General features: G+C 45.7%; 3 protein-coding genes and 1 long non-coding RNA gene across 7 annotated transcripts; 2 read left to right on the top strand and 2 right to left on the bottom strand.

The window, feature by feature from the left end:
• Positions 1–36,877: 36,877 nt before the first annotated feature.
• Positions 36,878–40,836, top strand: LOC123107799 (uncharacterized). The gene is made up of 5 exons (XR_006451757.1): positions 36,878–37,118; positions 38,352–38,495; positions 38,598–38,686; positions 39,598–39,656; positions 40,500–40,836. It is a non-coding gene; the product is annotated as an uncharacterized lncRNA (long non-coding RNA).
• Positions 40,837–41,391: 555 nt separating this feature from the next.
• Positions 41,392–42,270, bottom strand: LOC123107798 (uncharacterized). The gene has a single exon (XM_044529715.1). The coding sequence runs from the start codon at positions 42,133–42,135 to the stop codon at positions 41,566–41,568; it is 570 nt and encodes a 189-aa protein (XP_044385650.1). The 5' UTR covers positions 42,136–42,270; the 3' UTR covers positions 41,392–41,565.
• Positions 42,271–44,005: 1,735 nt separating this feature from the next.
• Positions 44,006–46,029, bottom strand: LOC123107797 (uncharacterized). Of its 4 annotated transcripts, none has more exons than XM_044529711.1 (4): positions 45,782–46,029; positions 45,360–45,697; positions 44,615–44,855; positions 44,006–44,502 (listed from the first exon to the last, which is right to left on the bottom strand). In XM_044529711.1, the coding sequence occupies exons 1-4, from the start codon at positions 46,001–46,003 to the stop codon at positions 44,200–44,202; spliced, it is 1,104 nt and encodes a 367-aa protein (XP_044385646.1). In that variant the 5' UTR covers positions 46,004–46,029; the 3' UTR covers positions 44,006–44,199. The 4 variants fall into 4 exon arrangements, with proteins under 4 accessions (XP_044385646.1, XP_044385645.1, XP_044385649.1 ...); XM_044529710.1 differs by having other exon boundaries at positions 45,360–45,689; positions 45,782–46,023; XM_044529714.1 differs by having other exon boundaries at positions 44,006–44,492; positions 45,360–45,689; positions 45,782–46,023.
• An 8,328-nt stretch (positions 46,030–54,357) lies between these two features.
• Positions 54,358–55,203, top strand: LOC123107796 (uncharacterized). The gene has a single exon (XM_044529709.1). It carries the CDS (start codon positions 54,446–54,448, stop codon positions 54,947–54,949), a length of 504 nt encoding a protein of 167 aa, XP_044385644.1. The 5' UTR covers positions 54,358–54,445; the 3' UTR covers positions 54,950–55,203.
• The last annotated feature ends 16,695 nt before the right edge of the window (positions 55,204–71,898 follow it).

Below are 71,898 nucleotides of genomic sequence, written 5' to 3'. Positions count from 1 at the left end.
TTCATGGTCCAACACCTCATCGGTGAAACATAGGGGGTGTGCGGCACCCCTGTAGCTGGGTGTACCGCGTTGTTCGGATGTTGGTTGTGTTGCATTGTATGCTGGGGCGCGCTTGCGTGGTCCATAGATGGATCTTGTTGCGCCGTCCTTTGGGTGCGAGCCCTCGCGTGGGTCGCATGTTGTATTGTGAGTGGCGTTGTATGCCGCTATGTGTTGGTAGAGGGGTCGTCTATCCGGCCATGTGGCTGCTTTGATGTTTGGTTGTGGAGGGTCTGAGGCCTTCTCATCGAATTCAGGTAGCAGCTTCCGCTTTGGGTAGCTCTTGGAGGGGCGATTGTCGCCGTACCTCACTGCTGTGTTGAGTATTTTACTCCATCTGATTTGGAGTGTGTCTTGTGCAGCCTTGAGCCTTTGTTCTGCTTTTTAAGACTCCTCGTGGTGGCAACAAGCCTTTTACGGGCACTCTGCTGCTCCGGGTGCCTGTCCGACGTTATGTCGTCCGGACTATTATCCTTAATAGGATTTGTTTGCTCGGTTTGATTATCCGGATTGCCGTTGTCCGGCAGCGGTTCGCCCTGTTCCAGCGCTGGGTATGTGTGATCGTTATTTTTGTCGAGGCGGGATTTGGGGCGGCGCTTGAATCGTCGCTTTGACTGCTTCTCGAGGGAACAAGCCTTCGGTGCGTCCTTTTGTTCCTCGTCGTCATCTTTTGGTGTGTCCACCATGTATACGTCATATGACGAGGTGGCTTTCCAGGGCTTAATAGGCGCTGGTTCTTCATCGTCTCCTGCATCGGCGTCCATACCGCCGATGTCTTCGGAGTCGAAGTCGAGCATGTCGGTTAAATCGTCGACAGTGGCTACAAAGTGGGTGGTGGGTGGGCTTTGAATTTCTTCATCGTCCGTATCCCAACCTTGCTAACCGTGGTCCGGCCAGGGTTCTCCTGATAAAGAGAGAGACTTTAGTGTCTTCAGAATATCGCCGAAAGGCGAGTGCTGAAAGATGTTCGCGGCAGTAAACTCCATGATCGGCGCCCAACCGGATTCGATCAGCAGGGGCGCGGAGGGTTCGGAGTCCGGAGAGGTGTCCGGCTCCTTGGAGTCACGAGTCTCGCGGAGTGCGGGGCTGGTGTTCGGCTCGATCGCCGTTGGGATCGCAGCCCCCGAGGCGGTGTCCAACCACCCATCCTCGATCGGCACAGTTGGCTCCGAATTAAGGGTCAAATCTGATGCGGGTGCGGCCTCCAAGGCACTGTTCGGCGGCAGAGCTAAATCATGCTCGTCATGACAGTGCGGCGCGCTCGGCAGTGGCTCGAATCTGTCGAAGATCAAGTCCCCGCGGATGTCAGCCGTGTAGTTCAAACTCCCAAATCTGACCTGACGGCCAGGGGCATAGCTTCCGATCTGCTCCAGATGGCCAAGTGAATTGGCCCGCAGTGCGAAGCCGCCGAAGATGAAGATCTGTCCGGGGAGGAAGGTCTCACCCTGGATTGCATCGCTATTGATGATTGTAGGAGCCATCAAACCTAGCGGTGACGACACAAAGGAACTCTCAATGAAAGCACCAATGTCGGTGTCAAAACCGGCGGATCTCGGGTAGGGGGTCCCGAACTGTGCGTCTAGGTCGGATGGTAACAGGAGGCAAGGGACACGAAGTTTTACCCAGGTTCAGGCCCTCTCAATGGAGGTAAAACCCTACATCCTGCTTGATTAATATTGATGATATGGGTAGTACAAGAGTAGATCTACCACGAGATCGGAGAGGCTAAACCCTAGAAGCTAGCCTATGGTATGATTGTCGTGTATGAATGTGTTGTCCTACGGACTAAAACCCTCCGGTTTATATAGACACCGGATAGGGTTAGGGTTACATAGAGTCGGTTACAATGGTAGGAGATCTACATATCCGTATCGCCAAGCTTGCCTTCCACGCCAAGGAAAGTCCCTTCCGGACACGGGACGAAGTCTTCAATCTTGTATCTTCATAGTCCAGGAGTCCGGCTGAAGGTATAGTCTGGCCATCCGGACACCCCCTAATCCAGGACTCCCTCGGTCTCTCTCAAGCAACCCTGCAACCAAATAACAAAGAGTCTCTTGTGTCCCCAACACACCCAATACAATGGTAAATTGTATAGGTGCACTAGTTTGGCGAAGAGATGGTGAAACAAGTGGTATATTGATAGTAGATATGGGTATTTGTAATCTGAAAATATAAAAACAGCAAGGTAACTAATGATAAAAGTGAGCGTAAACGGTATTGCAATGCTAGGAAACAAGGCCTAGGGTTCATACTTTCACTAGTGCAAGTCCTCTCAACAATAATAACATAATTGGATCATATAACTATCCCTCAACATGCAACAAAGAGTCACTCCAAAGTCACTAATAGCGGAGAACAAACAAAGAGATTATGGTAGGGTACGAAACCACCTCAAAGTTATTCTTTCCAATCAGTCCGCTGGGCTATTCCTATAAGTGTCACAAACATCCCTAGAGTTCGTACTAGAATAACACCTTAAGACACAAATCAACCAAAACCCTAATGTCACCTCAAATATCCGTGGGTATGATTATACGATATGCATCACACAATCTCATATTCATCTATTCAACCAACACATAGAACCTCAAAGAGTGCCCCAAAGTTCCTACTGGAGAATCACGACGAAAACGTGTGCCAACCCCTATGCATAGCTTCATGGGCGGAACCCGCAAGTTGATCACCAAAACATACATCAAGTGAATCACGTGGTATCCCATTGTCACCACAGATACTCATGGAAATACATACATCAAGTGTTCTCAAATCTTTAAAGACTCAATCCGATAAGATAACTTCAAAGGGGAAACTCAATTCATTACAAGAGAGTAGAGGGGGGAAGAAACATCATAGGATCCAAATATAATAGCAAATCTGGCGATACATCAAGATCGTATCACCTCAAGAACACGAGAGAGAGAGATCAAACACATAGCTACTGGTACATACCCTCAGCCCCGAGGGAGAACTACTCCCTCCTCATCATGGAGAGCACCGGGATGATGAAGATGGCCACCGAAGAAGGATTCCCCCTCCGGCAGGGTGCCGGAACGGGTCTAGATTGGTTTTCGGTGGCTACGGAGGCTTCTGGCGGCGGAACTCCCAATCTACTATGCTCTCGGATGTTTTTAGGGTATATGGAGATATATAGGCGGAAGAAGTACGTCAGGGGGGGCAGGAGGGGCCCACAAGGGTGGAGGGCGCGCCCTAGGGGGGTGGGCACGCCCCCCTGCCTTGTGGCCTCCTCGTAGGTCCCCCGACGTGCACTTCAAGTCTTCTGGGCTTCTTTCCTTCCGAAAATGAGTTCCGTGAAGTTTCAGGTCAATTGGACTCCGTTTGATTTTCCTTTTCTTCGAAACACTAAAACAAGGTAAAAACAGAAACTGGCACTGGGCTCTGGGTTAATAGATTAGTCCCAAAAATGATATAAAAGTGTATAATAAAGCCCATAAACATTAAAAACAGTAGATAATATAGCATGGAGCAATCAAAAATTATAGATATGTTGGAGACGTATCAGGCACTCTCATTGTCACAGAAGAGAGGCACATTCTTCATGTTGACGCCGTAGTCCTTGAGAGTTTGCTTCATCCATAGCAATTGAGCACAGCAAGAACCGGCGGCAATATACTCAGCTTCAGCAGTAGATAGTGATACGCAGTTTTGTTTCTTCGAGGACCAACAGACCAAAGATCGTCCGAGGAAATGACATGTACCAGATGTTGACTTGCGGTCCACACGATCACCAGCATAGTCAGAGTCGGAATATCTAATGAGATCAAAAGCCGAGCCCTTGGGGTACCATAATCCAAGTGTTGGTGTGTGAGCTAGATATCGAAGAATATGCTTCACAGCCCTATGGTGTGATTCCTTCGGTGTAGCTTGAAATCGGGCACACATGCAAACACTAAGCATTATATCTGGCCTAGATGCACATAAGTACAATAAAGAACCAATCATGGAGCGGTATACCTTATGATCGAAGTCAATACCATTTTCATCAGTGCATAGATAGCCATTTGTGGGCATAGGAATTTTGACGCCTTTGCAATCTTGCATGCCGAATTTCCTCAGTACATCCTTGAGGTATTTCTTCTGAGATATGAATATGCCATTGCGTTGTTGACGAATTTGAAGACCTAAGAAGAATTTTAATTCTCCCATTATAGACATTTGATATTCTTCACTCATCATGTAGGCAAATTCATCACTATAACATTGGTCAGTACAGCCAAAGATAATATCATCAACATATACTTGGCACACAAACAATTCACCATCATAAGATTTAGTAAAAAGAGTAGGGTCGAGTGAACCGGGTTTGAAGCCTTTCTTCATGAAGAATTCCTTCAATGTATCATACCACGCCCATGGGGCCTGCTTGAGGCCATAGAGGGCCTTGTTGAGTCTGAAGACTTTGTCAGGATTCTTTGGATCTTCAAAACCTGGGGGTTGAGCAACATATACTTCTTCCCTCAAGCTTACCATTGAGGAATGCACTTTTCCAACAGAGCAAAGTTGTACAAAAAGAAGTATGCATATGGTCGGTCCCCTTCGAAAGGCAATGGAAAGCAAGGGTCCCGCTAGCTTCACATCCATTTGATATAAAGTGATATCATGATGGTTAGCATAAGCAAGTAATATTCGAATAGCCTCAAGTCTAGCAACAGGTGCAAAAGTTTCATCGAAATCAATTCCTTCAACCTGTGTGTAGCCTTGAGCTACGAGCCGTGCCTTATTCCTCACCACAAGGCCATTCTCATCTTGCTTGTTGAAGTAGATCCACTTTGTGCCAATGATATTGTGCTTGAGAGGATATGGACGTTTGACCAGTTCCCAGACATTGTTGAGCTCGAACTAATGTAATTCTTCTTGCATGGCCTGAATCCACTCAGGCTCCAAAAATGCTTCATCTACTTTAGTGGGCTCTGTGATAGAGACAAAAGCATAGTGCCCAAAAAAGTTAGATAAATGCGAAGCTTTTGAGCGTGTGAGAGGACCTAGCGCTTTGATGTCATTGATGATCTTTTCAACTTGCACTTCTTTTGCAATGCGAGGATGAGCTAGTTGTCGCTGAGGAATTTGATCAGCATTCTCTTCAGCACCATTTTCTTCAGTATTTTCTTCAGGTGCACTAGCTCGACGTTCTTCATGTTCTGGAATGAATTCTTCAGCAGATTCTTCAGTAGGAATAACATCCTCAGTAGCCTTGAACTTGATAGTTTCCTCAGGTGTTGGTTCATCTATCACAGTAGGTAGGTGCTCTCTTTGCAAGCTATTAGTTTCAACGAACCGCACATCTACAGTTCAACAACCTTGTGAAGAACGTTGTTGAAGACTTTGTAGGTGTGCGAGTCCTTTCCGTAACCAAGCATAAATCCTTCATGTGCTTTCGGTGCAAATTTTGAGTTGTGATGTGGATCTCCTCCCAATCCAACATTTAGCACCGAAGACTTTGAAATAACTTACATTGGATTTCTTATCAGTGAGGAGTTCATAGGCAGTCTTCTTGAAGAATTTGTGAAGATATACTCTGTTGATGATGTGGCACGCAGTATCAATTGCCTCAATCCAGAAACGACGAGGTGTTTTGTATTCATCAAGCATAGTGAGAGCCATCTCAGCAAGAGTCATGTTCTTGCACTCCATGACGCCGTTCTACCGAGGAGTATAAGGAGCAGATAACTCATGAGTAATACCAAGTTCATCAAGATAGTCATCTAGACCAGAATTCTTGAACACGGTTCCATTGTCACTTCTGATGTGCTTGATCTTCACACCAAAGTTGGTTGAAGCCCTCGAGGAAAATTGTTTGAAGACTTCCTGCACTTCATGTTTGTAAGTAACAATGTGTACCCATGTGTATCGAGAGTAATCATCAACAATGACAAAGCCATATAGAGATGCATCATTTGTAACAGCAGAATAATGATTAGGACCAAAGAGATCCATGTGAAGCAATTCAAATGGACGAGTAGTGGTCATGATAGTCTTCGCTGGATGCTTAGCCTTTGTCATCTTCCCAGCTTCACAGGCTCCGCAAAGGTGATCCTTGAGCAATTTGACATTCTCGATGCCAATGACATGCTTCTTCTTCGCAAGCATGTGCAAATTCCTCATGCCTGCATGACCAAGTCGTCGATGCCAGATCCAGCCTTCTGAAGCTTTTGCAAGTAGGCACACGGCTGGTTGTGGTCCTATAGAGAAATCAACAATATACAGGTCTCCTCTCCTAAAGCCTTCGAAGACTTTGGAATTGTCAGCTTCCATAACCACAACACAACGGTACTTGCCAAGGACAACAACCATATCAAGATCGCAAAGCATTGAGACAGACATGAGGTTGTATCCTAAGGACTCGGCAAGCATGACTTTGTCCATGTGTCGATCCTTTGTGATCGCAACCTTACCTAGACTCAATACCTAACTTTTGCCTTTGTCGACAAAGATGATATGCTTCAGATGTGACGGAGATAATGGAGCATCCATCAATAGATTCTTGTCACCAGTCATGTGATTTGTACATCCACTATCGAGGACCCACTTAGTGGCTTTGGGTTGATCATCCTGCAGATGAATTAGTGCAACTTACGAACTCATATACTTCATCAGTGAAGAATATGACATCAATTCATCAGATCAATTTCATCAAGCAAAAGAATAGATAAAGCAGTATGAGGACGTGAAAAATGAAAGTTCATTTCTTCATGATTAGCCTGCGTCCTTTCAGGCATACTCAGGTCTCCAGCAGATTCTTCAGACGATTACGTACGTCTGGAGACCTGGCCCTGCAGAAGAGATTAGTTCTTTTACTTCACCACCCACATCTGAAGGGGTGGCAAAGAGTTCATCACTCTGCGAGCTCCATACGAGAAAGGTGGCATAGAAGCCAGTCCATTTCGTTTCACATAAGAGGAGTTAGGATAAGCATATGAATAAGCAGAGAAATTCTTCGAGGACTTATGAACATGATGATTAGAAGAATAATGCGCATATTCATAGCCCTTAGCTCTTCCCTGCGAAACAGAGTTGTTAGCATGATGATATTCATATGAGGAGTTGGATTCATATGAAGAATTTGGTCCATATGAAGAATTTGCTCTGGGGTTCCTATTCTTCACAGGTGGTGTCCTGAGGACATTCACCTGAAGACTTTCAAGGCACCTTTTGGGAACCCAGATTTTTTTCATAGGGGAACCATTCCTGCAGTTAGTGCCAACATATCTAACAAATACTTCATCATTCTGATTTTTGAACGGTTTATAGTTGGAGTCAAATGACTCATCATCAGAACGAGGAGATTCACATGCAAATCCAGGTAAGTTAGATGGATCAACTGGAGGTCCCATTGCAGCAACCCATGTAGTTTTGGGGTACTGCTCAGGCTTCCAATATGTACCATCAGCATTGAGTTTCCTCTCAAAGGCAATACCCTATTTCCTAGGGTTCCTATTGAGGATTTGCTTTTTAAGCACATCACAAAGAGTCTGATGCCCTTTGAGGCTTTTGTACATGCCTGTCATGTACAATTCCTTCAGCCTTGCATCGTCAGTGATACTAGCAGTGTCCTCTGATGAGGAATTAGTGATAGCAGAGGCATGTGAAGAATTTATAGCATTAGAAGCATTTGAACATTCAGGTGAAGAATTAGCAGATTCACGTTCAATGCATTTCAAACAAGGAGGAACAAATTCTTACTGAGAAGCGCTGATTTGTTGAGCAAGTAATGAATCGCGCTCCTTCTGAAGATCTTCATAACTCACTCTTAGCTTCTCAAGGTCTTGCTTTCTTTGAAGAAATTCATAAGAAAGCTTCTCATGATCAGATAAGATAGTGTTATGATGACCTTGAAGGTTGTCAAACCTAGTATGAAGTCCCTGAAGATTTTCAGTCAAGGCTTTAGTACGATCCATTTCTTCACCCAACATATCATCACTTTTGTCTAGCATGTTTTGAATCTTTTCAAAAACCCTTTGTTGTTTTACAGCAATCTTAGCAAGTTTAGAATAGCTGGGCTTAAGGTTTTCATCAGATTCATTCTCACTTGATTCAGAGGAGGTATATTTGAGTACCTTGGCACCCTTTGCCATGAAGCAATAGGTGGGAGCGTATTCATCATCGCCTTCATCGGCCTTGTTGGTGAGGTCATTTTCTTCAGTGTTGAAGATAGACTTGCTGACGAATGCAGTAGCGAGGGCTAGGCTCGCCACTCCGGATTCATACTCCTCAGATGCCTCCTCTTCCTCATTTTCTTCAGATTCAGCCTCAGAGTCCATTTCCTTGCCAATGAATACCCTAGCCTTCTTGGAGCTACTCTTCTTGTGAGATGAGGATTTTGAGGATTTTGATGATGAAGATTTTGAGGATTTCTTCTTTTTCTTCGCATCATCAGAACTGTAATCCTTGTATTTCTTCTTCTTTGATTCCTTTTCCAACTGAGGACAATCTTGAATTTAATGTCCAGGTTTCTTGCATTTGTGACAGAGCCTCCTCTTGTAGTCACTGGATGAGGAATCATTGCTCCTTAAGGGTCTTCCAAAGAAACCACGTCTTGAGAACTTTTGGAACTTCTTCATGAGCAATGCTAGCTCATGGCTTAGTTCTTCAGGATCACCAAGGCTGCTACCAGAGTCTTCATTTTCGGACTCAGATACTGCATTGGCCTTCAGTGCACGTGATCTGCCATAGCTCGAACCATAGAGATCTCTTTTTTCAGCAAGTTGGAACTCATGAGTATTTAGCCTCTCGAGAATATCAGCGGGATCAAGTGACTTTTAATCAGCATGTTCTTGTATCATCAATGCCAGAGTGTCAAATGAGGAATCAAGCGATCTCAGCAATTTCTTCGCCACCTCATGATCGGTGATGTCAGTGGCACCAAGTGATTGAAGCTCATTTGAGAAGTCAGTGAGGCGATCGAAGGTTTGTTGAACATTTTCAGTGTCGAGTCTTTTGAAGCGGTTGAAGAGATTGCGAAGAACATCAACTCGAGATTCACGCTGTGTTGAGACTCCTTCATTCACTTTGGACAGTCTATCCCAGATAAGCTTAGCAGTTTCCAAAGCACTCACTCTTCCATACTGTCCTTTGCTCAGATGGCCACATATGATATTCTTCGCTTGAGAATCGAGTTGTTTGAATATCTTCACATCAGCAGCATTCAGAGAAGGTGTGACTGAGGGAACACCATTTTCCACAACATACCAGAGATCGTTATCAATTGCCTCAAGATGCTTTCGCATCTTATTCTTCCAGTAGGGGTAGTCCATCCCATCGAAGGTAGGACACCCAGAAGAGATCTTGATCATACCTGCGGTCAACATAACTAAATCTACAGGCGGTTAAACAAAAATCACACAGAACAAGGGAGTACCTTGCTCTAATACCAATTGAAAGTGTGTTATATCGACTAGAGGGGGTGAATAGGCGATTTTTATGAATTCTTCACTGAGGAATTTGCAGGTGAGGAAATTCCTTAGCGAAGAACTACTAGCAGCGGAATAAGTACTCAAAAGTAAACATAACATAACACAAGCATAGTCATCATGATGAAATGAAGACAGGCACAGAGTACAGAAAGCGTAAGCACAGGATAACACAGGATGAAGACAAACAGAGTGAAGAAATTGAACTGAGGAAATTGACAAAATCTTCAGTCGAAGTCTTCAAGCACATATATGAACAAGCACACAACACAGTTATGAGGAAATGAAAGAGTTGAGGAAATAGAACCAGTAAGCTTGGTGAAGACAATGATTTGGTAGACCAGTTCCAACTGCTGTCTCAGTTGTACGTTTGGTTAGGGCGACTAGGTATTTAAACCGGAGGACACACAGTCCCGGACACCCAGTCCTGAACACGCAGCTCAGGACACTCAGTCCTCACCGTATTCCCCTTGAACTAAGGTCACACAGACCTCGCCCAATCACTCGTGGTAAGTCTTCAGGTGACTTCCGAACCATCAGAAACTTGGTCACTCGGTGATCCACAATTCCTCTTGGATGATGTAGACCATGACGCCTAACTGTCTGGAAGAAGCACAGTCTTCAAAGGTAACGAGCGTCGGATCCATGCAGGATCAATCTCTTCAGTGATACTCAATCACTTGGGATTTGTAGGTGTTTGAGTTTGGGTTTTCCTCACTTGATGATTTTCGCTCAAAGTCCTCGGAGGATGGGTTGCTCTCAAATGACAAGTGTCAGTTTCTCTCGGAACAGGCAACCAGCTAGTGGTTGTAGGGGGGCGGCTATTTATAGCCTAGGGAGCAGCCCGACATGATAAGACATAAATGCCCTTCAATGATAGGACCGTTAGGTGGATAGATATTTTAGGACAGCTGGCGCATAGCACAGCAACGGTCGGAATTTTGAGTGGCGAAATCCTCAGGGCTATCATGTTCCTCACTGTGTAGGCAATCCGCACTGGCGAATTCCTAACTCCTCAGTCAGAACAAATTCCTTAGAGACCAGAAGAACTTCATCTCTGTCACTGAAGAATATGACGAACTGTATGAGATTTCCAATGGCTTCACTCGAAGGGATTGGTAGGTGTAGGATTTGAGTTGAGCATCACATGGAATTTTTTTCTTAGTATTTCCTTGACCCCCTTTAACAGTACGGTGTTTCCTATGACTCAAGAAAGAGAAAATGAAACTACAAAAACAAAAGTCTTCGCGCTTCATGTTTCTCGAATGAATACCAAGTCTTCAAGGTCACACCAATTTCTTCACTTTCAAAGTCTTTGGAAATCTAAAGTCTTCAGTCAAAGAACTTCATTTTTAGGGGTCGACTTTCTCTGTAAATATCAAACTCCTCATAGACTTATAGACCTGTGTACACTCACAAACGCATTAGTCCATTAACCTATAAGTCTTCAATACACCAAAATCACTAAGGGGCACTAGATGCACTTACACATTCTTTAGAGAGAACATACTCCCTCACGTTATGACCTTTCTTGGTCATCTTTCAGGTCACAAGTACCCAGCCATTTGCTTTCACGAATGAAAGCATGGAAAAAATTTAGTCTGAGAAAACTTAGCCAATAATCAACAATAATGGGCATAAAAATAACCCTACGTTGGTGTGGTTAAAAGAAATGCACATTAAACTTTTGAAATTTTCTTTTATATTCTAAATCACTGTTGTGGCAGAATTAGAATAAACATCATCCTTATACATTAATTCCGTATCACCGTTAGGCGGAAATGGAAATAATGCATATAACTCATAAACAATGTGATCATAGTATTTCTATTAAACAACTTTGTTAAGAATTAATCATCATCATCAACTTTATTGTGGCGGGAACAAGAAATATACATTTCTTTAATTCAAGAGCATTTCTTGATCTTTATCCATTCTCTGAAAATTGATCACTTTGATACAAAATTTATCAGAGATTTAAACTTTGCAACGTAAGACTCATAGAACTATAGCACTGTTATCATCAACGTTGGTCAGAAAATAATAATGCCATATTTTAACTTTAAAACAAATATCTTTCTTTTGTCATAGCGGAAACTATGTGCATCTTATTTCACCCACAGGAGAAAAACATTGCTAAGAGCATTTCTTCCAATTAAATTTTCCTGTTGGTTCCAATTTAATTGGAGGATAGAACTTTTACTTTGTAGTGGAAACTTTACAATATTCTATTCAAAAAGAATTATGTACTCTTTTACTCTCTAAGCAATTTTAACCGATTGGTTCAAAAATGCATTACAGAAGCAACAATTTAATCTTTTACTTTAGTTCTATTCACTTTTAAAAGAGCACTTTTATTTTCAATAATAAACATGATCATGTTATTAACAACATTGGTCATAAAAATAACATAATCATTTCATTTCAATAATTACTTTAACATGCTCTTAAAAATTTAATTCTATCTAAACTTTTATTTTATTTGTAAAGTGCACTATTAATTATTCGAGAAATGTAACGACCGAACGTTCGGTTTTTGTTAAGAGATCCGAACGAGTTTGGATGTCGTTCGATCCTGGTTTTCGGCCGCGATTATCGCTGGTTCATTGTGCATGCAATTTTCATTTTTTCCGCCCGATTAGAGGTAATAAACGAAAAAATGTGGAAGAATTGGGATTCGATCCCCGGTCCATAAGGCTATCAAAGGAGATGAATACAGATTCATCAGCCAATACACTAGCATGCTCTAGTTGTCAATAACTTAGGATAGAGTTCTATTTGACCGCAAGGCTAAATTCTATATTTTAAGAGAGCAGCTACACGTTTGACGGAGCTCTCTTTGTCATTGTTTTGTAATACCTACCTACCATGCCTAAAGTTCAATGATTTTTTAGAAAAACAAATGATATCATGCCTAACTTCCAAATTGTACGATGCCTAACTTGAAGGACATAAAAATTCTAGTAAGAAATTGTAGTGTCTCATTTTTGTCCGCATGCCATTCCAATTGGTGTATACTGGCTTTAATCTTGCGTTTCATAAAGAGAGTTCAGTTTTTTCGATGACATGCCGGTGCTTGTGACAACGGAAGTGATGCCTAGTCGTTATGTTTTGTGTAAATAGCATGACACGCACCATGGACATGATAATTTACTCGCAAACAACACGATAACTTTGACACGGAGATTCTTTAACACTCTCAGTAACTTATATATAAATACCATGGTAATATACGTACTACAGACCTGATAACGTATATACAAACATCACGATAACTTTGATGGGGGAGAGTTGTTGGAAAACATACCGCATATATCTTGTGTGTAAATTAGCATGGTAATATACACAACACAGATCTCGTAACTTAGGTACAAACACCACGTAACTATTTACCTGGGAAAAAGTTGTTGAAGATGCACCCGTGATAATTTCTATATAAATAGCATGGTAATATACATACAACATACCTGATAACTTAGGTACAAACATCATGATAACTTTGACCCGGGGAAACAAGCTTGTTGAAACCCTGGTAAAATTTGTAGCAAATATCAGCGCATTATATGAACCACCGACCTGATAACTTAGGTACAAATACCACGATAACTTTTTATCTAGGAAAAAATTGTTGAAGACGCACCCGTGATAACTTCTATATAAATAGCATGGTAATATACACACAATATACCTGATAACTTAGGTACAAACATTGTGATAACTTTGACCCGGTGAAACAAGGTTGTTGAAAACATAACCACGGTAAAATTTGTGGCAAATAACAGTGCATTATATGCATCATAGGTTTGATTTAGGTACAAACATCACGATAACTTTTTATCGGGGGGGGGGGGGGGGGATTTGTTGAAAAACATATTTTCGATACTTTGTGTGCAAATAACACGACATTATACACACAATAAAGTTGATAACTCACTACAAACCCCACGGTAAATTTTGACCCCGGAATAAAATTTTGTTGAAAACATACCCTGATAACTTGTGTGTGAATAACATGGTAATCTACATACAACAGAGCTGATAACTTACTTAATTTAGACATGGTAACTTTTTGACTAAGGAAAAATGTTGTTAAAAAATAACTCTCAATAACTCATCTGTAAACAACATGATAATACACGCACACGAGAGCTGATAACTCATATACAAATATCACGGTAATTTGTTGACCGAGGGAATGAAAATTGTCGAAAAACAAACCGCGATAACTTTTGTGCAACATGATAATATATACAACAAAGCTGATAACTCATTACAAACATCATAATCACTTTTTGACCCTGGGATAAAAGTTTGTTCAAAACATACACCGGAAACTTTTGTGTAAATGACATGGTAACTTATGTATGACAAAAGTGATAACTAACATAGCCCACTTGTGGTAATTTTTGGTCCGAAGAAAAAGTCATCAGAACATATCAATATGGGATCTAGTGTCGAAGATCTCGTCGAGACAAATTTTTTTTGTGAAGACGGTTTTTTAATCGGAGCAACGGTTTGAGTTACAAAACATTTTGAAGTTTGAAAAAAGAAATAACCTGAGATGACATCAGCTTTTCGTCTTTTAGTGCATATATGCATATAATTAGAGGGATAAATGCACGTGAAAAAAAATTAGTCATTCTAATGCATGCATGTACATAATTAGAGTAAAGTAAGGATCGTTCTTGCCTATTACTAAAATCCGAACATTTGGTAGTTATAAAAGTCCTTAATTATTTACACAGCATAAAAACATGAATAAAAATTCATGAACTTTTTATTATTTACTGAAACTTTTCTTTGACCGAATAAAAAATTCATGAACTTTATCATTTTCTTTGTAAAATTCATGAACATTTATTTTTCTGAAAATTTTCTATTCATTTTCAAAAAAAAATTCTATTTTCTAAACAAAAAATTTCGTTGGAAAAAAATTGCATAGAAAAACTGTTGTAAATCTGCCCCAAAAATGGACAAAAACAGTGAAAAAAATTAGAAACGGCAACTGAGCCCCAGCATCGTCCTGGCACGCGAGGCCCGTAGCAAAGGAAAGCGGCCCATGGCCTTCACTCCGAGCCGCATCGCGCGAGCCGGCCTTCCCTCGGCCTGGGCCGCCTCCTCTTTGGCCCAAAAGGCCCGTTGTGTCGGCGCCGCTCTAGGGTTTAGATGTGGCCCGTCCGTGGGGATCCTACGGCCACGCGCGCGTTGCGGGCGAACAAAAACGGCCAAACGGCAGGGGCGAGGGGAAACCCTATCCATTTCCTCCCCTCGCGCGCCACTCGTCTCTCCTCCTCGTCTCTGTCCCGCAGCGGGGGGTTCGGGTTGCGCCGATCACCGGCGACGGCGACGAACCGCCGTGTCGGCCAGCGTCTTTCCCCTGCCCCTCTGCTCCGCGCGAGACCCTTTCCTTTCCCCTTCTTTCTTCCGCGCGCACCAACGTGCTACGACGCCGCGGGAGAAGTTTCCTCTTCTCATCGCTCGCTCTATCCCATGGCGGATCGGCTTGTGTGCCGGCTAGCCGGCGACGGCGTTGGACGCGCCCGCGCCGCGCCACTCTCCCCCCTTTCCCTTTCTTTTCTCCAGTCCGCCTAGCCATGGAGAGTGAGAGAGCACGAGCCGAGCCCACCTCTGCTCCTCCTTGGACGACGACGGCGGAGCATGCGCCATTGCCTTCCCCTTCGCCACCCGCACGTTCGCCTTGCGGTGAGCGTGTTGCCGTCGAACGGGTTGGCCGCGATGCTCTTTGCCCCTTTCAGGGTAGGTTCTTCGTCCGACGCCTCGGCTTGCCGATGCGCGTCCGGATCGAGAGGAACAGGCGCGGCCATGATGGCGGCGCTCTTTGCCGACGGGCCCAAGGCCCTCTCCGGTGAATTTTTTGTTTGCTTTTCTCTACCCTGCTGGTATTCTTTGGGGAGGGATCTTTTTTCTTTCTCTGTTTATTCTTTGTATCAAAAATCTTAGCCTAGCATGGCTCTGATACCGTTGATAGATTGCTTTGGATCGGGGTAGGCTAGATCAACCGGTAAACCTACCTTCTGCTTGTCCGGACGAGGAACTCCCGGTGCCGACCATGGTGACGGTGGCCGGTGATGGCAGAGAGTGGATGGCGGCAGTGGTGGAACTTCCCGTGAGCACCGCGCTAACCCTAGATCCGTAGGGAGTGTCGGTGAGGATTGTGGCAGCGATGAACTTCGTTAGTCGTGCCCCGGCCCCCACCTCTGTTAATATAGCACGGGTCAGAGGGGCCCACCAACCATAATGGGTTGGGCGCCCCCGATCAGGGCGCATTGACCAAGGGCCTGGCAGGTCATTGGGCCTGCACAGAGGAGATCAACCTAACAACTGGTATCAACTTATAATCCCTTGGTAACCAATTTTGTTCCCAGATTTTTGTATCCTCACCGGTAGCAATATGCTTCATAAGACCCAACTTGAGAGTGTCTCTTCCTTTCATAATTCCTTGCCAAATCTGAGATGGTGAACTTCCTAACTCTGCTTCCAACAAGTTTGTGTTTGGGTAATATGCCGCACGCAGAATTTGAGCACTTAACGAATCATAATCTTCGATTAAACCCCAACCCTGTTTTGCTAACATCGCCAAATTAAATAACTCAATATCTTGGAATCCCAACCCTCCCATATGTTTTGCTTGAGTCATCTCCTCCCATGACACCCAAGCAACTTTACAACTTTACTTTCTCCTTTCCTACTGCCCCACCGAAATTTCTAGATCATAATGTTGATTTGAGAGAAGAAACCATGTGGAAGTCTAAAGCATGACTTAGAGAAACTTGGAACGGTCTGTGCCGATTTGATTAAAACCTCTTTTCCTAAACTGCCAAAGTTTTCTCTACCCATCCTTCCACTTTACGCCACAAATGATCCTTAAGATATTGAAAACACCCATTCTTTGATCGTCCCACATCAGTCGGGAGTCCCAAATATTCTTCTGACAATGATTCATTAGGAACTTGCAAAAAAAACCTTCTGTAGCTTCCCTTCTTTCACCGGGAACACCGTTGCTAAAGAAAATGGATGACCTAGGGGTTGATCCAACACATACTCCTTCTTTGCACTTCTAAGAAGAAATCTCACGTTCCGGATGCAATCTGCATAGTTTCCACCAGCAGCCAAATTTTGTTTCTCTAACATAGGGGCTAAGTTGAACATATTGCGAGCCATTTGATCTACAACGATAAACACACAAATATATTTTAGACACAATTCATAATTAATATTGCACTAGTGATTAAACAAAGATGAAATGCCTTAATCTTTGAATGCAACCTAAGTGTCTAAAGATTATAATACTAAGATGCTTGTCATGTTTAGAGCTAGACGTGAATGAGAAGAGAGATGAGCTGAAATTCACTCTGTTACTAATGATGCGGATATTAAAAGTTTAGGTGTGTCATGTATAGAACATTTGTTTATGACAATTCTATAGAAGGGTAATGCATAAGTCCAAAAGTGTCTAAAAATGGTACTACATAAGTTTCACAAAATGTTTGTGAATTTTAAAAACATTCACAATCTTATAAGAGCTTGCAATTTAAGAATGTTCACATGTTGTCAAGAAGTTTCAGAATTTTAAAAATATTCATAACTTTTAAAATGAACATGAATTAGAAAATGTTCACAAATTTGAACAAATATTTTTTATTTTGTAAAAATCTTCATATTTTCTAAAAATAAAAAATAATTATTTTAAAATGCTTCCAAATTTCCAAAAATATTAAAGTATTTGAAAATTATTGAAGAGTTTCAGAATTATGAAAAATTGGAAACATAAAAAACATCATAAACTAAAAAATGTAATAAGAAAAGAGGAAAAGGTAGAAGAAGGTTCTAGAACCTTTTCAAAATCGAAGGAAAGAAAAGAAATTAGCCAGCACCGGGTCGGCCAAATATAGCAACCGCATAATAGGATATGGTGCCTTTAGGGGCGCCCTATGTCTCGCTTATGGCAAACCCTGCAGCGCCAGTTATAGGGCATTTTCGCTAACGGGCGCCTGCAGCGCTCCCGCACTGGGCCGGCCCATCTCACACCTTTTCATTCTGACAAAATGCGCAAAAAATGAGTCCTGAAGAAATTCAAACTAGCGACATGCAGCGCAACTTTCACTCGCATCAGCCAACCGGGAAAGACAACAAGTTGTGACAATTCCCTTCCTTTTATTCTTGTATACTTTGCCGGGTGGTTTCTTTTTTCTTTCTTGTTGTGTGTTTCTTTTCATTTTTTGGTTTTTTCTGTTTTTTTCTTTCATATGTTATCCTTTTATTTACCTTTTAAGAACAAATTTAAATAGGATGAACTTTTTTAGGAATCGCTGAACATTTTTCAACTTCAATGAAATTTCTATTCAAGGTCTGGATTTTGTTTCAACATCAACGATTTTTTTTAAACCTGTGAACTTTTTCCCATATGGACGAACTTTTTTTCAAAACAGGTGAATTTTTTGAAAATCTCTGAACTTTTTTCAAATCCGATGAACTTTTTTCAAATTGGACGAAGTTTTTTCCTAAATGGACGAACCTTTTTTCAAAATTGGTAAACTTTTTTTAAATCCGATGAACTATTTTTCTAATTTGGTGATTTTTTAAATTGAATGAACTTTTTCCAAATTCCATGAACTTTTTTGTCAAATATTTTGAACTTTTTTTAGAAATCGATGAACTTTTTTTAATCCGATGAAGTTTCTTCAAAAATCGGTGAGCTTTTCTCAAATTTGATGAACTTTTGTCAAGTTTGTGAACTTTTCCTTCATGAATTATGAATGTTTCCAAATTCACATTTTTATTCAAATAAATCAAAAAAAACTAAGTAATACAGTAGATGGAACTATGCAATAAGTAGCACGGCGTATTGTTCTTATAAGGTTAGATCTATTACCGGTCACAACAATCGAGTCGGTGTAGTGGTTAGTCTACTTCTACCTGAATGTAATGTCGCGAGTTCGTTTATAGGTTCCCTGTGATGCGCGGTCGTGGGCCCGCCCATGAGGTGAGGCGTCAGGGGCGGAGTCCAATGGGCCAACCCTGTAGCACAGGCTACAGGGTCCAATTTCATTTTACGTACTAAATATCAGGTATTTAGCTCGGGGCATCAGGGTGGGCTGAATATTGTGCTACAGGGCCCATTATTCCAGGCGCACCAGGCCTCCTTTGGTCCGCTTCCAGCAGCCCATTGAACACAATGAACTATCCATCTGGTGCTCTGTAGCGAACAGAACAATCGATCTAACTAAAACAACCACGTCTCCTCGTCTCCTAATCTATCCCGACCCTCGATTCATCGACTTGTGCAGCGGCCGGTGGCGATCAATCGATTCACAGATTGAGAACTTGTGCAGCGGCGGCAACCATCGAGCCAAGAGGCAAAATCTAGCTAGCTAGTACTTCTAATCTTCTACTGTAGTACTCTAGTCGGTAGACTGTAGCTAATCTTTCTACAGATTTAAAGATTGGAATTGATATGCTCCCTAGTCCTGACGAATTGACGATTTGTGGCAGCCGGCAGCATGGATCCGTTCCTATCTTCTGGGTTGATCCGATCATCCAAATGTCCGCACAGCTACGGCAGGCGGCACCGGCGGCGGCGTAATTTTCTCTTCTTCTGTTACAATATGAGTTTGGCTAACCCTCAGGATTTTGATTCCAGGGATTTGAGGGATCTTGATAAGGATCTATGGCTCTATATTGCTGATGGGCGCATAGATGATAGCTTTTCCAACATAGCAACAATCACCGAGCTTTCAAAAAATATGGTGCAGACGAGGAGGTATATTATGTACCTTTTGTTTTATCGGTTGTTGAAACTAGTAATTGTGTGGCCTATTGCTACTGCTACAGTTGAGAGGTGCTTCTCGGCAATGAAATTGGTCAAAACTTGCTTGCGCAATCGCCTCAACGATGACAGCTTGAGTGATGATGTTATTTGTTATGTGGAGAAGGAAGAAATGAAAAAGGTCACCAATGATCAAGTGGTTGAGTATTTCATGGCTCGAAGGAAGAGAATGTACTAAAGGTAATTTATAACATTTTAAGTACTTTCATAGCAAATTTAAGTACTTTGATTTAGGAATTTTATTATATTCTACTCAAAATTTTAATTCTAGTTTTGTTATTGTAGGTTAATAAACCTTTGTGTCTGATGATGTGTTTTCAAATTTCAGAATGCAAGACATGTTTTCAAGTAATTTTTTTGTTTGATTTGGCATTATATTAAACAGTTTGAGTGTAGCATTTTGTTTTTAATTTTTTACAATATGACTTCTCTTATGTTTGGTAATCCGTGTTACAAGCTATGAAACACGCCTTTTTTTAATGCATTGGTTGGTTGCAAAATTTATGCCATGGTTAAGTAATGCATCAGGGTAAGATTAGCTCCAGATCCGCCCGCCGGCGCTAGCTACCTGTTCAGGCTCTTAAGGCGCCGAACAGGAGCTCCCCTCGCTAATAGCAAGACAAAGGGAACCCTCGTGTCAAGGCAAACACGAGATGGGTCGCCTGAGGTGTGCTCGAGGCCATCACCTTGTTTTGTTTTTTACTTTTTTTCATTTTTTACTTTTGTTTACACATCCCAAAATTCTAAACATATACTATATTACAAAAATAAACTTTACATCATGTTTTGAAAAATTTCAAATGTGTATCAAAAAAGTTAACCATGTATAGAAAAATATACAATGTGTGTTAAAAGTTTGATCATATATTTTTAAAATGTTACTCAAGCATTTGGAAAAATGTTGAACCGGTATTTGAAAAATATTAATCAAGAATTTGAAAAATATTAAATGTGTATAGAAAAAATATTGAACATGAATTCAAAAACCGTTAGTCTTCCTTTTGCAAAATGTTGGTCAAGCATTTGTAAAATTTTAAATGTGTATAGACAAATGTTAATCTTGTACATGAAAAAAAATGTTAATCAAGTATTAAAAAAATGTTGTGTATAGAAAAAAAATATTGACCATGTATTAAAAAAGTATAAACTTGCATACAAAATTTTCTAACGTGTAGTAGAAAAATGTATGTATGTATATATATATACATACAAAGTTTACAGAAAAATGTACAAAGTTTACGGAAAATATTAGACATCAAAAGGAATGATATTTCAAAAAATGACAATCGTGTATTAAAGAAATGTTTAAAATATTTCTGATTTATACCAAAAAGATGAATGTGTACTGAAAATGGAGAAAATCTGAAAAAAGAAAAGGAAACAAAGAAATAAGATAAACCAAGGAAAACCAGGAATTAAACAAAAAAGAAAAGAAGAAAGGAGACAAAAAAATAGTGAAAACCAGGAAAAAAACCCTAAGATAGCCATGAAAATACAAAGAAAACCAGTAAGAACTATGGAAAAATGAGAAAATAAAGAACACAGAAAAACCAATGAAAAACAGATAAATACATGAAGAAACCGGTTGAAAACAGAGAAGAACGAAAACCCAAAGAAAACCAATGAAGAAATATATAAATAAATAAATAAATGCCAAAAAACAAAGAAAGGATAGGAGCAAAAAAACAGCGAAGCGATTACGACCGAAATGTTGGAACGAACCAGCGAAGCATTCGCTCGCGAAAAAATTGGTAAAAGAAATTGGTCGGCCCAGTCTCGCTTGAGTGCGGAATTCCCTTTCGGCGAGACTAGGTTCCATCTCAGTAAACCGTGATATAGCTCTCGCGCACCTTTTGCGCCGTTTTCTTCCCATGCATTTGAGTGGTCGCTGACCTAGGCCTGTTCCAACAAAAAACTAACGGGACACCTTTCAATCATTGACCATCAAGCAGTGACCATTTGACTTTTAAAACCGTGAATCTGAAAAAATTGCTAAAAACATGAAATTTGAAAAAGAAAATCATAGATTTGACAAAATTTCATGGATGTGCAACAAATCATGAGTATGAATTTTTTTTACAATTTTAAAAAGGTTAATGAATTTTAAAAATGTTTTTGGAATTTGCAAAATAAGTTCATGGATTTGAAAAAAAATCATCAATTTTGGGAGGGAAATTTTATGAAGTTTAGTTTTTGTTGTGGATTTTGAAAAAAAATCATAAATTTGGAGCACGGTGATAGAGTTGAATATATTCAATTATTTCAGAATGATCATGGATTCAAAGAAAAGTACACATATTTGAAAAAGATCACGTGTTTTGGAACAAGTTTCAAGAATTTTATAAAGTTCACAAATTTTGATTTTGCTTCACAAATTAGAAAAAAGAGAGTTGAATTTGGAAAAATAGAAAGGAAAAAAGAACAAAGACTGGTCCAAAAAGACTAAAACTGAAACAAAAATTGGTTGGAAGCTTCTCAGAGCTTCCCAAAACCAGAGATTTTTCATTTTGTCTATTTATTTTCTAGTTTGACTTTATGTTTTTTCACAAATTCACAAAAAAATGAATTTGTGAACGATTCATGATTGTATTGCAATTTTACAAAGTTTGTCATATTTATCAAAACAATATTGAATTCATGATTGTTTTATATTTGTGCACAATTTGTGGGGCCATGAAATGTTTTTTTGAAGTCATGACGTTTTCTCAAAATTGTGAACTTTTTAAAAATTCATGAATATTTTTTTGAAATCATGAGTAGTTCAGGAATTCGAAAAAATATGAATTAAATTAATCATGAGAGAAAACCTGGGAAAAAGGAAAACCATTCAAAAAAGATTCTAGAGGGAATAGAAAGAAGGAAAGAAGTTTTAGTGGGCCAGACCAAGGGAGACCCATGTGAGATCCGAGCATAGCACTCGCAACCGAGAGAACATCACATAAAAACCGATTTTGAATGAAAACTTCGTGGAAACCATGTTTTAAAGTCTTATGAAAATTCTAAAAAAAAGCTTGCTTTTTTTACCTCACAGAAGAATTTGTGTTTAAATCTGGACTTTCGGATTCTAATAGAACATGACACTCTTAACATACTGCATTTAGAAGAAAAAAAGTTCAGAATAAATTTTGCATGTGGTTTTGACCGGTTTCTACGGAAACTTGCTTTCTGCGTGTCGCTGTGAGCGCTATATAGCAGCTCCCCGTCTGGACCTCCCGTCCTGAGGGATTCCGATTCAGCATAGTCCACCTGTAGCCAGGGAAAAAAGAAGAATTATGATTCCACTAAAAGGGAGGATGCCCACCTCAGTTCCTCTGTTTTCATTCTAAGTGTGAGAGGGAGAATGAATGGGCAATCGCACCTTAGGTGCTGCCGATGGCGTAGCTCTCATTATATACGAGTGTACAGGTTACAACAAGGGCGCGGAGCGCCGTGGGTGGCGACGTGCATGAGATCGTGGGATCATGCAGTCGTGCATGTAGAGGAGAGGAGGGAGAGAGGAGTTTGACTGGCTAACACCCCGCCGCAGTTTGAGCGTCCGGCAGACGGATGCACAAGCTGGACCTGAACTCCTCGAAGGCCGGCGTGGGGAGCCCCTTGGTGAGCACGTTGGCGAACTGATGTGTGGTTGGGACGTGAAGAACACGGAGTTCGCCAAGAGCAATCTTTTCGCGGACGAAGTGTATGTCCAACCCGATGTGCTTCGTCCGACGATGATGGACGGGATTGGCGGCCATGTGGACGGAGGAAATGTTGTCGCAGAAGACCACGCTGGCTTTGGGCAGCGGAACGACGAGCTCGACGAGGAGTTGACGTAGCCAGCAACACTCGGCGACGGCGTTGGCGACGGCCCGGTACTCTGCTTCGGCGCTGGAGCGGGACACCGTGGCTTGCCGCTTGGAGGACCAGGACACTAGCGAGTCACCCAAGAACACGACGTAGCTGGAGGTGGAGCGATGGGTGTCGGCGCAGCCGGCCCAGTCCACGTCCGAGTACGCGGTCATGGCGAGTGAGGCACCGCGACGGAGATGGAGCCCATGGCTTGCGGTGCCGCGAAGATAACGCAAGATACGCTTGGCGAGAGTCATGTGAGGCACCCGCGGGTCGTGCATGGCCAGGCAACATTGCTGGACAGCGTAGGCGATGTCGGGGCGCGTCATCGTCATGTACTGGAGAGCACCGACGAGGCTGCGGTACTCGGAGGCATCAACGACTGGGGAGCCCGCGGTGACCGATAGCTTGGAGCGTGTGTCGACGGGCGTCGAAGCCGGCTTGCACTCGCGCATGTTGGCGCGGTCGAGTAGCTCGTCGGCGTACTTGCGTTGAGAAAGGAAGAAGCCGTCCGTCGTGCGGGTGACCGCGATCCCCAAGAAGTAATGGAGGGGACTGAGATCCTTCATCGAGAACTCGGCGGAGAGGAGTCATTGGAGGTGTTGGAGCAGCGACGACGACGATGCAGCAAGGACGATGTTGTCCACGTACAGTAGCAGATAGGCGGCGCCAGCGTCGTTGTGGAGGATGAACAGCGACGGGTCAGCACGCGAGCTGACAAAGCCGATCGAGCGGGCGTAAGCGGCGAACCGGGCGAACCAGGCACGCGGAGCCTATTTGAGGCCGTAGAGAGATTTGTCGAGAAGGTACACATGATCAGGGTGCGCCTCGTCGACAAACCCAGCAGGTTGTTGGCAGTACACTTGCTCGGAGAGGCGGCCGTGTAAGAAGGTGTTGTTGACGTCCATCTGGTGAACGGGCCAGTCACGCGTGGCAGCGATGGTGAGGACGACCCGGATTGTGGCCGCCTTGACAACGGGCGAGAAGGTTTCGTCGAAGTCGACGCCGGGGCGTTGAGAGAAGCCGCGGACGACCCATCTCGCCTTGTACCGCTCGAGGGTGCCGTCGGCCTTGAGCTTGTGGCGAAACACCCATTTGCCGGTCACAATATTGGCGTGGCGAGGACGAGGAACGAGGCGCCAGGTCTTGTTGTCCATGAGAGCCCTGTACTCCACCTGCATAGCAGCCAACCAACACGAATCCCGTAATGCAACACATACGGTTTTGGGTATGGGAGAGATGGCAGCGGAAGTAGTGGCGTGGAAGTTTTGGTGGTATTTAGGGTTGGGGAAGAACTTGCCAGCCTAAGCGCGAGTATGCATGCCGTGTGTAGGAACGAGAGGGCCAGGATGGCGAGGCGTAGCCGGCGGCATGGTAGGATGGGAAGGGGCAGATGGCAGGCTCGGAGTGGTGGCTGGGTTAGGTACGGAGTTCGGGCAGGATACGCTGGGGCCAACGGGTGAATTTGGCGGGCGACCCGAGGAAGTGGGAGTGGCAGGCGAATCGGGCGGGTGATCCGAGGGAGTGGTTGGGCGCTGTAGGCGGGAGTTTTGGCACAGCGCGGCATGCTGGCGGGGGATTGGTGCATGTGTCCGTGCGTGGGGTGGGTCCGGTGCTGCATGTGGGTGGGTGGGTGCAGGTTGGGTAGCGGCCGATCCGAGGCGGATCATGGGGGGATTTTCTGTGGCAGGGTTTGGGCTGGGTGTAATGGGGTGATCAGCGCCGTCGTCGCCATCAGTGAGGAGCACTAGTCGTGAGGAGGGAGGATGTGGAAGGGGTAGTGAAGGAAATATGCCCTAGAGGCAATAATAAAGTTATTATTTATTTCCTTATATCATGATAAATGTTTATTATTCATGCTAGAATTGTATTAACCGGAAACATAATACTTGTGTGAATACATAGACAAACTAAACGTCACTAGTATGCCTCTACTTGACTAGCTCGTTAATCGAAGATGGTTATGTTTCCTAACCATAGACATGTGTTGTCATTTGATTAACGGGATCACATCATTAGGAGAATGATGTGATTGACATGACCCATTCCATTAGCTTAGCACCCGATCGTTTAGTATGTTGCTATTGCTTTCTTCATGACTTATACATGTTCCTATGACTATGAGATTATGCAACTCCCGTTTGCCGGAGGAACACTTTGTGTGCTACCAATCGTCACAAGTAACTGGGTGATTATAAAGGAGCTCTACAGGTGTCTCCAAAGATACATGTTGGGTTGGCGTATTTCGAGATTAGGATTTGTCACTCCGATTGTCGGAGAGGTATCTCTGGGCCCTCTCGGTAATGCACATCACATAAGCCTTGCAAGCATTGCAACTAATGAGTTAGTTGTGAGATGATGTATTACGGGATGAGTAAAGAGACTTGCCGGTAACGAGATTGAACTAGGTATTAAGATACTGACGATCGAATTTCGGGCAAGTAACATACCGATGACAAAGGGAACAACGTATGTTGTTATGCGGTCTGGCCGATAAAAGAACTTCATAGAATATGTAGGAGCCAATATGAGCATCCAGGTTCCGCTATTGGTTATTGACCGGAGACGTGTCTCGGTCATGTCTACATTGTTCTCGAACCCGTAGGGTCCGCACGCTTAACGTTACGATGACAGTTTCATTATGAGTTTATATATTTTGATGTACCAAAGTTTGTTCGGAGTCCCGGATGTGATCACGGACATGACGAGGAGTCTCGAAATGGTCGAGACATGAAGATTGATATATTGGAAGCCTATGTTTGGACATCGGAAGTGTTCCGGGTGAAATCGGCATTTTACCGAAGTACCGGGAGGTTACCGGTACCCCCCGGTAACCTAATGGGCCTTAATGGGCCTAGTGGAGGAAGAGGAGAGGAGGCCTAGGGGCTGCCGCGCGACCCTCCCCCCCCCCCCCCCAAGTCCGAATTGGACAAGGAGGGGGGGCGGCGCCCCCCCTTTCCTTTCCCCCTCTCCTCCTTCCCCCCAAGTCTTAATCCAACTAGGGAAAGGGGGGAGTCCTACTCCCGGTAGGAGTAGGACTACTCCTGCGCGCCTCCTCCTAGGGCCGGCCGCACCCCCCTTGCTCCTTTATATACGGGGGCAGGGGGCACCTCTAGACACACAAGTTGATCCTCGTGATCGTTTTCTTAGCCGTGTGCGGTGCCCCCCTCCACCATACTCCTCGATAATATTGTAGCGGTGCTTAGGCGAAGCCGTGTGATAGTAGAACATCAAGATCGTCACCACGCCGTCGTGCTGACAGACCTCTTCCCCGACAATTTGCTGGATCGAAGTCCGGGGATTGTCATCGAGCTAAACGTGTGCTAGAACTCGGAGGTGTCGTAGTTTCCGTGCTTGATCGGTCGGGGCGTGAAGACGTACGACTACATCAACCGCGTTATCATAATGCTTCTGCTTCCGGTCTACGAGGGTACGTAGACAACACTCTCGCCTCTCCTTGCTATACATCACCATGATCTTGAGTGTGCGTAGGAATTTTTTTGAAATTAGTACGTTCCCCAACAGTGGCATTCGAGCCTAGGTTTTATGCATCGATGTTGTGCATGAGTAGAACACAAGTAAGTTGTGGGCGATATAAGTCATACTGCTTACCAGCATGTCACACTTTGGTTCGGCGGTATTGTTGGATGAAGCGGCCCGGACCGAAATTACGCGTACGCTTACGCGAGACTGGTTTTACCGCCGTGCTATGCACATAGGTGACTAGCGGGTGTCAGTTTCTCCAACTTTAGTTGAACCGAGTATGGCTACGCCCGGTCCTTGAGAAGGTTAAAACAACACCAACTTGACAAACTATCATTGTGGTTTTTGATGCGTAAGTAAGAACGGTTCTTGCTAAGCCCGTAGCAGCCACGTAAAACTTGCAACAACAAAGTAGAGGACGTCTAACTTGTTTTTGCAGGGCATGTTGTGATGTGATATGGTCAAGACGTGATGAGATATAAGTTTTTGTATGAGATGATCATGTTTTGTTAAAGTTATCGGCAACTGGCAAAAGCCTTATGGTTATCTCTCTATTGCATAAGATGCAAGAGCCAAATAATTGCTTTACTTTATCGCTATACGATAGCAATAGTTACAAAAGCAATAGTTGGCGAGACGACCATGTGACGACACATTGATATAGATCAAGATGATGGAGATCATGGTGTCATGACGGTGACGATGGAGATCATGACGATGCTTTGGAGATGGATATCAAAGGCACAAGATGATGATGGCCATATCATGTCACATATTTTGATTGCAAGTGATGTTTATCTTTTATGCATCTTATCTTGCTTTGATTGACGGTAGCATTTTAAGATGATCTCTCACTAATTATCAAGAAGTGTTCTCCCTGAGTATGCACCATTGCGAAAGTTCTTCGTGCTAAGACACCACGTGATGATCGGGTGTGATAGGCTCTACGTTCAAATATAACGGGTGCAAAACAGTTGCACACGCGGAATACTCAGGTTATACTTGACGAGCCAAGCATATACAGATATGGCCTCGGAACACGGAGACCGAAAGATCGAGCATGAATCATATAGTAGATATGATCAACATGGTGATGTTTACCAATGAAACTACTCCATCTCACGTGACGATGGGACATGGTTTAGTTGATTTGGATCACGTGATCACTTAGAGGATTAGAGGGATGTCTATCTAAGTGGGAGTTCTTTAGTAATATGATTAGTTGAACTTAAATTTATCATGAACTTAGTACCTGATAGTATCTTGCTTGTTTATGTTTGATTGTAGATAAATGGCCCATGCTGTTGTTCCGTTGAATTTTAATGCGTTCCTTGAGAAAGCAAAGTTGAAAGATGATGGTAGCAATTACACGGACTGGGTTCGTAACTTGAGGATTATCCTCATTGCTGCACAGAAGAATTACATCCTAGAAGCACCGCTGGGTGCCAGGCCTGCTGCTGGAGCAACACCAGATGTTATGAACGTCTGGCAAAGCAAAGCTGATGACTACTCGATAGTTCAGTGTGCCATGCTTTACGGCTTAGAATCGGGACTTCAACAACTTTTTGAACGTCATGGAGCATATGAGATGAGTTAATATTTCAAGCAAATGCCCAGATTGAGAGATATGAAGTCTCCAATAAGTTCTATAGCTGCAAGATGGAGGAGAACAGTTCTGTCAGTGAGCATATACTCAAAATGTCTGGGCATAATAATCACTTGATTCAATTGGGAGTTAATATTCCAGATGATTGCGTCATTGACAGAATTCTCCAATCACTTCCACCTAGCTACAAGAGCTTCGTGATGAACTATAATATGCAAGGGATGAATAAGACAATTCCCGAGCTCTTCGCAATGCTGAAAGCTGCGGAGGTAGAAATCAAGAAGGAGCATCAAGTGTTGATGGTCAACAAGACCACTAGTTTCAAGAAAAAGGGCAAAGGGAAGAAGAAGGGGAACTTCAAAAAGAACAGCAAGCAAGTTGCTGCTCAGGAGAAGAAACCCAAATCTGGACCTAAGCCTGAAACTGAGTGCTTCTACTACAAGCAGACTGGTCACTGGAAGCGGAACTGCCCCAAGTATTTGGCGGATAAGAAGGATGGCAAGGTGAACAAAGGTATATATGATATACATGTTAGTGACGTGTACCTTACTAATGCTCGCAGTAGCACCTGGGTATTTGATACTGGTTCTGTTGCTAATATTTGCAACTCGAAACAGGGACTATGGATTAAGCGAAGATTGGCTAAGGATGAGGTGACGATGCGCGTGGGAAATGGTTCCAAAGTCGATGTGATCGCAGTCGGCACGCTACCTCTACATCTACCTTCGAGATTAGTATTAGACCTAAATAATTGTTATTTGGTGCCAGCGTTGAGCATGAACATTATATGTGGATCTTGTTTAATGCGAGACGGTTATTCATTTAAATCAGAGAATAATGATTGTTCTATTTATATGAGTAATATCTTTTATGGTCATGCACCCTTGAATAATGGTCTATTCTTATTAAATCTCGATAGTAGTGACACACATATTCATAATGTTGAAGCCAAAAGATGCAGAGTTGATAATGATAGTGCAACTTATTTGTGGCACTGCCGTTTAGGTCATATCGGTGTAAAGCGCATGAAGAAACTCCATACTGATGGACTTTTGGAACCACTTGATTATGAATCACTTGGTACTTGCGAACCGTGTCTTATGGGCAAGATGACCAAAACACCGTTCTCCGGTACTATGGAGAGAGCAACAGATTTGTTAGAAATCATACATATAGATGTATGTGGTCTGATGAATGTTGAGGCTCGTGGCGGATATCATTATTTTCTCACCTTCACAGATGACTTAAGCAGATATGGGTATATCTACTTAATGAAACATAAGTCTGAAACATTTGAAAAGTTCAAAGAATTTCATAGTGAAGTTGAAAATCATCGTAACAAGAAAATAAAATTCCTACGATCTGATCGTGGAGGAGAATATTTGAGTTACGAGTTTGGTGTACATTTGAAACAATGCGGAATAGTTTCGCAACTCACGCCACCCGGAACACCACAGCGTAATGGTGTGTCCGAACGTCGTAATCGTACTTTACTAGATATGGTACGATCTATGACGTCTCTTACTGATTTACCGCTATCATTTTGGGGTTATGCTTTAGAGACGGCCACATTCACGTTAAATAGGGCACCATCAAAATCCATTGAGACGACGCCTTATGAACTATGGTTTGGCAAGAAACCAAAGTTGTCGTTTCTGAAAGTTTGGGGATGCGATGCTTATGTGAAAAAGCTTCAACCTGATAAGCTCGAACCCAAATCGGAGAAATGTGTCTTCATAGGATATCCAAAGGAAACTATTGGATACACCTTCTATCACAAATCCGAAGGCAAGACTTTTATTGCTAAATTCGGAAACTTTCTAGAGAAGGAGTTTCTCTTGAAAGAAGTGAGTGGGAGCAAAGTAGAACTTGATGAGGTAACTGTACCTGCTCCCTTATTGGAAAGTAGTACATCACAGAAACCGGTTTCTGTGACACCTACACCAATTAGTGAGGAAGCTAATGATGATGATCATGAAACTTCAGAACAAGATACTACTGAACCTCGTAGATCAACCAGAGTAAGATCCGCACCAGAGTTGTACGGTAATCCTGTTCTGGAAGTCATGCTACTAGATCATGATGAACCTACGAACTATGGAGAAGCGATGGTGAGCCCAGATTCCGCAAAATGGCTTGAAGCCATGAAATCTGAGATGGGATCCATGTATGAGAACAAAGTATGGACTTTGGTTGACTTGCCCAAAGATCGGCAAGCAATTGAGAATAAATGGATCTTCAAGAAGAAGACTGACGCTGACGGTAATGTTACTGTCTACAAAGCTCGACTTGTCGCAAAAGGTTTTCGACAAGTTCAAGGGATTGACTACGATGAGACCTTCTCACCCGTAGCGATGCTTAAGTCTGTCCAAATCATGTTAGCAATTGCTGCATTTTATGATTATGAAATTTGGCAGATGGATGTCAAAACTGCATTCCTGAATGGATTTCTGGAAGAAGAGTTGTATATGATGCAGCCGGAAGGTTTTGTCGATCCAAAGGGAGCTAACAAAGTGTGCAAGCTCCAGCGATCCATTTATGGACTGGTGCAAACCTCTCGGAGTTGGAATAAACGCTTTGATAGTGTGATCAAAGCATTTGGTTTTGTACAGACTTTTGGAGAAGCCTGTATTTACAAAAAGGTGAGTGGGAGCTCTGTAGCATTTCTGATATTATATGTAGATAACATATTACTAATCGGAAATGATATAGAATTTCTGGAGAGCATAAACGGATACTTGAATAAGAGTTTTTCAATGAAAGACCTCGGTGAAGCTGCTTACATATTGGGCATTAAGATCTATAGAGATAAATCAAGACGCTTAATTGGACTTTCACAAAGCACATACCTTGACAAAATTTTGAAGAAGTTCAAAATGGATCAAGCAAAGAAAGGATTCTTGCCTGTGTTACAAGGTGTGAAATTGAGTAAAACTCAATGCCCGACCACTGCAGAAGATAGAGAGAAAATGAAAGATGTTCCCTATGCTTCAGCCATAGGCTCTATCATGTATGCAATGTTGTGTACCAGACCTGATGTATGTCTTGCTATAAGTCTAGCAGGGAGGTACCAAAGTAATCCAGGAGTGGATCATTGGACAGCGGTCAAGAACATCCTGAAATACCTGAAAAGGACTAAAGATATGTTTCTCGTATATGGAGGTGACAAAGAGCTCATCATAAATGGTTACGTCGATGCAAGCTTTGACACTGATCCGGACGATTCTAAATCGCAAACCGGATACGTGTTTACATTAAACAGTGGAGCTGTCAGTTGGTGCAGTTCTAAACAAAGCGTTGTGGCGGGATCTACATGTGAAGCGGAGTACATAGCTGCTTCGGAAGCAGAAAACGAAGGAGTCTGGATGAAGGAGTTCATATCCGATCTAGGTGTCATACCTAGTGCATTGGGTCCAATAAAAATCTTTTGTGACAATACTGGTGCAATTGCCTTGGCAAAGGAATCCAGATTTCACAAGAGAACCAAGCACATCAAGAGATGCTTCAATTCCATCCGGGATCTAGTCCAGGTGGGAGACATAGAGATTTGCAAGATACATACGGATCTGAATGTAGCAGATCCGTTGACTAAGCCTCTTCCATGAGCAAAACATGATCAGCACCAAAGCTCCATGGGTGTTAGAATCATTACTGTGTAATCTAGATTATTGACTCTAGTGCAAGTGGGAGACTGAAGGAAATATGCCCTAGAGGCAACATTAAAGTTATTATTTATTTCCTTATATCATGATAAATGTTTATTATTCATGCTAAAATTGTATTAACCGGAAACATAATACTTGTGTGAATACATAGACAAACTAAACGTCACTAGTATGCCTCTACTTGACTAGCTCGTTAATCGAAGATGGTTATGTTTCCTAACCATAGACATGTGTTGTCATTTGATTAACGGGATCACATCATTAGGAGAATGATGTGATTGACATGACCCATTCCATTAGCTTAGCACCCGATCGTTTAGTATGTTGCTATTGCTTTCTTCATGACTTATACATGTTCCTATGACTATGATATTATGCAACTCCCGTTTGTCGGAGGAACACTTTGTGTGCTACCAAACGTCACAACGTAACTGGGTGATTATAAAGGAGCTCTACAGGTGTCTCCAAAGGTACATGTTGGGTTGACGTATTTCGAGATTAGGATTTGTCACTCCGATTGTCGGAGAGGTATCTCTGGGCCCTCTCGGTAATGCACATCACATAAGCCTTGCAAGCATTGCAACTAATGAGTTAGTTGTGAGATGATGTATTACGGAACGAGTAAAGAGACTTGCCGGTAACGAGATTGAACTAGGTATTAAGATACCGATGATCGAATTTCGGGCAAGTAACATACCGATGACAAAGGGAACAACGTATGTCGTTATGCGGTCTGACCGATAAAAGATCTTCGTAGAATATGTAGGAGCCAATATGAGCATCTAGGTTCCGCTATTGGTTATTGACCGAAGACGTGTCTCGGTCATGTCTACATTGTTCTCGAACCCATAGGGTCCGCACGCTTAACGTTACGATGATAGTTTCATTATGAGTTTATATATTTTGATGTAACAAAGTTTGTTCGGAGTCCCGGATGTGATCACGGACATGACGAGGAGTCTCGAAATGGTCGAGACATGAATATTGATATACTGGAAGCCTATGTTTGGACATCAGAAGTGTTCCGGGTGAAATCGGCATTTTACCGGAGTACCGGGAGGTTACCGGAACCCCCCGGTAACCTAATGGGCCTTAATGGGCCTAGTGGAGGAAGAGGAGAGGAGGCCTAGGGGCTGCCGCGCGCCCCTCCCCCCCTCCCAAGTCCGAATTGGACAAGGAGGGGGGGCGGCGCCCCCCCTTTCCTTTCCCCCTCTCCTCCTTCCCCCCAAGTCCTAATCCAACTAGGGAAAGGGGGGAGTCCTTCTCCCGGTAGGAGTAGGACTCCCCCTGCGCGCATCCTCCTAGGGCCGGCCGCACCCCCCCCTTGCTCCTTTATATACGGGGGCAGGGGGCACCTCTAGACACACAAGTTGATCCTCGTGATCGTTTTCTTAGCCGTGTGCGGTGCCCCCCTCCACCATACTCCTCGATAATATTGTAGCGGTGCTTAAGCGAAGCCCTGCGACGGTAGAACATCAAGATCGCCACCACGCCGTCGTGCTGACGGAACTCTTCCCCGACACTTTGCTGGATCGAAGTCCGGGGATCGTCATCGAGCTGAACGTGTGCTAGAACTCGGAGGTGCCGTAGTTTTGGTGCTTGATCGGTCGGGCCGTGAAGACGTACGACTACATCAACTGCGTTATCATAACGCTTCCGCTTCCGGTCTACGAGGGTACGTAGACAACACTCTCCCCTCTCATTGCTATATATCACCATGATCTTGAGTGTGCGTAGGAATTTTTTTGAAATTACTACGTTCCCCAACAGGTAGACGGACTCGTCAAAAATGACGTGACGCGAGGTGATCACGCGACCGGTGGCACGGTTGAGACAGCGATAGCCCTGGTGGTCGGATGAGTAGCCGAGGAAGATGCAAGGGGCAGAGCGCGGCGCCAGTTTGTGTGCCGTGGTGGCTGTGAGGTTGGGGTAGCATAAGCACTCGAAGACACGGAGTGGAGAGTAGTCTGGGTATGTGCCGTGAAGGAGGAAGAAGGGTGTATGGTTGTGTCGGGGGCGGCACGGCCATCGGTTAAGGAGGAATGTGGCTGTCTGAAGCGCTTCTGCCCAGTATGCGTACGGCATGTGTGCGTGCACTAATAGCGAGCGAGTGATGTCGTTGAGAGTACGGAGTGCACGCTCAGCACGGCCGTTCTGGGGAGAGGTGGACGGGCAGGACAAGCGTAGGACGGTGCCGAGTGAGGATAGGAGAGCGCGGGCGGCGGAGTTGTCGAATTCCTTGCCATTGTCTGTCTGGATGGTGAGCATGGGCAGGTTGAACTGGGTGCGCGTGAACTGGAGAAAGGCGCGTAGAGTGGGGAAAATGTCAGACTTGTGTCGAAGAGGGAAAGTCCAAGCAAAGTGCCTATAGTCGTCGAGCACAAGGAGATAGTATTGACATCCAGAAACACTTATCGTAGGTGAGGTCCATACATCACAATGCACAAGTTGAAAAGGAAAATACGAGACATGTTCAGATAAAGCAAATGGGAGCCTAGTGCTCTTTCCTAATTGACAGGCATGACAGACAGCCGACGAGGTGCTCGTGTGATCAAGAGCAAACTGACGAAGGGTGTGGTGGAGGGAGTCGGCGCCGAGGTAACCAAGGCGTTGGTGCCAAACATCCTTGGACACGGCAGTGAGGGCGTGGTGCGCACGATGAGGAGACGAGCTGGTTGTGGGGTAGAGCTCATCATCGGCAGAGTTACACCGGAGGATCACCTTCTTCGTTCTTCGATCCTTTATAGAAAAGCCAAGATCATCAAATTCCACATTAAGAGGATTTTCGCGAGCTAGCTTCTTAACAGAGATGAGGTTACGAATGAGGTGGGGGAAACGAGAACGTCGTTGAGGACGATGGGTTGGGTGGTGGTGGGTATGTGGTGTTGGCCGGTGTGCGTGACTACAAGCGAGGAACCGTCGCCGACCACTATGCGAGAGGAAGTATAAGGGGTGGAGGAGGAAAGCATACCGGATGATGAGGCCATGTGGGAGGTGGCTCCCGTATCGAAGTACCAGTCGGCGGTGGGAGGCGCGGTTTGCTGCTGCTGCATCGTCATGGCGTTGAGCGCGTGCACGAGCGCGCTCTGGTCCCATGCCGGAGCCGGAGGAGTGTAGCCACCGCCAGGCGGAGCGGCGTACAAAGGATGAGCGGGCACCACACCGGGCTGCCAATTCGCCACGGGTGCGTTGGGAGGCACACCGGGGATGACATGCTGGTGTGTGGCCGTGCCAGCGAATGGAGCGCCGCCGTGTGGACGAGGCCCGAGGATGCCGGCGCCTGGTGCGTGGGGACGCCACGGCATGGGCCAGGCATGTACCATGCCGGTCCAGGGAGCGGAGGATGGCGCAGCGGGGCGCGTCTGGTGCCCGCCCCCACCGTAGCCGGAACCGTGGCCCCCGCCGGAGCCGTTGCCTCCGCCGCGGCGACCTCCGTGGCGCCCTACGCCTTGCCCCTCACCGCGGTTGGAGCTGCCCTGTCCACCGCCTCCAGCGGAGTGCCCTTGCCCGCCGCCGCCACCGCCTCCAGAGCTGGTGGTGGAGTTGGGAGCGCGGGCGGCGTGGAGAGCAGTTTCGATGGTGGTGTCCGCGGCGAGACGACTCTCCTCAAGGAGAAGAAACGCCCGGCAGCGGAGAAGCGAGGGGAACAAAGTCTGCATCGTCATGATTGGGACAGCATAGCGAAACCGGGGGTGAAGGCCACGGAACATGTTCAGAACCTGATCGCGATCCTGGATGGTGGCGCCGAGCTCGGCGAGGCGGTCGGCGCAGTCCTTGAGACGCGCGAAGTAGGAGAGGATGGAGGAAGCCCCCTGGTCGATGCGGCAAAATTCGATGGAGAGGAACACCACCTGATGCTCGGCGTTCTCCAAAAAGAGGTTGCATATCGCCTCCCAGACAGCGGCGGCAGTGGCGCCGCGCTGATGGATGAGGCCGAAGACCTCCGGGGAGACGCGGTTGTAGAGCCAAGACACGATATGAGGGTCATCTTGGATCCAGAGCGGGTCTCCGGCCCGAGGTGAACCGGAGATGTGGTCGGTGACGCCATGTTTCTGGAAGGTGGCCTCGAAGAGAGTGCGCCAGTGGGAGAAATTGGGGGGAGGGGGTTGAGAGAGAGCAGATGGGGACGTGGTTGTTGATGAAGACAGCGCCAAATGAGTGGGATGGGGGGCGGCTGTAGAGGAGGAGGCAGTGGGATCGGGGACGAACATAGCACCCTGCCCAAATGCGGCAGGCGTGAGGGGAGTGAGGACGGGCGCACGGGTGCGCGGCGGTGTCGCGGCGAAGCCGCTGAGGCCGTGGTTGGAGAAGGGAGGGGGTGAGAGAGGAGGTGGTGGAGGGGGCGGCGGCGTCGCCATGCGCCGGCGAGAGAGGGAGCGATGGAGGTTTACAGGCGAGGGAGAGACCCAGCGTCTCATACCATGTGAGAGGGAGAATGAATGGGCAATCGCATCTTAGGTGCTGCCAATGGCGTAGCTCTCATTATATACAAGTGTACATGTTACAACAGGGTCACGGAGCGCCGTGGGTGGCGACGTGCATGAGATCGTGGGATCATGCAGTCGTGCATGTAGAGAAGAGGATGGAGAGAGGAGTTTGACTGGCTAACACTAAGAACACACCTGATCCCCCAAAAAAATGTGTAACAGTTATACATTCTTGTTTTTATTTTCCGATCAGCACAAGACGTACGAACTTGGACAAATGAAGTTGCCACACCACGTTATGCAAGAGGTGAAGAAAACATTAAAAAAACGGATCTGCTAATTTACATGCGGATGAAAACAATTCGCCTTCATCCGTTTTCTATGCCCTAAGATCTGTGCGTGGAGATTCGTGTGTGACCCGTTATTTGTTTCGTTTCTCTTATCGGGTCCGTGTGGTTCACCCGTTATTTTTTCCATCGCAACCCGCGTGTCTGTGTGGTTGACATTGTCGCCCTCCTCCCAGCCGAACACGCAACCCCGAACAGAGTCGAGCGAGAGAGAGATAGCCATGGCGATTTGGAGCTCCGCCTCACCGCTCAATCCAGTGTTTTGGTGGTGACTCGTCCGCGCTCTCCCTCGTGCTGCCCCGCTTCCTCCGCCTCCCTTCTGTTCCTGCCGGCGGGATCTGCGGCATCTCTCGGCCCCGCACCGATCCGTCCCCATTTCCGTCGCTGGCGATTTTGTTCGTCGGATTCAGTCCCCCCCCCCTCCCTTTTTGTTGTTCTTGTGATCTGTTAGGTAGGGAGTTGGTTTTGTCTGTCAGATTTGATGATTGTATCCATCCCCCGCAGCTTTTTTCCGTGTAGATTTGTTTAGGTTGCACTGTTTCTGGGATGCGTTTGATTGTTCTGCTAAGCGCGGTAGCTGCCGTAGCTGGGATGTGTGTCAGTTCGATGTGCTGATCTATAATTGATTGGATGTTGGAGTTCGAGTTGTTCATGTGAGGCTGGCTTGCTTAGTTGTAGTACTCTGATGTATTCAGTCAATTCGAACGGATGTATTCTGTTCCCTGGCCTTTAATCCCTAGACCATTTCTCTTCACTGGTATCGTTTAGTGGGTATGTGGTTTACTCTGTAATTTCTATTTTGGATTTACAGTGCAATCCCCATTGTTTTTTAGAGTGATTTTCAGTGTAATTCATACTGGATTTTCATTGATTTTCACTGTAATCCGTACTGGATTTCCAGTGTAATTTTCTTGTGGATAGGTAGTATATTTGTAGTGTAAATCCAAAGCAATTTGTAGTGTAATCCCCGGTTATTTTACAGTGTAATTTCAGTGTATTTGCACTATATTTGCTAGTGGAATAATAGTGTATATATCCTAATTGCAGTGTATTTTTGTCAGTGGGGTTGCACTGTATTTGTTAGTGGAATTACAGTGTATTTGTCAGTGATGTACAGTGTAATTTGATAGCTGATTTACAGTGTAATTGCCATGAATTTGCACTGTATTCGCTAGTGGAATTACAGTGTAATTCACTTGAATTTTTATAGTGGAATTGCGTTTTGGATTTACTGTGTATTTGTCAGCAAATTTACAGTGTAATTCATAGCTGGTTTTACTGTGTAAATTCAGTGTAATTTACACTTTAATTGAGTAGCAGAGGAATTGTGACTGTTCTTGTGATGCACCGCTAGTTTGTATGTTCTTGCGATGCATCTGATTCCAGTGTATTTTCTTGAGGATTTAGAGTATAATTATATTCGGATGTACACTGTAATCTTCATCGGAATTCCAGTGTATTTTCTTAGTGGGTGATTACAATGTATTTACAATGTAATTCTCAGTTGGTTTCCATTGTAATTCGCATGTGATTTCTTCACTAGTGGGTTATGTAGTGAAATAAAAGAGATGTAGATTGTAAATGCTATCAATGCATTTCTTCTTTATATTTTTGTTATGTTTTATCCCTTTTGCCATTTCATCTCAGACATTTTGTCCTTTTCTTTGTGTTTGTACATATTTAGGTTATAGATTAAAGTATGGGGAGACTCATGAAGGCTTTTGGTAAGGGCACTTCTGTTGCTTGTGTTCAAGATTGTGATGATTCAGATGGGGATCCTTTTGTCCCCAATGATTTTGCTGAGGATGATCCTTTTCAAGATTCGGAGGTTATATTTCTAATTTGATTTTTTATTTCTTTTATTTCTTGTTTGGTAGCTTATTTGTTCCGGTTTTCTAGTTCATTCATTTGTTTCATCTGTTAACTGCAGGAACGTCAAATGGATGATCATGATTTCGAGAAAGTCTTAGGCTATGCTTTTTAGCTGCTTTTTTCTAGTCTGGCTCTGATAAAGATGGGGTATGTACCCGCTCAGGGCATGTGCTGCTATGATGAAGTGGATTTATTTCTGGTCATGTCCTCTTCCAGTTTTTTGACTGTAGTCCCTGATGGGTTGTAGTGTAATTATTTGTTGATTTTGCTCTGTAATGCCCAGTGGAATTACACTGTATGTTAATTGGTCTTACATAGTAATTCTTAGCGGGTTCACACACTAAATTACAAAGTAGTTTACACAGTAATTTTAGCACTTCCTTACTGTTGGTTAGTGTTCATTTTTGTTGGCTTGTTCAAAACTGCAATTCTTATAGTGTAATTCTAGGTAGATTTACAGTGAAATTCTAAGTGAATTTACACTGTAATTCCTACTATATTTACACTATAATTCTAGGTCGATTTTACAGTGTAGATCTAGGTATTTACACTGTAATTCCTACTGGATTTACACTGTAATTCCTACTATATTTACAATGTAATTCCAGGACTGTAATTCTAGGTAGATTTATATTGTAATTCCTACTGGATTTACACTGTAATTCCTACCGTATCTTTAGTGTTTTTCTTAGTGTAGTAGATTTTACAGTGGATTCAAACTAGATTTACAGCGGTATTTAAAGTGTAAATCTTAGTGTAATTTTAGTTGATTTTATAGTGTAATTTTAGTGGTTTTTGTCATTTTCATTTTAATTGTGTGTGGTTAGTAGATTAGAGATGGGAAAGTATTGCCTGGGTTCTTTTTCTCCTTTCTCGCTGCTTTGCCTGTGTGGGTTGAAAAGGGTTGGGGTGTGGATCCAATAACATCTTGGTGTGGGTCCGTTTAAAAGCGGTATGAACCACCTGAAGTAGCTCAGTAAAAGAGTATGATCCACTCTGTTATTTGTCAAGACTCTAGTTAAAGAAAGCATGTTTTTGATAACATTTTTTGTTTTCAGGATTGTTTTCTGCTACTAGAAAGCCATATGTTAAGGAAATCAACTTCATCTTCATTGAGGTACATCGCATGTCCTTTGATGCTGGATTTCATTGCATTTGGTTTGATTGTAGGCACCTGCACTCAATATTTTGAGTAAATTATCTATTAATGCAAACAAGTATTCAGTTTTGAACTGTAAATAAGTGCAGAGTAATTTTGCAGAGAAGGTCCCAGTAATTTGATCTAACAGTCACAAATTTCTCCTTTTAGTTCTGAACTGTAAATATGTAATCATTTTTATAGATTCTTTTTGTTTGTTGCTACTTGTGTGAGTGCCTTCTAGTGTGAATGTTTTTAGCCTGATTGTGTTTGTCCTTTTTCCTGTTAATTTCAATTTTTAGTGCTCATGTTAATGCATGTCAATATTCAGTGTAAGCAAGCATCCGATCATAGTAGTTTACACTTCTAAAGTTACTTAAATTCAGTCCTTCAATCACAACTATTTAAGAACAGGTAGAAAGTGTCTAAAACAAGTAGATTAAAGTGTCTTAACAGTGTTTGGTTTTTCAGTTTCCAAAAGGTGTGAAAATAGTCATATTTTCTCTCAACTGGAGCAATCCTCCCCCTTTTATGTTTTTAACTAGTTTTCCCAAAATGGAATTGCTAGCTTCCTGAGCATGTTTTGATCCCTGTAGTGTGTTTATTTCTGCAAATCCAGAAATCTATGACCTGGGCATGTAGTTTTCAGTTTTCCTGTGATCATAGACAACTAGTTCATGCGACCATATCCTAGTTGTTCCTAGGGTTTCTCCTGTTTCATGCTTTTCTGTGATTATGTTCTTATTTTCGATCTGTGTAGATTTTGTGCTTAACTTATCCTATGTAATGATTCACTAGCTAGAGGTATGTTCTTTCTTCCAGATTTGTTCACGCAGGAGAGAGACGACAGGAGGTGATGAATGCACAGGAGACGCGGGGGGGGGGGGGGGGGGTGTTACCTGTGATTTATTTTTTGCTTCTCCAGCCATGTTTGTGTCTAGAACTCTAGATCATGGAGGAATCGCCCTCTCTGGTGCCGCTTCTCTGGGGTACATTTAGCACTTTCTCAGTGGAATTGCAGTGTAATTCTTTTGTGTGTTTTAAGTGGTATTTACAGTGTACTTTTAGTGTAATTACTGTGCATTTTCAGTGAAATTTACACTGTATTTGTTAGTGGAATTTACACTGTAAATGTTAGTGGGTTTACAGTGTACTTCTAGTGGATTTTTGCTCTGTATTTGCAAGTGGCATTTTTAGTGGAATTACTGTGTATTTCCATGGTTTTTACACCGTAATTATTAGTGTAATTTTGGGCCTTTGTATAGTTGATTCACAGCAGCAACAACTGTAATTTTTCTGTAATTCGGCTTGTGGTTAGATGCCATCAGTTTTGGTCCTTTTCATCCTCCTGTAGTTAGCTTAGTCCACCTTTTGTTAGATTTTAACCCTTTTAGCTGCTTTCTGTACGGGTTTGAATTGCTCAGAGCGTGTACCGTTTATAGTTTAGTGTATGGACCTGTTTAGAAGTGATTTGCGGGGCAGAGGCAATTTGCGGGGTAGAAAGAACAAAGGAACAGGGACACAAGACATATGACACTTGTCATCCTTTAGTTGGCTGAAAAATATGACCGAAAATGAATTAGATTTCATCCGGATGTAGAATAGACAGTCCCAAAAAAAACTACTGACTCCGTTCCAAATTACTCGTCGAGGTTTTAGTTCAAATTTGAACTAAAACCATGACGAGTAATTTGGAACAGAGGGAGTGGTGATTAGGCAACGTTTGGCGCATCACTCTCACGCAATCAACCCAAAGCTGCATTAGCATTACAGGCTTACAGTTTCGGGAATATATGTCGCAAACTCAAAAACAGCAAAAAAGGAAAATAAAGGGAACGCTAATCGGCTCTCATCTCGTAGACTCGCACGCACAGCTGTCAGTCGTTGTTTACCCAGCGCCAGCGGACGCGACGCTCAGGCTCAGCTCAAGACGCAACGCCGTCGCGGTGGCGCCGCCGTCGTCCAGCCGCCTCCCCCGCTCCGGGCCCAGGACGGCGCCGCGCCCGCGCGCGAACGCGAACGCGCCCGTGCCGCCCACCACACGGAGCGCCTCCTCCCGCGGCGCCTCCTTGCTCCTGGCCACCTCCACGCAGAGGCCGCCGGACAGCCCGGGCGCGTCCAACGCCAGGTGCACCGTGTCGAACGCCGACATCGCCGAGCCGCGCTCGCCCGGGAGCACGAACCCCGAGGCCGCGCCGACGGCCGCCGACGTGATCTCCGGCCCCGCCGTCATCCGGTGGCGGAACACCAGCGCGCTCGCCACCCGTTCGTCTCCGTGAGCCGCGCCTTGCTGCCGCCTCACGGCACCAGACGCGGCCGGATGGATGTACACCGTGATATCGCGGAGGCCCCGGGGGCGCGCGGTGGACCGGTGGGGGAGAGGGGAGACGGTGGCGAGCAGGACGACGGCGAGGACGGCCGCGGCGATCACCACGCAGAAGATGACCCTGCCCAGCATTATCACGGCCGACTCATTATGCGCCGTGGTCTGGTTTTTTGCTTACCTAGGACAGCCAAATGCAGCAGGAGTAGTGGTCACCGCGGTGAGCATTCTGGCTACAACAGAGTGGTTGCGCCTAGTACTTAATCCATTGCCATGACGCATAGGGTCAAACGTTAACCAATCCATTGACGAAAGGGGCGACGTCGATTAAGTAGAAACACACGGCGTTCTCAGTGCGGTTGGGCCGGTGGAGCATCCGCCATGTGCAAGAGCGCAACCACTTTCCCGCGCGGTGCTGGCTAGTTCTTCTTCTTTCTTACGCGCACAATTTGAGATGCAAGATCGTTTGCCAAATGGAAAAACGATGCAAAATCGACAACTTTGCAGCAGTTCATACTTTTCTTCGATGCAGTTCGTTTACGAAAAGACCGGTTCGATACAGTTCATATTCTCTGTTTGAAGATGCGGACAGCTGAGGCATCAAAGTCAAAACGTGCCAGCAGTGTGCATGGCTACTGACTACACTGTTTGTTGGGCCTACCCCTACTGGCCTCATATCCATCACGTTACCTTACCAGGGGTGATGCCCCTGGCTGAAAGCCAATGAATCTTTTTCTGGCTCGGGTCGACTGGAGATCATTTTCAAAGGCCTTCCGAATGCGTGCTCCAGGTTTCCCGTGTGATTATCGTAATCCTCTCGGGTGGGGCAGCGAGCCGAGCGGTGACGCAGCCAGTGGACAATGATAGTTAAGGGCAAGGTTTGGTGAGCGAGATTTCAAATCACTCGAGTCAGCAAGCGAGCCCGATTTCCGTCGACGAGACAAAACTGCGATATCCAGCATGTGGTGCAAATGCCACCACACGGTTCGGCTCACAGTGGCTTAACACCAATTATGTGACCCGTTGATTCGACGTAAAACAATACAGGGATAGATGCATGACATAGACTAAACTATACACGCGGAAGTGTCAGCAGCAGCAAGCATCGGCCAAACTCCGGCATCCACCACAGATCCAAACGCTTGGCATAGCCCCACAATAATGCGCGCAGGAAACAGCAACAAAAGCCTACAAGGGGCCAAGAGCGCGCACCCAACGAACAGGACTGCCATCCAACATTTAAAAACAATTGGGAAAAAACAGATGTCCTCCGTATGATTGGGAGGGGGGGGGGGGGGGGGGGGGGGGGGCTAGCCCTAGCCAGGGCCATCAAGGGAGGGATCCATGCAGGGCACCCAATCAGATTCGGGGCGGACCAAAGCCCGGTCATCATTGGGGCGATGTTCACTGCACTGTGCGAGGTGGATCCCATCGAGATCCATCCGTTCCTACATCCCTCGCACAAGCCATCATCACGAGCGTGGATTAGTCTAACGGCGAGTTAGGGGGAGGCAGAAGGATCGTGGGACAGGAGGCGGAGAAGAGGGGAGGAGGAGCACGAGAAGTGCAGCGCTGCACGCAGCGGCAGCTGCACGCAGCGCATCGACGGCTGGCACATCGTCGCGATTAGTAGCAGCCAAATGTGCTACTTGCAGTATAGAGGCCCGCTGGCATGTGATATGTTGCGTATTTCGCGTATTTGAAGTACCACTGACAGGAAATCTGACACGCGGCTGCAGAGCGCCGTACGTGTGCAGGGTGAGAGGACGAAATACTACCGTTGCACTGAGACACTGTATAACGTAAACACTTTTCGCCCTGAATGTATTTAAGGATTGTGCACCCGGCCGGACAGTACTGATCTTTTGCACGTTCTCATACGCGCAAGCATCTCGCGTTGTACTGATGCACCGCCGCCGCCGCGCCGAGATGTCCGAAAGCTCATTTTCTGCTCCGCGTCTCCGGACATCACCGCCGCCGGTGCACCGGGACGAAGACTAGATGGTTTGTGTCAGAACCTCGGCGTAACGGCGTTCATTTCTACAAGTGCCCGGACCAAGGAGTAAGTCTAATTTGTACAACCATCCATCACATGAACCCATTTTTGTTGCTGTTTTTGTGCTTCTTGTTCATCATTCAGCTTCAAAACTGGAGCAGGATGGAGGCCCGTGTTCTCTACTAAGCTTCCCACAGAAAGTTCTAAGGCACCTCTTCGTGAACGGTACATTCTTCATTCGCCCAAACAGGCTGCCAAAGATACTGTAAACCTTCCATAGATTCACATTGTTCTCCCGCAGCCGTTTCACAAAGATCTTTGGTGTATGTGTCAATGTGCCGGTGTGATGGCCAGTGCAGCTTCTCAGCACAAGTCCTAAGCAGTTCATGGTTGTGGGAAGCACAATTTTCCAAGACATACCACCCCCCATCATCTGTCCGGTGCAGACGAACCATGGCGGCGCAATCGCTCCTCAACGATGAACTGTTCTCCCTCTCTGGTTTACCCAGCATTTGTTTTCAAATCATAAAATTTGACAACAACTTCAGTTCCTTTACACATAACAAAATCCCACAATCGCACCCAGCACAAAACTGAAAAAGAGAAAAAGGGACTCACAGCGCAGCCGCACACGATCTCCTGCATGCATTTGGTCCCGTTGACATTCTGCCTGCTCTTGCCATAACGAATCCCAAAGCCAACCTCCCATGAATACAAATTGTAGAATTCATACGCCTCTGCCATCGCCGGGTTGACAACCACATCAGTCCCTCTAGCGAATCCTCGGATCGCAGCTTCAAGCGCCGGCACACGACCAACTACAGCCGCCCTCTCATCTGGTGCCCGGGCTACCCTTGGCCTGCAGTCAAATAGCACAGCATCTCAATTATGAAAACAAACCACCACAGAAAAACAGAATAAAAAGGAGAAAAACAATTTTTGTGACCACACTCCTGCTCTGAAAAAAGTGTGAATATACCACATCTAAATTCCTTTTTGCACTTTTAAACTTATTTTCATAAAACCCCCTGCCCCAACAATCATCATGTACCAAAAATCGTCCAGAGAATCCTACTCCTGCAAGAGCAATAGTACTTAGTTGTAGCAATTCATGGGGTTCCCCTGAAAATAAATCAAGCGAGAACTACTTTGGTAGTGTGGCAGAGATTACTCGCTCTCCTTATATATATGCACGTAATGCCTAGCTGCTCATATTACCCACTCCTATTGTTTGTGGAACCAATTTGCATTTGCCATCAGGGAATACATCCATAAGAAAAAGATGCAACCGCAATGCTCATAATCAGCTCTAAGCACCCATTCAAAAAAGAAAAAGAAAAACGCGCTCGTCTGGAGGGGCTACCTGCGCTTCCAGCCAACGCGGATAGTGGTGCTCGCCGCCGCCGGAGCACTGGGGCTGAATGACTGAACTGCGCTGCGCGAGTCGACTGCGCGCGCCCCGTCACCGGCGCCTGCCGACGCCACACCTCCGCCAGCCGGCGCCGCCCCCGTCGTGCAGGACCCGTCGGACAGCTCGACATCAGACAGGTCGCCAACCAGGCCGCGAGCCGGCGGGACCTCATACACCGGTAGTGTCTCCCGCGACTCTACGCCTACTGCAGAGTCGGCCACGGCGGGACCGGAAACGAAATGCACGCCGCGCACCACGGAATCGCTTGCCGCCCCCATCGATCTGCAGTACTAACTCCGCCGGGAGCAAACTCGTAAGCCATGAAATAGATCAAGAACTAAGATAGGGCCGGAGTTTAAGAGAGTTTAACTCACCCAGAGGCCAACGCCGGTGTCGTCGCTGTGGGAGTCGCCATGGACAGATCCAGACGAACCTCCAGCCCCAAATCGGAAAAGAGAAGCGGTGCGATATGCAGGACAAACTCCAACTTGGTACGACAGTACCAGGCCCCGCGAGGTAAAGAAAAGGGCCCGCACTGCACGCTCTGAGCAAAAGTCCCCTTTTGCGTCAGGTGTGTACCCCCGCCGAGCCCACATGCGCGACCTGGACACGGGTATTCGGAAGTATGGACTGATGTATCTCTCATTATCTCATTCCAACAATCTTTAGCGCACGGATCACCTCGCCAAGTCGACCGGCTGGATACTTGCGATCAGATGCCGCTGCGTGCAGCCTGTCCACTCTCGGAGGAGCACACGCATGTTCGCGGGGTGCAGAGGGACAGGATAGGGGATCTGCACAGGAGGGAAGGAGGGCAGCGGGCGCCACTGTGCGGTGCACTTGGGTTGGGTGAGGGGTGACTTGTGCCCCGCCACCAGTCACCACCTTGGGTACTCGGCGCACGCATCCTCCCTCCGCGAACTACTCGCCCGCTTGGATCTTGTGTCGGCGCTTGGACTCGTTGGACCACCCACTGGCTCTCTTCTCGGACCAATCGATCACTGCCTCAGACGCCGAATTTTCCAAGGGTTGGGAAAGGGATGGCTCTCATCTGCATAGCATTTCTGCCAGGTTACCCTTGGGATTGATCGAGTGGGTTGATTTCGATTGCGGACTGTAATTTTTGTACCAAAGGATTGTCAGGGGGGACAAAAGCCAAAACATGAATAACTAAGAGGACAAAGATTGATCTTTTCCTTTTCTAATCCCCGTACAGTAAATTTTCTTCACTGATTTGCCTAAGGCTGGGGGGCCAATGCCCCCTCAGCCTTGCACTAAGCTCCGCCACTGCCAATGAAGTATCTCTGAAAGAGTTTGACGATATTTATCTCGTGCACATGGCGGTAACATAAAAATTAGACCTATTTGCAATTCCTCGGGTAACTGAAAACATTTTTTGGACCATCACTTTTCGATTTCGTGGACAATGATTTGGTGAAGATAGAGATGACGCGGATCGACCCGGCTTCACGACAGAGACGATGTCGAGAGTTGACTAGTGCGGGTGGGAGCTTTAGAGCAACTCCAACAGCCCCCTAAAAATCTTTTCGTAAAACCAGTTTTTCGGGCTTCACGTAAAATCTAGGGGAAGTTGTCCAAGAGCAAACTTCTGTGACTTCCCATAAACTTCTTCCCCAAAATTTTCAATTGTCCCATTTTTCATTAAACAAAAATAGAAAAGACATATGCATATGTCTACATAACATCATATAGTTTTTATGCGAGTTTGATGTCCATTTGATCATATAGTACGTACTAGAAGAGTTGGGCATGCTTTGCTCCGCCGTTGGATTTTAAGAAAAAATTACAACCTTTATCCTGGTTTATTGGTGCCAAATACCTTAGATTTAACTAACAGAATTTTCTTGCATGTCGCTATAAATAATATCATTGGAAACTATGTTTAAATACAAACCCAACAATATAATTTTGGTGACATGCATTTACATTTTGTAGTTAAATCCATGGTCAAAATTTGCAACAAAATACAAAGGGAACCAATAAACTAGAACGGTGGTAGTTCTCCCTAAGTTTCAAAAATTATGGTGGTTAGTTTTTTGAAAAGTCAAACCTATGTAAGTTTGACCAAATTTATAGAGAAATATATCAATATCCATAATATCAAATTGGTAGCATCAGATTCATTATGAAATGAATTTTCATACTTTATTTAATTAGTATTATGGATGTCGATATTTTTTGCTCTAAACTTGGTCAAAGTTCATGAAATTTATCTTTTTAAAAACTACTACACTTTATATTTTGGAACCGGTGGAATATTTGGTTTGGGAAGTGGGAAGACGATGGAGTGTGTTTTCTATTTTCTATAATCTGATATTTTAATGGGCCTTTCGTGGTGTGATTTTGTATTATCTTCTAATCAACGTATATTTATGTGGAGAGATTTTCTACGTTGGTGGCTGCATGTATTATATTGGTTCTACGGTATCAAATGTTGGTGCTTCTTTTTTCTAGGCGATGAGAGGGTGCGCGAGAATGATATGTTTTACAGGGTGGTTCTTGCCGATTGATTTGAAAAATTATTGACCTGGTCAAAGTGTGAACCAATTTCAAATTGAACTAGAACAATGCATTCTTTTTAAGTAGTAGAGATATCTCAATCGACCGCTCCTCCCCCCCCCCCCCCCCCCCCCCCCGGCAAAAAAAAAAGAATACCTCAATCGAATGCGAGAGCTCCAAAATTAGGTGGCATAGTGAATTAAAAGAATTGAATGAGAGAACTTGGGTGACTCAATTTTAAATTAAATACCTCAATTGACTAGGAGGCATTAAAAATTAGGGAACATGGGCAATCGATTAGGAGAGCTTCAAAATTAGGAAGCATAGTGAATTAAAAGAATTGAATGACATAACCCCTAGGGAATTGTTGACTTAGGTGGCCCTATTCTAAACTGGAGACCTCAATTGACTGTGAGGTCTTAAAATTTAAGCAACATAGTGTAGTTAATAGATGGACTATTTAATTATGGTATGTAAGATGCTAATGTTGTGTCGGTATCCAATTGTGCACATTAGTAGTTTAAATATGTGTTTCAAATGAATCTGTGTGAAAAATTATGTTCAATTTTTTAAAAGGATCAGATTTTAGGGGATTTGTTAGGCGAGCAAAAGTTATTTCCCTAGAGAAAATTAGAAAGATGTGATAGAAGAGAAACTTTACACTATTAGTTAAGAATTTAGGATCTGTTGGAGACGCCTTTAGCAAGGAGATGCCCTTAGTGATGCTAAGGTTGAGCTGGAAACAACTCGACGAGGCCATGCCATGCAAAACTGTACAAGTGTAGGATCAGATAGAACAATGTGTCACATATTACCTCTCAAATCAAAAGTGTATCGCATATGGAACCCTGATCCATATGCCGATATGCGATCTACTACTAGACGTGAAGACTTTTCCTCCCAAGATGGCGATGGATTGGAGGGCCACGGATGCTCACCTGTCCAAGTTGCAGAGCTGAACATGGCATGAATGGTACTATTTCCCAAGAGATGGACCTGCGCCGAAATGGTTTGAGAAGTACAGTAGCAAACTATGGTCTCCCGGTTTGAGATTTCAACATCTTCCTCGACAGACTGTCGACACGGGATTGCGAAACGGGCAGTGCAACTTGCAGGGTAGCCATCTGCAGTATTGCGGGCTCGTGCATCTGCGCCCCACGGCCGCAGCAACAACGACCCGAGATATCCACGGCCAAGGAAAGAGAAAAACCACCAATCTACATTCCGGGGTCTCATCAATCATCGTTAACCACAGCGCAACGAAAACGATTCCACATGACAGCGTGAGATAAGATGAGAATAGGCAGTCTGATCGATCTTTGTTAAATCCCGCACATCACCCGCACGCCACGCCGTGAGAGCCAACCGTTTCCATCTGATCCCCATTTTTTCTTTGTTCTTCAACCTCCTCCTCGCCTTGATACCTGACAGAAAACGACATGTTTCATTTCATATATCAACTAGCAAGATGCTCGCGCATTACACGGAACATCAAGATGCATTTTTTTTATATAAAACACCTTCTCTCAATCTTAACTGGCGTTGAGAAGGTTGAGATTGATCTGACAGACTTCAAACAAAGTAAGTGGCAACGGTTTAGTAAAAATGTCAGCAAGTTGATTTTTAAACGAGGTGAACTTGATATGTAATAGCTTCTGTGCAACTCGTTCCCACACAAAATGAAAGTAAACTTCGACATGCTTCGTCCTTGCGCGAAATACTGGGTTGGATGAAAGGTATGAGGCTCCAATATTATCACACCATAGAATTGGAGGTATATCTTGAGGAATACCCAACTCGCGTAGCAAGGATTATACCCAAATGAGTTCAGCAGTAGCATTGGCAACAACTTATGTACTACTCCGAGAAACAGTGGCTTGCTTTCGAGAATTCCAGGCGCTCAAGTTTGACCCAAACAACACAACATATCACGCTTAGATCGTCGATCATCATGACTCCCAGCCAGTCCGCATCAGAAAAGGCAGACAATACTCTAGAGGACGTTGGACGAAGATGCAAAGCAAAAGAGGCAGTGCGATGAACATAACGCATAATGCGTTTAACTGGAGACCAATGTGTGTCATAAGGCTCATGAAGATATTGGCAGACATGGTTAACTATGAAAGAAAGATCCGGCCGAGTGATGACAATACTGCGATACTCTGTAGCGCCCTCGGAAGAAAGAAGCACACCAACATCGGTGTAGTAATAGGTTTGCACTTCATCATACCCGCTTGTCGAAGGAGATCCGGAGAATATTTCTTCTAAGTGAGAGAGAGACTAGCAACAATGTGAGTCACTTCTAAGCCCACAAAATAGTGGAGAGGACCGAGATCTTTAACTGCAAAATCATGTCGAGTATTTAAGATTGACATGTTGTCGAAACCTAGTATGATCCTATGTAATGCGTAAAATCGAGAGGTTTGAAGGAAATCGCACGAACTCCAGGGGTGTGTGTCTTCTCATTATATATAACAAGGGGTAGTCGATGTACAAGGTATATCCTAATCATATATGATGTGGATGCTAACAGTACTTAGAGCATCCACAGATCGGTGCCCCATATCTGTCTCAAAACGTCCGAGCAAGATGTTTGGTCAATGTTCGAATGAAAAAACGCCACTCAACCGGGCTCCCACAACCGCTAATAAGACCTCTTTCAATGGACTGTTGACAGTTTGAGATTTCAACATCTTTCTCGACAAACTGTCGACACGGGATCGCGAACGGGCAGTGCAACTTGCAGGGTAGCCATCTGCAGCATTGCGGGCTCGTGGAGCTGCGCCCCACGGCCACGGCAACAACGACCCGAGAGAAGAGATCCACGGGCAAAGAAAGAGGAAAAGAAGCACCGATCTAGTAGGTTCCAGAGCCAGCACCGATCTAGTACGTTCCAGAGTCTCGCCAGTCATGGTCAACCACAGGGCAACGAAAACGATTCCACCGCTTCCATCGTCCGCCTCGCCTTGATACCTGACAGACAGCGACATGCTTCTTTTCATAATGTCAAAATCAGCGAGTTAGCCAGCCATGAGGCATTGGCAAGCGTAGCGTAGGTACGTACCCTGTAACCCTGATGATTCTCGTCGCGGAGGCAAGTTGGATCCGGCACATGACCGAGAATTCGGGTGTCCCTCCGGTGTCGGCACCACGGCACGCCGGGGAGAACAGGCGAGCTGGCCGTAGATTCGGCGTGATCACCCGTCGCCCAACAGAGCGAACCTTTTCTCCCCCGCGCGTCTACACTTCCGCGGTCGCATGCAGTGCATCATGGGTCTGATTAGGGTTTTTAAACAAAACGTAGATGTCGCCGTTGTGTTGGAGCGACAGCACTAAGATAATCCAAGCCGTTTGACTGCAAGCCTGGCGCTGCAGTGCAGAGAAATGTGTTCGGTAGCCCGGTTCAGAGGACTGACGAGACGAGAGCAGAGGTTAATTTGGTGGCAGCTGCGTTCGTTGCACGTGGAATCCTTTTGCGTAGAAAATTCAGGGCTGTTAGTGTAAGTGCATCGCGCGAGCAATCCGGTACCGAGATTAATTTTTGATGTTGATTGCACACACTAACTAACCCAGTTGTCAGAACAGATAAAGAAAGTAGTACACTGTAACAGACTGTGCAGTTATAATACACTGTAATGTTTGCCATCTGTCCAGTCTTGTGACCTGTGATGCATGGATTCAGCCAGGGAGAGTAACGGGTGAAGGGATGAAGAAGATGGTGATCGGTGATGGTTCATGCACCGGGCACTGCTATGAGCTGTAGGACGCGACGTTCCCTTCAAGAGGTTCAGCTCACCAGTTCAACGGGCGCGTCCACATAGCGTACGTACGTACGCGGGGCGGGCAGGGCCTGCCTAGACGCCATCGGCTGGGCTCCGGGACCCCGGCTAGGTGCGTGCATCGCTCGGGGGCACGGATGATTGGCGAGTGTCGGAGGATCGGAGGAGGAAATGCTGTGCGATCCGGACGCACGCACGGACGGACGCAACACAAAATCAAACTGTGCGCTGCGCTGTTCGTCCGCCCATTCAAGGGCAGCCAGTGCCAATGATGGCCGGAGCATGGGCTCGCCTGGCGGCAACTTCTCTGTTCTCCAGTTGTACGCACGTACGTCTAGCATGGACAATGCTGCATGTTTTCGAGAGTTTTGGCGCTTTTTTTTCCCGATCTCGATCTGATCGGCCCGTTTCCTTCTGGCTGGCTCCGGAGTCCACGCATGGCGTATGGACGATGGTTTATGGGGCATGGCAAGCACTGCGCGCCCAGCTAAGCTTTGCTGCACTGTACATGCAGGCCATGAAAGCGTGGGAGCGAGAGATCTCAGAGCGATTGCAGGGCGCGGCGGGGCCGGGGCTGACTATGCATGCATGTAGCTGTACAAATCTGACATTGGCCCTGTTTGGATACTCTAACACAGTTAGGGTTAGAGTTAGAGTTATTTTCTAACCCACTCTAACTCAAATAAGCACCTCTCCATCGGAATAGTTGGGTTAGATGGAACTAACCCACTTTAACCCTTTCCGTCTGGATACTTTTGGGTTATTTGAGCCCCCAACTAACCCAAACTAGCTCTAACCCCGTGATCCAAACAGGGCCATTGTACAGGCAGAGGAGGACGCTCATGAACTGTAGAGCAATACAAACATGGGTGAAGCGTGCGTACGAATGGCCGCAAGGAATCCTATGCCTAAGTTTAGAAATAACTGATGCTGAGAAAGAAAAAGAGAGAAACGATTTGCAGATCGATCATTTCTCTCTTTCCTTTTTCTCTTGCGGGAACGCTTTACCTCTTTCCATTCTTTTTTTTGAACATTACCTCTTTCCATTCGAAGGACGCGCTATATATAGAGAGAGGGAGATTCTAGTACTTTAATTCCCCCCTCGGTTGTAAAAGTATATAGCGTGTAGATTTTATACTAAACCCTAAACTTCATTTAATTTCACTGTCAAGAATATAAAAATATACTATTAATTTTATCACATAAATATAAAATCGTGATTTTTTTAGGGCTTTATCTCGTGATATTTATTTGACATTGCATATACTCCCTCCGTTCCTAAATATAAGTCTTTTTAGACATTTCACTAGAAACTACATACAGATGTACATAGATATATTTTAGAGTGTAGATTCACTCATTTTACTCCGTATGTAGTCCATAGTGGAATATCCAAAAAGGCTTATATTTAGGAACGGAGAGAGTAGTACATACTCGTAGTATTTTTCAATAAATTTGGTTAAGTCTTACAAATATGGACTTTTCAAAGAAAAACATAATAATATTTTAAAACGAGATATATCTAAAACCCCAGGTTACTACTGTCTATCTTTTGAATATGTGACGTTTCTTAACAAGTCCTGCATTGGCGCCTCATGATAGGCGCGATGTTGGTACTTTGCGCAGGAGATCCAGGAAATCCATATCCAACATGGCGGAGAAAATGGCGCGAAGTTGCCAACTTTGGCGGATCCTCCGCCGATTCTGTGATCCTGCATGCAAGCGGCCCCTCCCCCACTGCAATCATCAACCATCATCTCCTTTTCCCCGTTCCGTTCTTCTTCCTCGCCGTTTCCTCGGCTTCCAAAAGCTCCTATCTAAAATACCCCTAGATCAAAAAACTAAGCGCCTTTGCTTTGCCCAATGATGCGCAGCACACACGATCAAATGATCTCGCCGGCGAAAAAGAAGCATCACACGACACAATGTAGTAGTAGCGCTTCACTTCGTGCTTGGGACTTGACATGCAGTGATCCCACTCACTCGCCTTCAGCTCGTGAGATAAAGCAGCGCTCTGCTCCTGTGCACGCCCGTCCTCTGTTTCTCCCGCACGCACACAGTTACTACACAATGTGTTACCACGTCAGCAGCCACTGAACCGTGGGCCGCCGCAGTGCCAACGTGCCATGCATGCGGCACAGCTCCGCACAACGCGACGCTGGTACAAGTAGGTTATATAGACTAGCCACAATGAAAAGTAACATATACTAGTAACATACATATTTTTCTAGACTATGTTATTATCTTTATAGAGGGTAATAACTTAAGTGTGGAAACATGTAAAGATTCATTTATTATGTTATAGACTTATATTGCATTAGGACATGTGATGTTACAGTAACTAGCTAAATTACTACAACTAGCTCTCTCCTTATTAATTCGTTGTCACATAAGCAAATTTTCTGGGTTGGACCCAATGTTACTAGTGAAGTTACTCGCACTTGGCTAGTCTGAGGTGGTGTACTCTACCAGACGGGACGTCCCTAGGTACACGTCTGCACAGTGCGCGCATTTACGCGCGCGCCCCGCATGCAAGCTGTCCCCAACAACCTCCAGGTTGGCATCCTCCTCCTCCGCCGCGACACCGCCCGGCGGGTCGTCGCCCCCTATATATACGCTCACGGCTCACTCCTCCCCACAAGACACAACCACCGCCGTGCGCGCGCAGCTCGAGCTCTGCTCCTCCCTTCACCTCGGATTAATAAACTTCGGCGCCGATTTTTACTATAATATTTTACCATGGGCGCGTGCAACTCGTGCGAGGCGACGGCCGTGGCGGCGGTCACGGGGGCCTCCGCGGTGGGCGAGGCCACGGCGGCAAGGGTCGTGCTCGCGGACGGCCAGCTGCAGCGGTTCCCCGGGGGCACCCGGGCGTCGCAGGCCATGAAGGCCGCGGCGGCTCCCGCGGGCGCGTGCTTCCTGTGCAGCGCCGACGGGCTCGAGCTCGGCGGCGCGGTGGCCGCGGTGGTGGGCGACGAGGAGCTGCAGCCCGGGCAGCTCTACTTCGTGCTGCCCGCGGCGATGCGGCGGCGGGCGCTGCAGGCGGAGGAGATGGCCGCGCTCGCGATCCGCGCCAGCGCCGCGCTGGCCGGCGACCACGACGGCCCGCTCGTGTTCCCCGACTCGGCCAGTGGCGCCCCCGCGGCGAGGAGCGGCGCGAAGGGCGGGTCCCGCCGGCGGTCGCGGAGGGCGCCCAGCCTCGGGCGCGACTTCGTGCCGGATCTCGGCGCCATTGCCGAGTAGCCGCTGGCCTGGCCGGCGAGATGGATCGACCGAACCGGACGCGCGGCGGGCGGCGAGGAAAATAACCCGAGTGTAGAGTTACGTGTAAACTAATCCAGTGGAGGGAGATTTGGTTTGACTAATGCTAATCTAGTGTAGTTGGGGGGGAGGCTAAACAAGCTCTGCTTAGCTGTAGCTACTGCCGCACGTTCCAGTGTAGTGCGCATGTTGTACAAGAAAGACGCGTAGGCACATTGCATTGCGTATTTTTTTGATCCTGATTCCGTCGAAGGGCCGTCTGAAATCTGGACTGGACGCCATGGTCTCCCGTGTGTGGCTGACGGGTGGGTCCCACGACGCTTAATGTCCAGCACTGCCGCCAGAATGGGGCGTTCTTCTGACGAAATGACGTGCCGAACGGCCAGATCGATGCTTAGCCATGCGCCCATCGTATTAAAGCCGTTGGTAAATGGAGTGTATTTTGGTACGCCTACGCGTTAATCCGGTCGCTTTTTGCGCCTTTTCTTTTAAAAAAAAGCTCGGTTGCTTTCTGCATTTGCCCCTGGTATTTGTGGTGGTGCCTTGGGAGGGAAGGAGAAGCGCGGGGAGGTAGTGTGGGCTAAGCAAAGGCCATTTCGGTACGAGGAAGACGACAAGGGGGGACCTTTTCTCAGCTTTTCTGTCTAATCCTCTCGCGCGCGACATGGCCGCCTCCCGTCGCTCGCCTACAGCCCGCACCACTGCTGCCTGCCGCCACTCGTTCGTGGCCGTGCGCTCGCCGGCGCAACTTGGCAAAGCAAGATATTCCACGGATGAGCTGACGGCGGCAGCCGAGGACGATGATTCGTTTTCCCGGGGCCGGCTTTATTATCTCGCCATGCACCCGGCGACTGGTCGATGTGCCCCGCGAACAGATTCGTTCGTCCGGATAAGCGCAGTAGAAAGAAGGCCGTACGTCTTTGAGACGTCGCCGGGTCCGGATCCAATGCTATGCTATGCTATCTGAGGCGGATCTGTTACAGGTCCGGCGTCGAGTTTTGTCGGAATAAAATCGCCTCTACGTTGTTCGTCGATGCCAACAGTTTGGATCGGCCTCACGGAGCTGAATATGTTCTTGTACAAAACGCATCGCGCGTACGTATGGATTAGATTACATAGAGGCGGCCGGCCGGATATACGGGACGGGAGCACAGTTAAAAGTGATAGCCTGATACGACAGTGGTGCGGAGCGAGCGATCGGTGGTAGGCAGGCGAGTCATTGTCAGCCGTTGCTTTAGTATATAAAGTACGTAGTTAAAGCAGACTACTTGACGTGCACGCACCGGCCCGATGGCGGGCTGCCTGGATTTATCTCAACTGGATTTTCATCTCGATCATCGCAATTCTACTGTGCGTGTAGCATTTCGTACGTGGCTCGGCTGGCACGTACGTATTCCTTGAGTGGTGGCTCAGCTGGCACGTACGAAATGCTGCCTCTTGTTAAACATTGTATTATGACGTGTGCGTGAGTATGGTTGTTGTAATATGGTTAGGCTTAGAGATATGATCCTGTAGTTTGTTAGATTACTTGGAGATCAATCTTAGCCTAACTAACCCTTGTAATCTCTTGGCCTCGAGCCCTATATTAACACGCACGCGTCCCTGCAGCTTTGTATACGCTTAAGCCTAGTTATTTACATGGTATACAGAGCCGCTCTCTTCCATCGCATCTAGATGTCTTCGTCGTCCTCCTCCGCCATGGCCGCACCCTCCCTCGCTTCCATCGGCCATACCATCACGAAAAAGCTGAACCGTGAGAATTTCCTTGTCTGGAGGGCGCAGGCACTACCGCATGTTCGCGCGGCGGGCATGATGGGGTTCCTGGACGGTTCCCAGAAGGAACCCGACGCCGAGATCCGCACGGAGAGGGACGTCGCCGGCAAGAAGGAGGTCACCGTCGCCGCCAACCCAGAGCACGCCATCTAGGTTACCCAGGACCAGCAGGTGCTCTCGTTTTTGATCGCTTCCCTTTCTCGCGAAGTGCTCCTGCAGGTCAGCAACTGCACGACGGCCGCCGCCACCTGGAGCGCTCTTCTCCAGAGCTTCTCCTCGCAATCCCGCGCCCGCATCATCCAGCTCCGCGATCAGATCGGCCACACCAAAAAGGGCGACATGACGGCGGCTGCCTACTTCACCAAGATGAAGGGGCTCGCTGACGAACTTGCAGCCGCCGGGAGGCCTCTGGATGAAGATGATGTTGTCTCTCACATCATCCAGGGGCTCATGCACGAGCCGGAGTACAGCGGGTTCGTCTCCGCCGTTTCCACGCGCACCATCACCGACCAGCCCATCGGCCTAGGCGAGTTATTCTCGCTGCTGCTTGCTGCTGAGTCACGCATCGCCGCACAGACCTTCGCCTACTCCGCCAACCTTGCTGCAAAAGGCGGAGGCCGTGGCAACTCCAACCAGGGAGGCCCTCGTGGCGGCGGTAACAGCGGCTCCTGTGGCTACAACAACAACAACAACACGGGCGCCCGCTTCTTCGACAACTACTCTGGTGGTGGCGGCTCTGGCGGAGCGCCTCGCCAGGGTGGTGATCGCGGTGACCGTGGTGACCGCGAGAAGTGTCAAATCTGCAAGAACGAGGGGCATGGTGCATGGCGCTGCAAGAAGCGCTACGACCGCAACTTCAACAACAATGTGCGTAACCCTGCTGGTGGTGGAGGTGGTGGTGGCGGCGGTGGGAACCGTTCTGCCAACGCCGTCCACTCCTATGGAGTTGATACCAACTGGTATCTCGACTCCGGCGCAACCAACCACGTGACCGGTGAGCTGGAGAAGCTTGCTGTTCATGACCGTTACACCGGCTCGGAGCAAATCCACACCGCAAGTGGTCAAGGTATGGACATTGCACATGTCGGTCATTCAGTTCTATCTACTCCTCATGGCTCCTTAGATCTCAAGAACATACTTCACTCTCCGCATGCCGACAAAAGTTTACTTTCTGCCTATCAACTCATCAAAGATAATCATGCTTTTCTTGAGATTTACCCTGAAACCTTTTTTGTTAAGGATCGGGCCACTCGGAGGACCATTCTTCAAAACGAGAGTAGGGGTGGCTTATTTCCTATTTCTGGCCGGCAAGATGCTCCTTCTCCACAAGTTCTAAGTGTGATCAAACCATCTACTTCACGGTGACACAAGCGCTTAGGACATCCTGCATTACCGGTGGTTCAGAAAATTCTTCGAGATTTTAGTCTTCCTGTGTCAAATAAACAAGATCATTTGCTGGTTTGTGATGCTTGCCAGATGGCCAAGAGCCATCAACTTCCCTGTCCTAGGTCTTTTAGTGTGTCAAAAGCTCCTTTAGAGCTTATTTTTTCGGATGTATGGGGTCCTGGACCCGTCTCTGTAGGCAGACAAAAATATTATGTGAGCTTTATTGATGATTTTAGCAAGTTTAGTTGGATTTATTTTCTCAAAAATAAGTCTGACGTGTTTGAGAAATTTCATCTCTTTCAACAACATGTTGAACGTCTCTTTGATCGCAAAATTCTCGCTATGCAAACGGATTGGGGGGTGAGTATCAAAAACTCAATTCCTTTTTTGAACGCATTGGCATCACTCATTACGTCTCATGTCCACATGCTCACCAGCAGAATGGATCTGCAGAACGGAAGCACCGGCATATTGTGGAAGTTGGTCTGTCCCTTCTTGCCCATGCCTTTATGCCCTTAAAATTTTGGGACGAGGCGTTTCTTACAGCTGTGTATCTTATCAACCGTGTCCCTAGCAGGGTTATCAAAAACCAAACTCCACTTGAACGTCTCTTTGGCAAGAAAACTGACTATACCTTTCTCCGCATCTTTGGGTGTGCCGTTTGGCCTAATCTGCGTCCTTTCAATAAGCACAAACTTGAATTTAGGTCAAAACAATGTGTCTTCTTGGGGTATAGTAGCCTACACAAGGGATACAAGTGCCTCGATGTAGCCTCTGGTCGTGTCTATATTTCTAGGGACGTCGTCTTTGATGAACATGTGTTTCCTTTCGCCACCCTCCATCCCAATGCTGGTGCTCAACTACGCAAACAGCTCACTCTTTTACCAGTTCATCTTCTGCCATCACCTCGTTTTGATCAAGGGGGAGTAGTAGATGCTGCTGACCACATGTCTATGTCTAATAATACCTTTGATCAAAACCTTGATGCAAGTATGCAGGAAAACGGAGAAGATTTTGGACAAAATTCGCATGATTTTATGCATGCAGAAACGACAGAGGAGGCTGCAGAAGAACCAGACGTCAATCCCGGGGCGAATCGCTCGGGATCCGTGGTGCCAGATGCGTCAGTCGGCGCAGGCGCAAGAGAATCCCCGCGGGATCCGCGCTGTCTCCTGATTCGGCAGCAGACCAGTCTCGGTCATGCAGCGGGCCCGCGGTCCATCGCGTCGCCCGACAGCCAGCCTCGGCGGGGCCTGGTGGCCCACTCCCACGCGCGGGTGGTCGGCTCTCGGATGTGGACGAGCGGAGTCCATGTCACGCAGGCGGGAACGTGCCCGACAGGATGCTGCAGGCCAGCCCAGGAGCGCCAAGTGGCAGTTCTGGAGAGGCGATCCCGTCGCCCGATCCGGATCCGCTACAGGAGCTCTCTCTAGGATCTTCTCAGGATGATTCCGGTGCAGCCGTGTCGTCTTCTTCAAATCGTCTTCTACAGCAACTTGAACGACCAGCTCCGCCACCTCCTGTGCGCTCCAACACCAGGTCTCAAAGTGGTATTGTTAAACCTAAAATATATAAAGATGGTTGTGTACCTTGGGGCTCGTTTTGTGCAACAGGTGAACCACAAAATTTTGGAGAAGCATTGGGTGAACCTCGTTGGAGGGAGGCAATGGATGAAGAGTATACTGCTTTAATGAAGAACAAAACTTGGCATCTAGTTCCACCAGTCAGAGGCAGAAATGTAATTGACTTCAAGTGGGTCTATAAGGTAAAGAGGAAATCTGATGGCACCATTAACAGATACAAGGCACGTCTGATTGCTAAAGGATTTAAGCAGAGGTATGGCATTGACTATGAGGATACATTTAGTCCAGTGGTAAAAGATGCTACTATTAGATTGATTCTTTTAGTTGCAGTATCTAGAGGTTGGTGCATAAGACAACTAGATGTAAAGAACGCGTTCTTGCATGGTGTTCTGGAAGAGGAAGTGTTCATGAGACAACCTCCTGGGTATGAGAATCCAAATGCACCACATCATATTTGCAAACTTGATAAGGCACGGTATGGACTAAAACAAGCACCTAGAGCTTGGTACTCTCGGCTCTCCTCTAAGTTACAATCACTTGGATTTACTCCCTCAAAGGGAGATACCTCATTGTTTTTCTATCACCGACGTGGGATGACCATTTTTATGGTTATTTATGTTGATGATATAGTTTTCACTAGTTCATCATCTAAAGCAGTTGGACGCAGCTTCGGTGCCTTAAAGGCACCTGCCTTTGGGTCACTGACATGTGGGCCAGCCACCTGTTGGACCCACATGTCATAGACACAAAGGTAGGTGCCTTAAGGCACCGAAGCATCGTCCAAAGTAGTTGAAGCTCTTCTTATGGACTTGAGCAAGGAGTTTGCACTTAAGGATCTTGGTAGTCTTCACTTCTTCCTTGGAATTGAGGTAAAGAATGCAAAAGATGGAATTGTGTTGTCACAAGGAAAATATGTGCAGGAAATACTTCAGAGAATGGGCATGAAAGGATGTAAGTCGTCATCTACACCTTTGTCTACCTCTGAGAAAATGCCTCTTCATGATGGAGAGATCCTTGGAGCAGAGGACTCCACCAGATACAAAAGTATTGTAGGAGCATTACAGTATTTGACATTAACTAGACCAAATATCTCATATTCAGTAAATAAAGTATGTCAGTTCTTACATGCTCCTACTAGTGCACATTGGACTGCAGTAAAGAGGATACTTAGATATCTTCAAGGGACCCAGAGTCATGGACTGAAAATTGAAAAGTCAAACTCGATGCTTGTAAGTGCTTTTTCAGATGCAGATTGGGCAGGTTGTCCTGATGATAGAAGATCAACAGGAGGCTTTGCAGTGTTTCTTGGCAGTAATTTGGTTTCTTGGAGTGCTCGCAAGCAGCCAACTATATCCAGGTCAAGTACAGAAGCTGAGTACAAGGCCTTAGCTAATGCTACTGCAGAGATTATCTGGGTTCAGAATTTGCTAACAGAGTTGGGTGTTTCTCATCCAAGAGCAGCATCACTTTGGTGTGACAATCTTGGTGCAACCTATTTGTCTGCTAATCCTATCTTCCATGCCAGGACGAAGCATATTGAAATTGACTACCACTTTGTTCGAGAAAGAGTGGCTGATAAACTGCTGAATATCAGATTCATACCTACGGGTGATGAGGTGGCGGATGGGTTTACTAAATCTCTCACCTTGCGGCAATTAGAAGCTTTTAGGCACAATCTCAACTTAGAAAGTTGTGATTGAGGGGGAGTGTTAAACATTGTATTATGACGTGTGCGTGAGTATGGTTGTTGTAATATGGTTAGGCTTAGAGATATGATCTCATAGTTTGTTAGATTACTTGGAGATCAATCCTAGCCTAACTAACCCTTGTAATCTCTTGGCCTTGAGCCATATATTAACACGCACGCGTCCCTGCAGCTTTGCATACGCTTAAGCCTAGTTTTTTACATCTCTAGTAGCAATAACGGGGAGTTAAAGGAACAGATCGGCTAGGCTGGCCATGGAGGAAAAAGCGCTAGTTAATGGTGGACCCTGGCTGGACGGGGTGTGTTAAGCTGTGGTTAAGGCAAGGTTAAAGACGACATTTGGTTGGGGTGGCGCTGCTGTGCTGCCCGTATCGGGGAATCAATCGCTGGCACTTGACTTTGACTCGACAATAATCGGGGCTCTAGTACAAACTCGTCTCTTTCGCTCATCTCTGCGGGGACCGACCCCCGGCCGTCTCCGCGTCCGCATGGCGGGTGAAGGCACAAAAGCTCAGCTCATGTAGTCTAGTAGGTGTGGTGTATCGCCCATGCCGTCGCCGGGTATTCGTGGAACTGCCACTGGTACGTGGCAGAGTGATGCACGCAGTTTTCCTGGTGTTAGGATTAATTAATTAGTTTAATTAATGAAACCTCTGTTTTATGGAACCGACATGCGGTTTTCTTTCCGAACAGTCGCGATCCTAATCTATCGGACGCGTCCCTCTATTCCCACTCTTTGTAACCATCGCGCCTGTGCGATGCGCCTCTTCAGGAGGTATAAATATGTACAACATCATTATCAATGGATTAGCGATCATTACTGTTCATCACACTGTTTCTTCACACGTTATCAGCACGAGTCTCCAGCGAGAGCGACAGGCCACGCAAAGGAAACTCGTCAGAGAAGGATTCGGAAGGGTGAGGATGCCGTCCATCGCCTCCCTTCTCCTTGGTCTTCTCTGGGAAGAAGGTCGCCGCCACTTCCTTGCCAAGCAGTGCGGCCGGTTCGTCCACCATCGATGGGGGGCACCACCAGCAGTTCCTGGCCTCGGCATTAACTGCCACCAGAACTTTGCTGGAGGACGCCGCAATCACGCGGCCGCTGGACGACGCCGTCGCGCCACGCCGGTGAACCGACGCCTGACCACTCCGGTTGACAACCGCCAGGGTCTGGACCCAGGGCTAGTCGCCGGACAGAGTGCTCCATCACCGCAGAACGCCGGGATGGGCGTGCCAGAGCCTGCAGTTGCTGCTCCATACGCACCACGGTGGTGCCGAGTGCATGGATATGGCCTGTGCCCCCTCGCTCCAGAGACACACGTCTGCCATCACCAACACCGGCAGAGGAGGAGGAGCGGGAGATCGTCAACGACGTACCTGCACAAGGCTACAGCCCGGCTCCGACGCGCGTCGCCAGCGCCAGGGGCGATGGCCTCGTCTTCATACCGACTCCAGGATGCGCCATGGCCACCGCGGGCGCAGTCACCACTGCAGGAGCAAGTGGCAGCGCCGGTCCAGGGCCTGAAGTGGACGCCCCAGGGACAGGAGGGACGCCCGTTGCGGACGATGCTGGCACAAGCAGCAGCGCGGGTCCGCCCCACATAGGCGCGAGCCGCCGTCTCCTCTTCGGGCGTTCCGTCGCCGCCGTCGACCGTCGCCCTGGACGTCGTTAGGGTGCCTGGAACCCGGCGTTGCTCAGCCTCGCCAATGGATACCGGAATGGGGTGGACATCCCTGACTACACCCCCTCGTCGGACGAGGAGGATTTCGCCCCTTCACCGCCGGCGGCTCGCCGGTGAGCGCGCGTACGGCGCGGCAGCCGGAACAGAGGAGGGTCGCGCCGCCTGGAAAAGGATTGGGGGCGGTAGGGGAAACCCTAACCGTCAGCCTCTTTTATGCGATGGTCAAAGCGGTGCCGGGCCTGTTGGGCCGAAAGGACGAATGGGTTGTGACCTATGCCTCGTTCTGAGTCGGGAAAAGGAAGAAAAAAAAAGGAAAAAACGAAAATTACTGTAGCGACCCAGGACCATTTTTTTCGTTGGGCCGAAAGTAATTTTTTTCGTTTTTCTTTTTCTGTTTAGTTCTTTGACTAGCAGTTTGAAGTTGTGACTAGCTATTTAGTAATTTGTGTAAATTACTATATTGTATTGTTCAGTAATTAGTGTGTATTACTATATTGTACAAGCACAATGTATGTCAACGTATATGTTCCGGCAATTTGGCAATTGCTATATGTTGATCAATATACATGCATTGTTTTATTTACAACACAATTAATTTGCTATGAGAGTAAATTAATAAGCATGATGATTGCATGCAGGATATGGCTGACATATCGAAAAAAGAGTTTGTTGAACTTGCCTTGATGGTTCTAACTATTTGACATGGGCAATGGATGTCAAAATCAATTTGACGGCCAAGGGACTCATTCTGCTATAACCACACCTGCCCAAGGGACTGCATCCGTAACAGACATAATAAGGTATTCGGCGTTGCACTTCATTCGACATCATCTTCACCCCGACCTAAAGACAGAGTATATGACGGAGGAGAGCCCTCTGACACTCTGGAACTCCTTAAAGGAGAGATATGATCAACAAAGGGCGGTGATGTTGCCTGAAGCACAACGGGAATGGGCACTGGTCCGATTCCAAGACTTTAAGTCTGTAGCTGCATACAATTCTGTTGTTCATAAGATCAACTCCAAGTTGAGATTCTGTAATAGTGCAGTTTCTGATGCTGATCTTATTGAAAAGACGCTTTCTACTTTCCATCCTTCTATGAGGATACTTGCTGAACAGTATCGTCAGCAAAAGTATAAGAAGTATTCTAAGTTGATTTACTCGTTGCTTCAGGCAGAGAAGAACAATGAGCTTCTTGAGAAGAACAATTTGGCTCGTCCAATAGGAACGATGCCTCTACCTGAATCACACTTCAACTCTAAGAATACTCAAAATTTCAATGGTTTCAAAAAGAACCGTAGGACATTCAGTGGAAAGTGGAAGCGTAATGAGAAGCAGAATAAGTATGGAGTCCAAAAGGGCAAAGGTCCTTTCAAGAAGAATGAAAGGGCTAGCAACACTGGTTGCTTCAGGTGTGGTTGTAAGGAACACATTGCAAAGAAGTGTGACACTTCAAAGCATTTGGTGGAATTGTACCAACAGTCACTTGGAAAGGGCAATATGGCTCAGGGGAACCAGTATGAAGCACACTTCACTGGAAATGAAGATGGTACCCCTACGGTTGATGGTTCTCGAGATGATTCTCTGAACATGGACAACCAGGAGCAAAATCAGCAAGTGGAAGATCCAATACTAGATGTCGATGACATGCTAGTGGAATTTGGTTCTACTGACATATATGGAGACCAGATTTAGTCTCATTTGTCTAAATATTGTAATGATGTTATTAGACATATTACATGTGTTGTAAAATAAGTTATGTCCTTAGGCATAATGTGTTAGCTATGTCGTGTGACATAGGGCTTGTAATAAGTACAAGACATATATAGTTTGTAATGTATGTATTGATTCTATAAGAGTTTGATTATATACCGAACCTTGTTCTTTTACTCTATAGAACTTCAAGGAATAATACAATGGAGGAGGAAATGTGTTTAGTGGATAGTGCATCAACTAACACGATACTTAGGGAGATGAAGTATTTCCAGACACTCAAGAAGAGTAATGGAAGTGTCATGACAATTGCTGGTCGAGACACGGTAATTGTTGGTTCTGGTCAAGCTACAATTACACTCCCTATGGGTACTACATTGGTAATCCCGGATGCTCTACTGTATCCAGATTCTACTCGTACCTTGCTGAGTTTTAAGGATATCCACAAAAATGGTTTCCATGTGGAAACTAATGACGAGAGTGGGGCTGAATGCCTACTCATAACTCAGTAAAAGGGATTTCGAAAGGAAGTCCTTGAGAATTTGCCTTCTCTATCTTCTGGGTTGTATTATACATACATTAACACTAGTAGAAAAAGGGTCAAACGTGAAGCACATTAGTGCCGGTTTGATTTTGGCCCGGTACTAATGGTACCATTAGTGCTGGTTCGTGTTGAACCTTTAGTACCGGTTCGTGGCACGAACCGGTACTAAAGGGGTGGTGGCAGGCTGGCGTCAGGCCAGGGCCCCACGATCACCTTTAGTACCGATTCGTGGCACGAACCGGTACTAAAGGTCTAACCTTTAGTACAGGTTCGTGCCATGAACCGGTACTAAAGGGGTCTGACCTATAGTACCGGTTTGTGACACAAACCGGCACTATAGGGCAATTTTCAAACTCTACCCCCCCCCCCCCCCCCCCGTGTGTCGCTATTTCAGTTTTGAAAAAATCAAAATAAAATGATAAAAACTTCAAAAAATAAAATCCTCCGAGAGGTAGTTATATTACTATATCTACTAGTTAGGAAAATTTAAAAACTACAATTTGGACATGTTTTGCAAAAAGTGTAGGGAAAATGTAAAACGGCTATAACTTTTGCATACGATGTCGGAAAAAAACGTATAATATATCAAAAAATTCAGCACGAAAATCCGCATCCGATGGGGACCGCCTACGGCCTGTTTGGAATTTTTTAGAATCCTCAAATTCCAAAAGGAAAAAAAGATATGGTCAAATTTCAGTTTGTTTAAAAAAATTGGTTAAATCTGGTCAAACTACTTATTCAAGAAGTATTAATGTTACTACATAATTATTCAAGAATATTAGTGTTACTAAATAATTATTTCAATTTTTTTGAATTTTTGTCAAATCTGGTCAAACTATGGTCAAACTGTGGTCAAACTATGGTCAAACTTATTCAAGAAACATTAGCGTTACTAAATAATTACTGTTTTTTAGAATAATAGTTTCAAACTCAAACGGTGAAATGTGTGACTTCATGCTCAAGCTAAACTTCTGAGGGTTAATAGGATTGACATCTTACTATTGTCAGGAAAACAACAAGTGCAGACTCGGAAACGAAGGAGAATAGAACCCGAAAATTAAGCGTGCTCGGGCTGGAGTAGTGAGAGGGATGGGTAACCGGTCGGGAAGTTAGATGATTTGGAATGAGTGATCCACACTTGAGCAGTTAAGAGAGGTGATTAGAGACTAAATCATCAAATAATTCAAAAAAATTAAAAAATCAAAAATCAAAAAAAAATTCCAAAAATTTCAAAAAAAATTCTAAAAAAAATCTTTAGTACCGGTTGGTAACACCAACCGATACTAAAGGTCCCCCATACCAGGGCGCGAGCTCACGCCACGTGGTGGCACTTTAGCGCCGGTTCGTGCCGAACCGGTACTAAAGGGGGGGCTTTAGTGCCCACCCTTTAGTGCCGGTTATGGAACCGGCACTAAAGGCCGTTATGAACCGGCGCTAAAGCTCTGTTTTCTACTAGTGTAAACCAGAGACACATATGGCGTACAAGATAGTTTTTCAGAATCTTGATGAGTTCAAGATTTGGCATGGTCGCCTGGGACATCCTGCTATCGGGATGATGAGAAAAATTATTGATGGTTCTGTTGGACATAACATAACGGATAGAAAGTTCCCAAAATCATCGGATTTTGTATGCACATCATGTGCAACTAGGAAGTTGATCACAAGGCCGTCTTATATGAAATTAAAGGATGAGCAACTTGATTTCCTTGAACGCATTCAAGGAGATATTTGTGGTCCAATACAACCGTTATCTGGACCATTCAGATATTTCATGGTCCTAATTGATGCATCAACGAGATGGTCAAATGTGTGTCTACTGTCAACAAGGAACCATGCTTTTGCAAAGCTAATTGCTCAGATCATTAAATTGAGAGAAAATCATCCTGAGCATAGGATAAAAACCTTCCGAATGGATAATGCTGCGGAATTTAGTTCACGAGCATTTAATGATTACTGCCTAGCTTTGGGCATTTCTGTGGAGCACTCAGTACCTTATGTACATACCCAGAATGGTCTTGCGGAATCACTTATCAAGAGAATCAAGTTGATAGCAAGACCGCTCCTGCAAAATAGTAATCTTCCAGCTTCATGTTGGGGTCATGCAGTTTTACATGCTGCAGAATTGATACAAATTCGACCAACTGCATATCATACGGTCTCCCCATTGCAGTTAGTACGTGGAAACCAGCCAAGTATTTCCCATCTGCGGCGATTCGGTTGCGCGGTATATGTACCGATCTCACCACCGCAGCGTACATCAATGGGCCCTCATAGACGAATGGGGATCTATGTGGGGTACAATTCTCCATCAATTGTTAAGTACCTGGAACCTCTAACAGGGGATTTATTTACAGCTCGGTACGCTGATTGCATTTTTGACGAGGACAATTTCCCGGCATTAGGGGGAGAGAATAACCACAAAGAATGTCGTGAAATAGATTGGGATGTGAAAGTCATCCAGTCCTTAGATCCACGTACGAATGAATCTGAACTGGAGGTTCAGAAGATTATAAATTTGCAAAATATTGCAAATAATCTGCCAGATGCATTTGCTGATTATAAAGGTGTCACAAAATCAAATGTTCCCGCTATGAATGTGCCAGAGAGAGTGGATGTGACCCATAGATCTACTCAGCCACCCAAGAGGGGGAGGAATCTGGACACAAAGGACAAGGCTTTGCAGAAGCGTCCAAGGGGAATGAGGAATCCTCAAATAGTAAATGCAAGTCAACAAAATATTGATATTCAACTTAGGGTTGAAGGACACCTGAAGGATGTTGGACATCCAGAACCCAACACGAGTGTGCACACAAATTTTGGTGTTGGGACATCGGAAGACCTTGATCCAATTGTTGAGGGAAATCACGAGGGATCAAAAGGTATTGATGAAATATCCATTAATTATATTGATTCAGGAGAATCATACAATAGAAAGACTATAGTTGTCGACATTTATTTCGCCTCTAGAATTGCAGAAGGCCTTGATTTGGATCGAGAACCTAAGTCCATGGCAGAGTGCATGAAGCGCTCAGACTGGTCCAAATGGAAGGCAGCAATTGAGGATGAATTGCGCTCACTCATAAAAAAAGGGGTATTTACTGCAGTAATGCCCACTCCTCAGCATGTGTTCCCTGTGGGAGCAAAATGGGTTTTCGTTCGTAAGAGGAATGAGAACGATGAGGTGGTGAGATATAAGGCGAGGCTTGTAGCACAGGGGTTCACGCAGAGACCCGGCATTGATTATGATGAAACATATTCTCCAGTTATGAGTGGAACAACGTTCCGATATTTAATATCACTGGCAGTGAAAATGAATTTGTCTATACAACTGATGGATGTTGTGACCGCATATTTATATGGCTCACTGGATTCAGATATTTATATGAAAGTTCCCGAGGGAATGAAGCTTCCGAATCCAAAGGCTAATCGCAACATGTATTGCGTAAAGCTTCAGAAGTCATTATATGGCTTGAAGCAGTCGGGAAGAATGTGGTATAACCGACTGAGTATATTCCTTCTTCAGAAGGGTTACTCAAACAACAGTGATTGCCCATGTGTGTTTATTAAGAAATCTAGAATGGATTTTGCATTATTTCTGTATATGTGGATGATCTGAATATCATTGGGACTACACAAGAAATACATGAGGCAAGTAATCATCTTAAGACGGAGTTTGAGATGAAAGATCTGGGTAAGACTAAATTTTGTTTTGGCTTACAACTTGAACATCTTCCTTCAGGAATACTTGTTCATCAGTCTGCTTATTGTTGGAAATATGCCCTAGAGGCAATAATAAATTAGTTATTATTATATTTCCTTGTTCATGATAATCGTTTATTATCCATGCTAGAATTGTATTGATAGGAAACTCAGATACATGTGTGGATACATAGACAACACCATGTCCCTAGTAAGTCTCTAGTTGACTAGCTCGTTGATCAATAGATGGTTACGGTTTCCTGACCATGGACATTGGATGTCATTGATAACGGGATCACATCATTAGGAGAATGATGTGATGGACAAAGACCCAATCCTAAGCCTAGCACAAGATCATGTAGTTCGTATGCTAAAGCTTTTCTAATGTCAAGTATCGTTTCCTTAGACCATGAGATTGTGCAACTCCCGGATACCGTAGGAGTGCTTTGGATGTGCCAAACGTCACAACGTAACTGGGTGGCTATAAAGGTACACTACAGGTATCTCCGAAAGTGTCTGTTGGGTTGGCACGAATCGAGACTGGGATTTGTCACTCCGTGTAAACGGAGAGGTATCTCTGGGCCCACTCGGTAGGACATCATCATAATATGCACAATGTGATCAAGGAGTTGATCACGGGATGATGTGTTACGAAACGAGTAAAAGAGACTTGCCGGTAACGAGATTGAACAAGGTATCGGGATACCGATGATCGAATCTCGGGCAAGTATCGTACCGCTAGACAAAGGGAATTGTATGCGGCATTGATTGAATCCTCGACATCGTGGTTCATTCGATGAGATCATCGAGGAGCATGTGGGAGCCAACATGGGTATCCAGATCCCGCTGTTGGTTATTGGCCGGAGAGTCGTCTCGGTCATGTCTACGTGTCTCCCGAACCCGTAGGGTCTACACACTTAAGGTTCGGTGACGCTAGGGTTATAGAGATATTAGTATGCGGTAACCCAAAAGTTGTTCGGAGTCCCGGATGAGATCCCGGACGTCACGAGGAGTTCCGGAATAGTCCGGAGGTAAAGATTTATATATGGGAAGTCTTGTTTTGGTCGCCGGAAAAGTTCTGCGCATTATCGATATTGTACCGGGAGTGCCGAAAGGGGTCCGGGGGTCCACCAAGGGGGTCCACCTGCCCCGGGGGGCCACATGGGCTCTAGGGGTGTGCGCCTTGGCCTATATGGGCCAAGGGAACCAGCCCCAAGAGGCCCATGCGCCAAGAGATAAGGGAAAGGAAGAGTCCTAAAAGGGGAAGGCACCTCCTAGGTGCCTTGGGGAGGATGGACTCCTCCCTGGCCGCACCCTTCCTTGGAGGAAGGGCCAAGGCTGTGCCCCCCCTCTCCCTTGGCCCTATATATAGTGGGGGGAAGGGAGGGCAGCCGCACCTAAGCCCTGGCGCCTCCCTCTCCCTCCCATGACACATCTCTCTCCTCCCGCAGCGCTTGGCGAAGCCCTGTTGGAATCCCGCTACTTCCACCACCACGCCGTCGTGCTGCTGGATCTCCATCAACCTCTCCTCCCCCCTTGCTGGATCAAGAAGGAGGAGACGTCGCTGCTCCGTACGTGTGTTGAACGCGGAGGTGCCGTCCGTTTGGCGCTAGGATCATCGGTGATTTGGATCACGACGAGTACGACTCCATCAACCCCGTTCTCATGAATGCTTCCGCGCGCGATCTACAAGGGTATGTAGATCCACTCCTCCCTCGTTGCTAGATGACTCCATAGATTAATCTTGGTGACACGTAGGAAAATTTTGAATTATTGCTACGTTCCCCAACAGTGGCATCATGAGCTAGGTCTATGCGTAGTTTCTATGCACGAGTAGAACACAAAGTAGTTGTGGGCGTTGATATTGTTCAATATGCTTACCGTTACTAGTCCAATCTTGATTCGGTGGCATTGTGGGATGAAGCGGCCCGGACCGACCTTACACGTACTCTTACGTGAGACTGGTTCCACTGACTGACATGCACTAGTTGCATAAGGTGGCTAGCGGGTGTCTGTCTCTCCCACTTTAGTCGGATCGGATTCGATGAAAAGGGTCCTTATGAAGGGTAAATAGCAATTGGCATATCACGTTGTGGTTTTTGCGTAGGTAAGAAACGTTCTTGCTAGAAACCCATAGCAGCCACGTAAAACATGCAAACAACAATTAGAGGACGTCTAACTTGTTTTTGCAGGGTATGCTATGTGATGTGATATGGCCAAGAAGAATGTGATGAATGATATGTGATGTATGAGATTGATCATGTTCTTGTAATAGGAATCACGACTTGCATGTCGATGAGTATGACAACCGGCAGGAGCCATAGGAGTTGTCTTTATTTATTTATGACCTGCGTGTCAACATAAACGTCATGTAATTACTTTACTTTATTGCTAACCGTTAGCTGTAGTAGTAGAAGTAATAGTTGGCGAGACAACTTCATGAAGACACGATGATGGAGATCATGGTGTCATGCCGGTGACGATAATGATCATGGAGCCCCGAAGATGGAGATCAAAAGGAGCAATATGATATTGGCCATATCATGTCACTATTTGATTGCATGTGATGTCTATCATGTTTTTGCATCTTCTTACTTAGAACGACGGTATTAAATAAGATGACCCCTCATAATAATTTCAAGAAAGTGTTCCCCCTAACTGTGCACCGTTGCGACAGTTCGTTGTTTCGAAGCACCACGTGATGATCGGGTGTTAGATTCTAACGTTCACATACAACGCGTGTAAGACGGATTTACACACGCGAAACACTTAGGTTGACTTGACGAGCCTAGCATGTACAGACATGGCCTCGGAACACAAGAGACCAAAAGGTCGAACATGAGTCG

This window comes from Triticum aestivum, chromosome 5A (assembly GCF_018294505.1).
Source record: "Triticum aestivum cultivar Chinese Spring chromosome 5A, IWGSC CS RefSeq v2.1, whole genome shotgun sequence".
NCBI classification, from domain to species: domain Eukaryota; kingdom Viridiplantae; phylum Streptophyta; class Magnoliopsida; order Poales; family Poaceae; genus Triticum; species Triticum aestivum.
The sequence above is the reverse complement of the archived record's forward strand: the minus strand, read 5'-3'. Positions and strand labels throughout refer to the sequence as shown.

Bases quoted from the DNA above. Each gene is read 5' to 3' on its own strand.
- LOC123107797 (XM_044529711.1), bottom strand. From the start codon at position 46,003: ATGTGGGCTCGGCGGGGGTACACACCTGACGCAAAAGGGGACTTTTGC. The intron at 44,856-45,359 runs GTAGCCCCTCCA...ATTTGACTGCAG, and splicing joins CGCGTTGGCTGGAAGCGCAG to GCCAAGGGTAGCCCGGGCAC. The intron at 44,503-44,614 runs GTGAGTCCCTTT...AAACAAATGCTG, and splicing joins AGATCGTGTGCGGCTGCGCT to GGTAAACCAGAGAGGGAGAA.
- LOC123107798 (XM_044529715.1), bottom strand. From the start codon at position 42,135: ATGCTGGGCAGGGTCATCTTCTGCGTGGTGATCGCCGCGGCCGTCCTC.
- LOC123107796 (XM_044529709.1), top strand. From the start codon at position 54,446: ATGGGCGCGTGCAACTCGTGCGAGGCGACGGCCGTGGCGGCGGTCACG.